The sequence below is a fragment of the Apium graveolens genome, chromosome 3 (assembly GCF_009905375.1).
Source record: "Apium graveolens cultivar Ventura chromosome 3, ASM990537v1, whole genome shotgun sequence".
Classification (NCBI taxonomy): Eukaryota; Viridiplantae; Streptophyta; class Magnoliopsida; order Apiales; family Apiaceae; genus Apium; species Apium graveolens.
In genome coordinates this window covers 6,143,691-6,215,779 of record NC_133649.1, presented here as the reverse complement: position 1 = coordinate 6,215,779, position 72,089 = coordinate 6,143,691, and the positions used below count along the sequence as shown (strand labels likewise).

Genomic DNA, 72,089 nt, shown 5'->3' with positions numbered 1-72,089 from the left:
TGAAGAAGAATTGAGAGAAAGATAAAAAGAAAAAGAAAAAAAAGAGATAGAGAGAGAAATAAAGAAACAGATTGACTTCGTTATACGCCACCAATATTTTTAATCGCATTGCAATTCACTGTTGCTATTGGTACTTCCCTCACATAGCCTTACTTTAACTTGACCAAGGTAACTCCGCCTAACTTGATTGGCATATCTTCGAATATTTTAGATGATAAAATCATGGAATTTCAAAGAGAAAAGAATTTTATATCATAACGAGTGTTCCACCATTGTGGTTACTAAAATCTGAATTTGTGAGAAAATATTGTTGAAATGAAAGAATAACTGAGAGATCAATATGATCAAATGAACTTGGTATTGCGTGTCCAAATTAAGATACTACTAAAGGTTGTTAACCTTCTTGTAGTCACAACACACACAAGTGACAGCGTCCCATCCAACTCCTATCACACAGACAAATATACCTTGTGTCCCTTATAGTTAGGGTTGTTCATCTCAGTCAGAATAAAAGAATGTGAAAGGAATTTAAAATCAAATGAATAAAACTGAAAAGATTTCAAAGCTGATATTTCTGAAGGAAATGAAATCCAGAGAACAAAATTCTGGCATAAAATGACTAAATGAGTGTTAGGGAATATATCCTCTAACAAATATCTCTTTTGAGAGAAGTCAAAAGAAGTTATAGAAAGAGAAGGTATTGCCAAGGTCTTAATACTTATCTCCTGTTTGAACTCTTCTGTTGACTCGCCATTTGATTCTAGACACTTCTTCATGTTTCAAGGATATCGATAATCTTCATCGTCGTCGAATCGTAGTCTCGGAGGATTCCACAATAGAAGTTTACAACTTCCAGGAGTTTTGGCCAGCTTAACACCACCATCTCAAACGAATGCGCCTATCTTAGCTTACTCGTTGGTACTATATCCAATAGTCCAACATGAACTCGATATGAGCTCAAATGTCCTCACATAGCTATACACACTCCTACACACTCTCGTTTCTAGTTTACTATAACCTCAGCTCTGATACCAACCTGTGATTTGGTCGTCATTATGAAACCTCAATCCAAAATAACCAGTTTAATCAATATACAAATGCCAGCGGAAAATATTTAGCATCTATGACCCCAAACTAATCCAAGATCTTTTAAGGTTACAGTTCTAGAAACAAGATATCCAAATTCCACAAATAATTATTTTTCACTTTCTTTTAAAACTCTTTTCAACAATTCTCAATCTCAAAACTTAACTCGCTAGTACAACTTCGAAAAGAAGTATACTAGGCCCAACTATAAGATACACAACTATAATATAATATAATATAAACAACTTTACACAATAGAAATTACAGTAGTTCGCAAAACCTGGACCAACCACCTTCCAAAAGCTTCTTCTTTGCTTCCTTGAATTACGCGGCTAAACAGCGCAAGTTAATCCTCACTGGAGGTTAAATTTGAAAACATGCAAGTATGAGCGAAAGAAATGCTCAGCAAGATCATTGTAATATATATGGCCATTTTGATATAAATCCGACATCTGCAATAGCGCAGATCATTTTAAAATCATAATTGCAGAAATAGAAAATTTATTAAAGAATCGGATAATTGTTTCTCACTGTATTCAAATACTTTGAATCTTGACGAGAATAAAACTCGTAAAACACTGTTTACGGAAATATCATAAACAACAATAACATGAAACAATGATTAGGGAATGAATCATAAACTTTATTCAAAACCGAGCAGGAACTAAATCAAAACTGTATTTCACCTTTAATCCGAAACGGAAACAGTTGATAAATAATTTATTCTATGATTATCAAAATAATTTAGAAACAACGGTTTAGATTGGAACCAATTATGCACTATGCTGTTCCTGATGATCAGTCATGAAACAGCACCGGTATCCCGCAGCCATACCGTAAATATAGGTACTACCCATATTCCGCAGCCATACGGTACCTATAGGGCGCCAGAAAAGGCATATATTCGCCTTGTAAGATATTACACTTCCGTATAATAGCCCACGCTGGACCGGTGCCTCGGCCTCTTACGCAACTAGTAACTGAAAGGAATATGTCCTAAGTCCAATCATGTATTAGGATTTAGGAATAACTTTTATGTAATCTGTTTTGATTTCATTGATATTAATAAAGACTTGTTTTGTTTTTATTACGGGCTTTATCTATTTAAGTGTTTAAATAAGATATACCATAGTTTAGAGTAAAGCTTTTTATGGATTATGATGAGATCATAATAGTGAGACCTAAAAAGATGATAACTCTAAACTTAAATAGTTCCTGGTCATAGGATTACTAACTGGTAATTAATAATCCGCAAAGATCGGTACATACTATGCTTGCTTCATTATGAAGGATGCCTGTTCTCATAGACATTTGTGTGGTGACACTATAGCTAGTATGTAGGTGCTTATTATGGAATAAGTTCACTGAACATGACTCGCACAACTGAACAACTGATGGAGTTCACTCACGTGTCAGCAGTTGTTCACATAGTGATAGTTGTACAAGTATCCTTAGACTTGAGGTCATCATAGTCATCTTGTGTACACTGAACTATGCTTTGGTTTAGTTCTTAGTCTCCAGGGACAATTATTAGGGCTCTTCTGGGTATAGGAATTTGTACACGAAGATAGTGTATGATCAATAAAGGATCTACCCCTTCCAGTGAAGGAAGCGAATGTTCAAGGCTGATCCACTTATGCTAGTTCAGGAATCTCTGGCCAGAGTAAATGAAATTAGAAAGGAGTTTCTAATTTGCATAGAACTACGCATAGTAAATGGTAAGCAAAGTGATTGAATTAGATAGGCTTGACACGAGATCCATGCCTTGTATTTAATCGGGAACATTGTAGGGTAGAAAGAGTTTATTGTACGGTAACTATTCACTGAATAGGTTCTTGGTATTCTAAGCAGTGAATTCATATTATCCGGATAGTCGCGATATGCTGAGAAGTATCCCTCACGATGTTGAATAAATGTGATTAATTAATTAATCATATTTAATAAATTAGAGAATTTATATAAATAATGATAAAATAGTTTTATTATTATTTATTTCTACTACCGGCTTAATATTGAACATACAGGGTCACACCATAAAAAGAGAATGATTTAATGGTGGAGGAATTAATTAATAATGGCTAATAATTATTTATTTATGAAATAAATAATTAATTGACAAATTTAATAATTGATTAAATGAAATTTAATTGATTATAAATTAATTAAGAAAAGTTCTTAATATTATTAATTAAGGATTTAATTTTTGGAAATTAAATCAAGAGAGAGAATTATTTCTAAAGTGTTTAGAAAAAGGATTAATAATTAAAAGGTGTTTTAATTATTAATGAGAATAATAAATGGGATAATAATAATATTATTTATGGGAAAATTTCAGCTGAAAATTTTGCCTATAAATACACTATTATAGACCCTATTTTATTCCAACCCACATCAAACCCGAAAATCCAAAAAGTTTGGAAAACCCAATTCTCTCCACCTCCTTCCTCCTCCTTAACATCGTTTTCTTGGTGGATACCGGTGGAGTGCTTCACACTTGAGGAGCAACTGCTAAGGATCTCTGATCGTTGTCTCCGAATTATTTTAAAAGGTTAGATTCGATCCCTCGAATTTTTATTCACGATTTATATGCCTTTATTTGGATTTTGTATGTATAAAAGTGTTTTGCCATGCCTCCGCTGCGTTTAAAATCCAAAAATGGTATCAGAGCATAGGTTGTATGCATATAGATCTGTGGTAAAATTTCAGAATTTTATGTGCTTGTATGAATTAATTATGATTTTTACAAGTTATATTATGGATTAATTTTGTCTGATGAGAAATCGTTTCTCAGAATAATTTTGAATGTTGATCTGGGTTCTACAAGTGTTGTAGATCGTCTGGGTATTTTTTTCATAATTTTATGATGTATGGATTATTTATTATGAATTTTTGAAGTTATTTTAATTAAATTCGTAATTAAATAAGTATAAATATATGTATATAAAGTATATATATATATGTTTGTATATATCTGTACTATTGTCTGTTGAATGCTTCTGCACGGAGGAAAGAAAAGCAGACAGGGAACAGGACTGACAGGCGCGAAAATCCATGCGATGAGGACGGCGGCGGCTGCAAAAAAAAAAAATAGGGGTGTAACGTATTCCGGGAATGCGTTACACACCTGTGGCGTATTCACGGAATGCGTTACACCCTTTAATGGCTGAAAAAGGGTGTAACGCATCACCGGAATGCGTTACACCCTTCTGTTGATTTTAAAATTGATTTTCTGGGAGTTTCGTAACTCCGTTTTAGGCGTGCAATATACCGTTGGATTCGTTTTTTCGAGACGGATCTAATGGAGTGATCAATTTTAGTTTATATAAAAGTTTTGAACTGTTTATATTTCCATGAAGTGTTTTAAAGCTGTTTTTGATCGTTTGAATTGATTTTAAATGCTTCATGTGATACATAGAGATGTATAATGCTTAGACTAATGTGCTAGATGATGTAACATGCCTACCTTGATGTTTATTCATGTTGATATATGTGATATATGCTTAGTTTATCATGCGATGATAGATTTAGGTGAACTTAAATAAACATAAGGCGTTTGTTAGACAACCTAGTATAGTGAAATTGTTTCATAACCTTAATAATAATATTATGAATACAATCATGAGATTCTTGTGTTTATGAAACACGTAATTGAATATGAATTTTCGATATGAGAGAAAGGATAATTCTGTCAACAACAGATTTCTATCTGTAAGAAAGGGTTATTAAGTGACGCCTCTTGACAATGCTCCACCCGATCTGGGAATCATCTGATTATTGATTATTGATTTGAAATATTTAATTTAAAAGGAAGAATCTCTTTATAATATGATTATGATTGTAACATAATATAATCCCTCTAAAATTAAATAATATCAAGTAGTAATTGGCCAATGATACAACGGGCTTGTGTCGGTCATAGCCTTCCAACATGATAGGAAAGTAGTTCTTATTTTTGAATCATTGTCGTTTCGTGCCACAGCCGAGGGCTTTGATTTCGAAATAAGAAATACTTGTCTATTACATAGAGATGTGTACATTGAATAAGAATCTAAAGGTCGTTACGTGCCACAGCCGTGGGCCTTTGGGGACTGATTCAATTGTACGGAATGTTGGGTTAGACTTGACTTATAATATTGAGTTTGTAGTGCCACAGCCGTGACTCAATTATTCAAGTGGCTAAAGTTTGATTAGGGAATAACATTATATGTAATTGACAAGAGTTGTCTGCCTATTGAACATTACATGGCGTTTCGTGCCACAGCCGGGGTTGTGTAATGGAATGTAGGATCCCTATTCCCACTAGCATTATGAATGCTTAATTTTTCATGTAGGGGGTTGAATAAATTAGGAAAACTAGTGGGAGCCACTTATGAATAAAGACCCGATTCATATAGTGTTTTAAAATGAAATCGAATATTTGCTAAGTGTTGTTATGTGTTTATCATTTACAGATTTACTTTGTACGTCATGTCTTCTGCACTATCGCTCAGAAGCATACTGGATGCTCACAAATTGACTGGTCCTAATTATGCTGACTGGCTTCGAAACTTGAGAATTGTTCTCAGGATTGAGAAGCTGGAATACGTGATTGACTCACCTAAGCCTACTGAACCTGCTAGTGATGCACATAATGATGAACATGTTGTGTATCGTAAGTGGATAGATGATGCAAATGTTGCTCAATGCATCATGCTAGCTTCCATGAACATTGAGCTACAGAAGCAACATGAGCATATGGATGCTCACACTATCCTCATGCATCTACAAGAGTTGTATGATGTGGCGGGGAGGACAGCTTGATATGAGATATCGAAGGAGTTGTTCGGTTGTAGGATGTCTGAGGGATCATCTGTGAATGACCATGTACTTAAGATGATCAATTTGATTGAACGTCTTGGACAGCTTGGTTTTGTCATGGATGGGGAGCTGAGCCAAGACCTGGTCTTGCAATCGCTTCCGAGTTCGTTCTCGTATTTTGTTGTGAACTTTCACATGAATAAGTTGGATGTCAGCCTGCCTGAACTCCACAACATGTTGAAGACTGCGGGATCGAATTTTCCCCCTAAGAAGAGTTCTGTTCTTCTAATTGGTGAAGGTTCCAATCCTAAGAAAAGGAAGAGGAACCCTTCCAAGAAGAAGAAAGTAGGTGAGAAAACGCCGGTTCCACCAAAAGCAGAAGACCCCAAGAGCAAAGTTGTTTGCTTTCACTGTAACAAGGTGGGGCACTGGAAGAGGAACTGCAAGGTTTACCTTGCAGAATTGAAGAAGAAGAAGGGTAGTGAGACTACCGCTTCTGATTCAGGTATGTTCATGATAGAAGTGAATATGTCATTAAATCAAATTTCTACTTGGGTATTAGATACTGCCTGTGGTTCTCATATCTGCAATTGTTGCAGGGACCAAGGAGAAGTAGGACTCTTGAGGAAGAGGAGGTGATTCTACTGATGGGAAATGGAGCAAGAGTTGCTGCTGAAGATGTAGAATCATTTCATTTACATATGCCTACGGGCAAGACTATTATTTGAAATAATTGTTATTTTGTTCCCTCGATTGTGAGGAATATTATTCCCATGTTAGACTTGGCTGGATTTTCATTTATTATTGAGAATAATGAATGTTCTATTCTTAGAGATAATATTCTTTATGGACGTGGTGCTTTAAATAATGGTCTGTATGTATGTGACATAATTTATTTCATATTGAACAAACTAATAAAAGAAAATGGATGATGAAAATCTCACTTTATAGTGGCATTACAGTCTCCATTTAGTAGACATGGAGAGAGGGCTGCAAATTTGCTAGGACTGGTACACACAGATGTATGTGGACCAATGTCTACGCAAGCCATGGTGGATTTTCATACTTCATTACTTTCATAGATGATAGATCTGGATTCAGATATGTGTTTGATGAAACACAAGTCTGAGGCCTTTGAAAAGTTCAAAGAATATAAGTATGAAGTGGAGAAACAACAAAACATAGTATTATAACTCTTCGATTAGATCGAGGTGGTGAATACTTGAACGGAGAGTTTCTGGATTATCTCAAAGTAAATAGTATAGTCTCCTAGTGGACTCCTCCAGATTAGTATCTGAAAGGAGAAATCGAACTTTGTTAGATATAGTTCGGTCCATGATGAGCTATGCAAATCTTCCAGTATTCCTATGGGGTTATGCATTGGAAACCTCAGCATATTTACTGAATAAGGTGCCTTCCAAAATCTGTTCCTCAAACTTCGTATGAGATATGGAAAGAAAGGAAACCGAGTCTTAAACACGTTAAGATTTGGGGATGTCCAGCTTATGTCAAGTAAGTTGACCCAGATAAGCTGGAATATCGATGCGGAAAATATAGTTTTGTGGGATATCCTAAAGAGACTTTAGGGTATTACTTTTGCACCGATCATCGGGTGTTTGTCTCCAGACATGCTACCTTCTTAGAAAAGGAGTTTATCCTTGAAGGAAACAGTGGGAGCAAAATTGAACTTGATGAAGTTCAAGAAGCACAAACTACTACAGATCGAGTGGAAACACCTGTTCTGACTGAACAACCTTTTGTGGAACAGCCCATTCATAGGTCAGAGAGAGTGTCTCGCCAACCTGAGAGGTATTATGGCCTTGTCATTGAGAATGACAATGAGTTGTCGATCATTGATGATGACGACCCTGTGACCTATAATGAGGCTATGAGTAGTGTTGACTCAGAGAAATGGCATAGTGCCATGAAATCCAGAATGAAATCTATGTATACGATATACAAAAGATAGATTATAGCAGATGGCCAGGTGGAGACCTATAAGGCCAGGCTTGTGGCAAAAGGATTCAAACAAAGGCAATGGATTGACTTTGATGAAACCTTTTACCTGTAGCCCTGTTAAAATCAGTTCAGATTTTGCTTGCGATTGCTGCTTACTACGACTATGAGATATGGCATATAGCCAGATGGTTTTCTTTCCAAGGGAAATGAAAGCCTAGTTTGTAAGCTACTGCGAACCATATGTGGTTTAAAGCAAGCTTCTCGAAAGATGGAACATTCGTTTTGATGAGATAATCAAAGAGTTTGATTTTATCAAAAACGTAGATGAACCATGCGTCTACAAAAGGGTTAGTGGGAGCGCGGTAACATTTCTTGTATTGTATTGAAATAGAGTTAACATAAACAACAACATAGCAGACCCACTCACAAAGCTACTTTATAAAAGTCACTTTGATCGTCATAAAGACAAGATGGGTATTAGATACCAGAGTGATTGGCTTTAGTACAAGTGGGAGATTGAAAGGAATATGTCCTAAGTCCAATCATGTATTAGGATTTAGGAATAACTTTTATGTAATCTGTTTTGATTTCATTGATATTAATAAAGACTTGTTTTATTTTTATTACGGGCTTTATCTATTTAAGTGTTTAAATAAGATATACCATAATTTAGAGTAAAGCTTTTTATGGATTATGATGAGATCATAATAGTGAGACCTAAAAAGATGATAAATCTAGACTTAAATAGTTCCTGGTCATAGGATTACTAACTGGTAATTAATAATCCGCAAAGATCGGTACATACTATGCTTGCTTCATTATGAAGGATGTCTGTTCTCATAGACATTTGTGTGGTGACACTATAGCTAGTATGTAGGTGCTTATTATGGAATAAGTTCACTGAACATGACTCGCACAGCTGAACAACTGATGGAGTTCACTCACGTGTCAGCAGTTATTCACATAGTGATAGTTGTACAAGTATCCTTAGATTTGAGGTCATCATAGTCATCTTGTGTACACTGAACTATGCTTTGGTTTAGTTCTTAGTCTCCAGGGACAATTATTAGGGCTCTTCTGGGTATAGGAATTTGTACACGAAGATGGTGTATGATCAATAAAGGATCTACCCCTTCCAGTGAAGGAAGCGAATGTTCAAGGCTGATCCACTTATGCTAGTTCAGGAATCTCTGGTCAGAGTAAATGAAATTAGAAAGGAGTTTCTAATTTGCATAGAACTACGCATAGTAAATGGTAAGCAAAGTGATTGAATTAGATAGGCTTGACACGAGATCCATGCCTTGTATTTAATCGGGAACATTGTAGGGTAGAAGGAGTTTATTGTACGGTAACTATTCACTGAATAGGTTCTTGGTATTCTAAGCAGTGAATTCATATTATCCGGATAGTCGCGATATGCTGAGAAGTATCCCTCATGATGTAGAATAAATGTGATTAATTAATTAATCATATTTAATAAATTAGAGAATTTATATAAATAATGATAAAACAGTTTTATTATTATTTATTTCTACTACCGGCTTAATATTGAACCTACAGGGTCACACCATAAAAAGAGAATGATTTAATGGTGGAGGAATTAATTAATAATGGCTAATAATTATTTATTTATGAAATAAATAATTAATTGGCAAATTTAATAATTGATTAAATGAGATTTAATTGATTATAAATTAATTAAGAAAAGTTCTTAATATTATTAATTAAGGATTTAATTTTTGGAAATTAAATCAAGAGAGAGAATTATTTCTAAAGTATTTAGAAAAAGGATTAATAATTAAAAGGTGTTTTAATTATTAATGAGAATAATAAATGGGATAATAATAATATTATTTATGGGAAAATTTCAGCTGAAAATTTTGCCTATAAATACACTATTATAGACCCTATTTTATTCCAACCCACATCAAACCCGAAAATCCAAAAAGTTTGGAAAACCCAATTCTCTCCACCTCCTTCCTCCTCCTTAACATCGTTTTCTTGGTGGATACCGGTGGAGTGCTTCACACTTGAGGAACAACTGCTAAGGATCTCTGATCGTTGTCTCCGAATTATTTTAAAAGGTTAGATTCGATCCCTCGAATTTTTATTCACGATTTATATGCTTTTATTTGGATTTTGTATGTGTAAAAGTGTTTTGCCATGCCCCCGCTGCGATTAAAATCCAACAGTAACCATCCAATCTTAAAATATTTTATTGAAAAGGGGTCATAATACTCGACACCCGAAATAATTTTATTCCCCCATTCACTTGGGCAGGAATACTCGCAACCAAATCATTTTTCTCAAAATCCAAAACATTTATAAATCCATTCATTTGATAGGTTAAATCACTTAGCTATTCTGAACATAGAATATCAGAAGAGTACTTGCATAAACAGAATCATTTATTTCAGCGATATATAAAATATTTATCTATTCTGCAGTGGGAATAGAGAAGAATACTTGTATAATAAGATTCAAAATAAATATCACTTGAACAATAAGTGATGATAGGGATACTTGCCTTTGGTTTTTAGCAGTTAGTCATACTCGCAATAACACAATCCCTCATTCTGACATTCTGTCTCAAAACATCACCGTCTTTCTTTTCAACACTTTACTGATATGCTGCTCCTGCGATTTCTAGAAGCCAGATATCCGATACCATTCCATTTTACTTTTTTTCCAACATCTGGTGCTGATTGTCTCGAGTGATCCACATCTATAAATTAAAAGATATAACTTTAGTCACCTAAATGATAATTACTCGACGAAGTACGCGTCAAAACCCTATTGTCTACCCATACGATAGACCGTACATAAAGAAAACAGTCAAATACCAGACTCTTGACCCATGTACACACGTAATTCACATAGCACATAAGCACATAATTCACATATCACATATTTCATATCACACATGCCTCGGTTCGTCAAAAGGTTCGACTAGCTACGTTTAAAACTGAAATCGGGTCAAAAATATAATTTTTCGATCAATAATCGACTCAGAATCGATTTGTAAATCAAGCGACCTTTCGAAACAAAAGAATTTGGGTTTTGAAAGTATTTTTATTGAAAGCGGAATATTTTTCTGAGTCTAGAGGCGTTCGTTTCGTATTAAACGGACAAAGGGTTTATTTATTATGAACAAAATACGAATAAATCAATTAATAATAATATTGATTGATTTTTAAATACTCAAATATAATTTTTAAAGGCTCAAAATATTTTTTATGAATTATAAATAATTTGCATTTTATTTAACTATCTATAAATAAAATTAATTGATTAAATGAATTAATTAATTAATTAAATCCATAAATAACTAACTAAAATAATTTATAAATAATTAAATCAAATTTTTGATTTTTTTGAAAATAATAAAAGAAAATAAAATTTTGGAATTTAAGATAATTTAGTTAATTATTAAATAATTAACCAAATTAAAATTGAAATTTTAAAATAATTTTAGGAATTAAAATAAAAGATTTTGAATTATTTCTAAAACCAAAAATGCAGAAACAATTCCTATGCAAACAGGGGAAGGGGTTTTGGATTCAAGGGCGGAGCAGGGGGGAGACTTCGCCGGAACCACGGGGAAGACCACCGGCATCTCGCCGGTTTCTAGAATTTCCAGATTCCAGCCGAGAGTTCCGGCCACTTCCCGGACTTCGGTTGTGCCCCAAAACCCTCCAAAACACGATCCTGAACTCGATTTCGAAACCAAAACAACCCAACAGTTACACCGGGACCATAAACACCATCAAAATGTGATTGTTTTCCCTCGATTCCGATCAAAACGAAGCATTTTCTGGCGACTAATCGGAAACTTCGGTTTCTTTGATTCTTCAACCAATTTCATCGAATAATAGCTCAAATTAAAGCTCTTAATATCTACAATCACTTCATATGATTAAAATCAATCAAACTAACACCCACAAATCTAAAAATCGAACATAAAAAATATAACAAACCAATAACTCAGTTAGCATCTTCTAGCAACCAAACAATTAGTATAAATACATAAATCAGTTCTATAAATCATCCTAAAGCTAATTATAACCTCAAACATAATCAACAATCATCAATAATCAAAAATCAAAATTCAACACTACACCATAAAATGCCTACTGTAACACCAAAAAACGTTGCATTAGGGGGTAAATATATTGCTCTTGCCCCACGTTTAAGATAAGGTAACATTTTCTTAATGATAGGTTTTTCCATGTCGCCTTAGGGGTCTAAGGTAACATCTTTGGTGCCTAAGGCAACATCGTGTTTTAACTTGTTTATATGTTGCCTTAGCTTGCTAATGCAACAGAAAGAGAGATCAGTTATAACTTGTTTTTTATGTTACCTTAGAGTTCTAAAATGTTTTTAAAAAAGTGGGACCTATATTGGGGCCCACAGGGGGCCCACTGTGGGACCCATGTGGGATGATTACATGGCATGCTGACGTGGCATGTGGGCTCAAAGTGGTGACATGGCATGTAGGTTCCACTTTTTGCTTGTATCAATTATGTACCTGGGGTAACACTTTAGTAGTTTTTGTAACATATGTACCTTAGCTATTGAAATATTTTAACAAACTATTATAACACTTTAATAAGCTACTGTAACATTTTACAAGAAACAAAATAAAAAACTACTATTTAAAAGTATACCATTTCATTATCACAAACGGATCTATATCAACATAATCCAAACATGTAAACCAAACGCTAAATAACATAAGGACATCCAAATATCACAAGTATAAATCGACAACCACAATATTCTTAACTAAACAAACTAATTCACGTTCTTTACATTACATTAGCATAATATTATAAACAAAAAAAATAATACTAAAAACTTCAAAAGTAAAATATTTCTCCAACTTCAGAAAATTTATCAGCAGGCCATGTAATAGTTCATTACTGAGCGATTGAGTTGGAAAAAGAAAGCAACAGAAAATGCAACTGCATGCCTGTGATGAACACTCTGACCCCAATTCTCAAACCTATATAAACACAGTCCATTCAAATCATAATCTGTTAATATAATTGAGATAATAATATATAATGAAACAAAATAACATTATAGTAAGTAGTTAAATCAAACATGTTAACTTATCTATATTAACCAGTCAACACAATTTTCAGTCCACATCTTAGGGCTGTATGAATTTTTCGGAGTGAAACTATCACAGTACGGACCATGGAATGCTACAAGCTATTCAATCAAGATATGTAACACATTACAAGCAAGCTATATATTTAACATAGTAATAGAATCGTACAAAAATGGTAATTTTTAATTCAGATTCTATAAATTGAATTAAAGAAATTAAAAATACTATTCTAGGAAAAGAGTAATCAAACAATGAGTCGAAAAATGAAGCGAGTGTATCGTTTAATGTGTCCGCGTGTGTTGCATATAATAATATTCCCGAGTGCAAATTCAGCTTAAAACAACATTACAACAATTGATATAACAATATTATAAAATAACAATAATAATAATATATTATAAAAAAGATGAGGGGCATTTAAGGCCGTATCTCTCAAACACCCAATGGTAACCTTAGTCCATCCCCCCCCACTCTATAAATATGTCCATGTCTCGCTGTTACATTTGTCCACTGATCTTTGTTTATTCTCATTCACAAACATACGTATATTAATAATATAAACTAGGATTACAGAAATTAAACACAAGAAGAAATTAAATGAGGAGAGGGTGTAACGTGTGAAGTAAACATACTGTGAATACTGTGACTATGCTACAACCTTAATTAATTCTCTCTTTAGCTACAACTTTCTGTGTCCCCCTTAATTTAATCCTAGTGCTCAACCCTCATAATCTTAATTATTAGAGAACCAGTCTTTTAATTTATTATAATGAACTATATTAGTACCATGATTAAGTTTGGTGAAATGCTCTTCCCATGAATCTAATCTCAGGATTCTGCTAATCAGAGAAGCAAAAATATAATTTAATAAAAAAATTACAGAAACACCAAAGCACAAGACAAACATTACATAAAAAGGCCAAGTATGCATCAACACCTCATCTCAACCTTTATGTAAGTGTACAATTAAAGTAAAGGGGAAAAGACATACTATGAACCTCTCTTTTAAGTACCGGCAGACAGTAATTGTACGGTTGTAATCCTCCATGAAAGATAGAATTTCTATTGAGAACAAGATGTTGTGGAGTAACAGTTGCAGCAACAAGCCCTGGCAAAAGTCTTAATGTTAAACTTGTTGTTCACACTTTCTGGATAAGTATAAAGAGTTTTAAGATGTCAAAATAGATATAGGAAGCTATTTTTAACTTATGTATAGCCAAACTAAATTTTTAATATAAAAGAATGATAAAACAGAAAAGACGAGGGTGAATAAATAAACAAATGAAAAATAACTCCATCGCATTACTCGACAAATTTAACTGTATCCATAGTAGTAACATGCTCCATTACTACCTTTAGACATGGAAACTTCTATATTAAGGGTCTCATAACAGTGTCTACAAAGACCTTTTCACGATCAAATATGTCAACATCCGGACCTGTAACTTCACCATGGACCTGCTAGAAAATTTTTACATACAACAATGTATATCCTTAATAACTTGTAGTTATGGAAACAATACCAATTCTACCAAAACAAATATGTGGACTAATCATAACAAGTATCAACATTTAAAAAGATTTTGCAATATCAAATAGTTGGGGACATCACTAGTTACTTTGGATGTCAAATCTATGAACAAAACAAATCTTTACATATGCAACAACAATGGAGAACTCCCACAAAACCATTGACTTGATGACAGCCCCGAAGTAAATTGGGTATACCATTAAAGCAATTTGAAAAAACCTTAAATTACTATATAGCAGCAGTCATGTATAAGTAAATTTCATCAATATTATATATTATAACATCAACTTCGTGTAGCTTAGAACACATCTAACATACTTAACAATACCCCACATTCAGTATCTGCACAAAACCAACTGAACATTAATCTAACCAGTCTCACACTCTTTGGCCTTGAATGCAAATGCCAATAAATCCATTTTGTTTTATCTTCTCATTTCATTTAGGCTTTTGTTTTTAATAGTGCAATTACAACTTACTTCATACGTAGCAGGATTTTTTTGTTTGGATAAGCTTCCAGAAATAAAAGGCAGACCGCTACTTCTACTACGAGATGGATTTGATGAAGACCAACCAGTGAGCCTACCTTCATCACCACCTGCTTGATTATAACATCATAAACCGTTAATTTTCTATAAGAACATCACAGTGGTTATTTGGGCTTAACTAAGAGCTTAAGTTCAATCACTTCGCAGCCCCTTTAATACTAGCTAAATAAAAATAAAAATGCTGCTATTTAAAAATAATGAATCTGTTTATATACGGAGAGATTAGAGAAGAAGACCACAATCAATTGAGTATTATAATAGCTTGTACTGGAATAGCTAAACAAGTCCAACCTGATTGTCTATTAACATTGGCAGCAGTTGGATGCATCCCAGAACTTGTACCAAGAGCAGCTCCCTGTTTGCAAGAGAATTATATTAACTAAGAATAATTGTAGTTACTAAACCAAGATAGAGAATCTCCCGAAAGGGCAAGGCTTACAAGAGCACGATATGGAGGATTCGCAAGTTGTGATTGCTGGTATTTCATTATAGTCCAGTCAAATACATAATATATATATAATACATATAATACCTATTCATAATACCTAATTTCAAACAGTTCCCTCTCTAGTCAGATTCAAGTTGAGCCTATTCGCTTGAATCAGCAAGCTCTCAATGAATATATAATACATATAATACCTCTATAGAAGTTGAAACCTTTTTCTCAATAATCTTTTCGTACTTTTGTTTCTTGTTTCATGCCTTCAGTCCCTGCCAAGGGAGTCTACAAAACACGGAAAAATATATGCTTAATAAAAAGATAAGTATTGCTGCAGTTACAGGTGTAATCAACAAAAAGAACATAACTACCTTCCTCTTAGAAATACATGGGAACATATCCAAGTGATTCTAAATCATCTCTCCTGCTTTGTTCTGATTAAAACAAAACACACACATTATATATGAATTAGAAAACAGAGTAGCAGTGACAGTGAGGCAGATAAACAAAACATAAACATAATTATAAAAAAAATATCACAACAAAATTGAAAATGTCACAACAAAATACATTTAAACCCTACACATATAAAATCTCACAACAAAATTTAAAATAAAAATTTAAAATTAAAAAGTAAAAATAAACAAACAATATGTATCCACTAAATAACGAAACTATAGAGAGAATCATAAATCGAAAATACCTTAAATCAAATGCTGAAAATGAAGAAGACCCGAAATGAAATGAAATGAAGAAGCCCTAATTTGGCATGAAACCCAATTAACCCTAATTTGAGATGAAACCCAATTAACCCTAGTTTGAGATGAAACCCAATTAACCCTAATTTGAGATGAAACATTAATTACGTACTAACGAGAGTAGGTGATAGCAAGAGATGGTGGTAGCGAGTGGTGAGAGAGAGAGAGAGCGGTAGAGAGAGAGATAGTGTAGGAAGAGAGAGTGTTTAGAGAGAGGGGGTGTTTAGCGGCCTGGGTAGAAAGAATAAGAGGGAGTGTTTAGCGGCTTGCCAAATTTTTGAACTATCTGCAAAGTTTTGGGCGGCTTTTTCACAAAAATCCCCCGGGTCTGAAAATTAGAAGCCCAAGTCTAAAAATTACAAGCCCAAACCCATAATTTGGACTATCCGGGACTAAAACTAAAATATTTTGTAATAAATAATATTTTAATGATTATACTCTTTTTATATTTTATTTTTTTTATATAAATTCATATGTCACATTTGTAATATTTTTTATTTCAAAAATTTGAGTGTAGTCATCATGTTAATATGACCTGGACAAAAAGAAACGAAATGGCGGTCAACACTATAATACATGTGTTTTTACTTTCAATTCATATTACATATATATTTTAAAATATATTACTTTTGAAATTATTATTTTAATTTTTTTAAAAAATTCTGCATAAAATATTCAAGTATCATGTTTCTAATTATTCAAATTTTAATATCACCTCAATTTTTTTATAATGAATTTAAATTAATATTTAATCTCTTAAGGAAATATTATATTTATATTTTAATACTCTAAGGTAACACTTTCACAAATATGTTTGAAGTTGTAACACTTTGTAGCTAATGCAACACCTTGTCTTTGGCTAAGGTAACATAAAAAAGACAATGTTAAATTAGCTCATAACTATCCTATTTAAGGTAACATATTAGGTAACATTCTTTAAGGAGGGGGTTACGATAGGCCATATATGGTGTAGTGCAAGAACATGAACCAACAATCGATTTTCACAATCAAGCAACCTCAATTTGTAAAAATGGTACCAATAGAACGGGGTCGTTGAGAGGATTGCTTTGGTATGTAGAGCATCAACAGAGGATCCCTGAATCTCCCAAAATCATTGGATTTGTGTTCTTGAAGAAATTTTACCCCCAATTTTGTTCTTGGTTTTTGTTTTTAATGAAAATCAAAATGAAATAAAAGAATTAATGGCTATTTATATTTTCTGAAAAATAAATACCCCAAAAATCAATTTAGGGTGTTTTTATTCCCTAATTAAAATAATTAAGCCCCAAAATAATAATTATGGGGAATAATTTTAAAAGCGATAAAATATAAAATTTGTATCAAAATTTCCCAAAAATTGGGAATAATTCAAAAATATAAAAATACTGGGTATTTGAAATACGCATAATTTTATAAAAATAAAAACGTAAATTTTGTAGGCTTTGACGTCCCGGTGGGGTCCCGGTTCGTTTATTTTTGAGAAACAGAACCGCTTCCTAATTTAACAGAAAATCCCGAAAACACATAAAATATATTTAAACGCAAATAAAACGAGCACCTCGATAAAAACACAAATAAACACGCGTATAAATTACGGATCGATTCATATAAATGCATCTTTAAACACGTAACAAGTATCTCATTGGATCATATCGGATCCGAAAATAGATTACTTAGCCGCTAAGTAACTATAGAATCGATACAATTTAGTATCAGATTTGGATAATTATCAAAATTGGGCTTATTATAGAACACCATATGAGAAAATAATGTAAAAAATATACCGTCTCTGGAGAATACGGGTTTTATTGATTTACCGAAATAATTATTATATCGAAAATTTTACGCCGGGACGCGTACGGGTCAAACCGTAATCCGGATTGAAAAAGTTAAAACACGGAAAATGTCCGGAATTACCAAATTAGGTTAGGAAGGAGTTTTCGAAAGAGTTTTGGGTTGTAAAAACGTAAAAAGGTTGAAGTTGGACGATTCCCGGCTTTATAAAATAGTTTTGTAATTACTCAGAAAATAATTAATACATCCATAAATCATTATAAAATCATATAACAGTCCAAAAATTACCAGAAAAATATCACAATTATCTATATTTTATTCTGGACATATAACAATTAGTATACTCAAAGAATATCATATATAAACATCCAAAACATCAACTACAATTATCATATAATTCATTAAAATTGACATAAAAATCACATAGACAATTTCAAATAATAATACTAATAATATCTGAAAATATGGGATATTACAAAACCCTTTTCAAGTTAATACGTAAATCATTTAAGTTAAGTACACGTATAAATAATGCTTATCAATATGTCCTATAAGTTCTGACATAAAACTTATAGGTTGCCGCAGCAGGCCTTGCTGAACTTCGCTGAACTTTATACACGTGAACAGAAGCAATAATGTATCTCTGATAAATATTATGGGGTCACTGATTCATCGTTACAATTGAATTTGCAAAATGGTACCATGCTGATGCACTCGAGCTTGATGGGGAGAGACTATTTGATTTGATGGGATTCAGGTGTTGCAAGTGCTGTAGGATAAAGTCGCCCATTTACCCAATTGAAAAGCCTGTGTCTGAGGGTAGAAATCTGCTAAGAGGTGATCTAAAGCAAGGAAACATGGGAGTGGAAGATCAACTTGCACACATAGAAGGTGCCAATCCTTTCAGTTCTCTTTCTAAGGCTGAACATGTTAGTGATGAGAAGACTCCAGAAGTTAATACTATGGTCTTTTTGCCGGAAAAATAATTTTACTGTTGACACATTTGTCAATCTTGCGAGATATGCAATCAATGGATGCACAGTCTCAACTCACCATTTGAGGATTCATCTGGGCAGGGGCCTTGGAGGTGCGTCAATTGCTTATCTGCTAAATAACTTCTAGTCTGCTAAATAACTTCTACCTGGATAATAGAAGAGTCCTTTACCACTAAAGACCAATCACAAAAAATCCATAGAAGTTGGGAGTTTTGACAGAGACGCTCTTCCAGGAACAAATGCACTAACTATAAATGCCTTTCATGGAATCACCGGTGAGCTTGTCAATCTTGTTAATATATATTGTAAATGTACATTTATATGTCAGAAACATTTTAGTTGTACCTGAGTTTTTAGTTGTGCTACAGAGAATTTTTCCGTACTTGAGACATGATAGACATTTCTGAGAACTAACTCGGAATCATTATTTTGAGGAGGAATTATAGTATCACAAATGAGCAAATGTTAGTTTGAGACTTTGAGTTGTTCGCTGTCATCACAATTTGATTTTAATTATATTGTGACATGTTTGCAACTTTACCAGTCACATGGTTTAAGCACCCCAGATCAATAATTCAATGTCATGGATACTCCATGACATGGGCGCATCAGATTATAGTAAAAAGCATTTAGATGGCAATGATTCATCAAGGATTATCACTGAAAACCTAAAGAAATCATCCATTCTTTCTTCAAAAGGTTAAATTGAGCAATGCAGAGCTAGTACTATAGAACCTAGGTTCATCATGAAGATGTCTGCATACATGGGCACCCTAACAAACAAAGGACACAGTTGAACTATATAAATATTTATAAAGGGTTATGAGAGGTTTGTGTACCAAGAAATAAAAACCTCACTGATCCTTTCCATAACTAAAATTCATCATCAGTAATGCATCAAAATTACGGGCTACTGTAAACTAAAACCCAACATTTAGACACAACAATAAGGTCAATAACTGGCTTTTAATTAGACTTGAGTATGGACTAATTAAAAATAAACGTATATAACGATCAATTTCGAGTAAATATAACGAAAATAAAAATTTCTCAAGGGTTAGCGAAGACCCAAATAAAAGCAAGCTTGAGATTGCTAGAATTTTGATCAACAGAGGTATTGAAATTATTTGAAGATAACAACTCAACAGAATTACGGTTCATCTATTAACTTACTTTTTTCACACATGAGTTGGGGAAAATAAGAGACATTAAAACTATAAATTCAAACAGCGATGGTACATGTTCTCATCAATTAATCTGTATGCATATCAGCTTGTAAGAATGACATAAAACTGTAATTACCACTGTCATTTGTACTATCTGTAGGCGGTTGAGTACCGGGACTTTCACGGTTGGTGTCCGCTATAATCCGAGAAAGAGGAAGCGAGAACATAAGCTGACTCTTCGTGGATACATGATGTTTGTCAACTTTTGGTGTATAAGGGGATTTCACTACATTATACAAAATATATCACAATTGTCAGAAGAAGGTCTGAATATAATTCAGAAATTCTTTTGTGATCACTATAGTTTAAAAAATTGAAAATTCCAATAACCTTATGATGAATGTCAATATATGCAGAGTATTTAAAAAATTGCAATAACCTTATACAACTACTAATCAAAATATAAACAGATAAATACATTCTTTTGTTTTAAGGCATCTTGACCACCGGAAGAAACTCATCATTGCCATGGATGTAACCTTTGGTATGGAGTATTTACATTCAAAAAATATTGTGCATTTTTTATTTGAAATATGACAACTTACTGGTGAACCTGAAACATCCTTCTCGGCCCATATGCAAGGTTGTAATTTGATTTTCTTATAAATGAAATGTTTCTCTTATGAAGTTGTGTATATGTATGATTTACCTTGTGCGTACTGTTATTTTAAAAAAATCCTCAAGCTAAACATCTGTTAGTCATTGGTTAACTACTACTTTTCAGGTTGTTGATTTTGGTCTGTCAAAAATCAAGCGCAATACCTTGGTTTCAAATGGATAGGGGAAGCCTACCTTGGATGGCCCCAGAAAGAATGGAAGCAGCAGTAAAGTTTCTGAAAAGGTATGGTGCTGGCATTTCTATCTTATTGACGCATTTGTTAAAACCTGGAATAACATCTAAGAATTCTCAAAGGTAATCGACACTTACACTATATCAGTAATTAATATGGACTCTGGTTATACAACTACTACTTTTCAGGTTGCTAATTTTGGTCTGTCAAAAATCAAGCGCAATACCTCAGTTTCAGGTGGAGTTAGGGGAACACTACCTTGGATGGCCCCAGAACTGCTGAATGGAAGTAGCAGTAAAGTTTCTGAAAAGGTATGGTGCTGGCATTTCTATCTTATTGACGCATTTGTTAAAACCTGGAATAACATCTAGAAATTCTCAAAGGTAATCGATACTTACACTATATCAGTAATGAATATGGACTCTGGTTATACAACTACTAATAAAAATATAAACATATAAATACATGTAACTTTAAATCAGACCTTTTCTCGATAATTGAAAATCAATCGTTGATTATTGTGCAAATAAGACCTTATGATGTATAAAATCAGACCTTATAAGATGATCATTCAGGCCTAAAATAAATTGTGAACTGAAATAGTGTAAAAGAGAAATTGATCAAAGAGTACAAATAAGAATGAACTAACACAAAAAAGAAGAAGCATATATACCAAATCCAGTTGAATCTATATCTTTGTCAGCTGCTTTGTCGTCCATTCGAGATTGTAGTAAGTTATATTGATGCTTAAAAAAATTCAGTATGATACATACTATAGATTGTATGTATGATGTGGTGTGCAACAAATTGTGCGATGAAGAATATGTTTACAAAGAAGAATCGGCAGAATCATGTAGTTCTACAATCAAGGAAATTGAAATACATTCGATGATAATTGTGATGATAATTGTGATCAGACATTCCTTTTATTGTTTGCAAAATAACTGTGATTACTGTTATATTAGTAGTTACCATATTGAATTAAGACAAATATGTTGGATAGTGAATATGGAGTATCCGGAACCCATGGATAGTGAATATGGAGTATCCGCTAAATATAATATTATTTGTATTGAGAAATTGAAATCGGATATATTCATGGGTTGTAACTAGGTCAGATTATTAAAATGGATCATGTATTTGAATTTTGTATGACCAAAAAGGGTAAAAAAATGATTAAGACAAGGAAAATAGAGAAGGGCATTTTAAATAAATTGTAAAAACTAGTGCTAGTAAACATTAAGAATATATTGATATTGATATTGATTCATAAAAACTTAAAAAATTCATTTTAGTGTAAATTTAATATTCTTTTTAATGACATTATTCTTTGACCATAAAATCAAAACAGCCGAGACTACAAGTCTACAATTTTGAAAATCATGCATGACGACAATTATATATTCCACTCAAGAAGCTAAAAACACAATAAACAAAAGAATAATTCTAGAAATTTCAAATTCGTATTTAAAATGGATCCCAAACATCATGCATCTTGAGAAAATCACAATCGTTATTTGTTAGGACCAAATTCTTGTACCCAAGTACCTAGGGGTGAGCGCGGTGCGGGCGGTGCGGTTTTTTTCTCAAACCGCAAAACAAACCGCACATGCGGTTTAATCAAATTTTCAAACCGCAACCGCACCGCGTACCCTCAAAAACCGCATAAACCACACCACAAAAATGCGGTGCGGTGTGGTGCGGTTCACTGCGGTTTGTACATTACAAGTTCAAAATTTTTAAATAAATATAAAACTTAAATTAATTAAATTTCTGAATAATATAACAAAGTCGTCAATATTCTTTAATAATACAAATTAGAAATTCCACACTGTGAAGTTTAACATAAAAGTTTGGCTCGACAATTAAATGAGTTCCCTAAATAGGTGGCTTTATACCATGTGTCTCATTATTATTGAAGAAACACAGACAGGATGATCACCACGTAATAATTGATCTTGCCGAAACAAGATGATCACTAAGTAAGCACTCCTAGTATGTTAAATGGAATCAAACTTAATAAATGGAATTATGAAATATAATTATATATATATATATATATTAAATATTGCGGTGCGGTTTGAACCGCATTTCAAAAATTTAAAACCACAACCCGCACCGCACCGCGCGGTTTATTAAAAATTCAAACCGCAACCGCACCACGAAAATTAAAAACCGTGTTTTGCGGTGCAGATTGGTGCGGTGCGGACGGTTTTTGCGGTTTGTGCGGTTTTCTGCTCACCCATACAAGTACCTCTAATACTTATCTAACAAAACCCTTGATCAATTACATATTTTTCATTAAATTTACAATTGATCACTTTTTAATAAAAAAATTAAATGTAATAACATATTTACTGATTCACAAGAGCATATAAATAGTTGGCGCCTTTGCATTCACTTGTGTTTCTTCAAGCAGCTGAAATGGAGAGCATTTGTCCAATAGATACAAAATACGCCCAACAAATTGCTGATTTTCTTACTCCTCCATCTGCTCAACAAGTTGAAGTAAGCTTATATATGCATCTCAAATATGTATCTCTTAATATCAACATACTTTTATATACAAACAATTGCTAATAAAAATTCAATTTAATTCAGGAATACTTTGAGCAGCTAATAGCAAGCAGGAAATGCCTCGGAATCAAAGTGAAACCGAATAGCGAATACGGAAAAGGTATTCGTTATATTCTTTGATTAATTTCTCTTATTTACCCTGTTGCACACCACTTGTATGATAATATGTTTGAATGAATGTCGTTTTTACTTTTAGTCGAAAAATTGTAATTGCTGATTGAATTTCCGTGTCGTGGATGTTTTGGATTATGTATACATTTTTCTCTTTGTGCCTGTTAATAATGTGGTATATTATGATGCTAAGTTCTCTGTTTGCCACCGTTTTGTAAGATTTTTTTACGCGTGTTATTAATTATTTTGTTGCGTTGCATCGTCAAATGCATTGTGATGAGGATAATGAAATTGCAGGTGTCTATGCTGACTTGGATTTTGAAGAAGGGGACCTTATATTGAAAGACCAAATGCTTTTCGGAGTCCAACATTTTGCAAATAAGGTTTGGTTTATACATATCATAGTTGTTTGTTGTTACACTTGTCGGACCTTGTTCTTTTGTTTTTATTGTTTCTGTTTAGATGGGTTGCTTGCATTGTTTCTCATGCATTTCATTAACTTTTGATGCTGCAGATCGACTGTTTTGTATGTAGTTTTTGTTATCGATTCATCAGTTCGATAGAGCACCAAATTGGAAGGAAGCTCTATCTGCAAAATCTAGGAGTATCCACAAACCATGAATGTGATGAGGGAACAACGTCAGTTGCAAAAGCTGGGAATGGATCTGACTCATCGGATGATGCGGCAAATTCTGACATAGCAGACTGCCAGAACTTGGGTGAATGTGGTTCTAGCAGTTCTGTTAAAATACCGCTTCCCATGGAAGTAGTGCACTCGTTGATGCATGAAGAGTTAGTATTACCCTACTCCACAACGTTCCCTCAGCCATTGGTCGTTCCATGTCGAGGTGGATGTAGTGAAGGTTCCTATTGCAGGTGAGGGTCTTATGTTCCCAGTACATTTGTTTGAATGTTACCATTCCTCCATTTTATAAAACCTATCTCAATCCTCAATTCCTTAAACTTTATGTCCTTGCTATTTACGACAACCATTACAAATTTCAGCTTACATTATCTTACTGCTGGACTAGTGTTTGAGCTATGAGCTACCTATATTAGTATTTTACTAATGCCTGTGTTTTTCCACTACGTTTTACTAGCATCTGTTATAAAATGAATTTATGGTTTTAGATGCTTAATACATTCTAATCTTTCAGTCTTTATGTTGGTAAGTTCAGACGTGTTCTAAGTTTTTTTTTCTGTTTATAGGTCCAGTTTAGTGTGGTATAGTAGGCGGGTATATGTATTTTATATCCCTTTAGTTGTTGCATATGCAAATTGTTGGTCTATTATAGCACAATAGTGTGATTTTCTAAATATCTCATTGTCGTGCTGGTATTTTGTAGCAAGCTATGTATGGAGGCTGACTGGGATATGTTCCACTCTTTACTTTGTACTGGAACAGAATCGAAGTCAAGACACAAGGAAGCAATGGTGGCTTTTATAGAACATGCTAATGGTAAGGCTTTGATACCTTGTGGTTTTCCGCGGAGTCAAGTTATTCTTAACATTCGATTAAAACTCATTTCTGTTATCTTTTGCAGAAACAAATGATATATTTCTTCTTGCTGCCAAGGTATTTATCACCTTAATATGTCATCACTACTTTTTCCTTTTTCTTTAATGCCAATAATTTCTATTGTTGGCAGTAATCTACTTGTTCGTTAGCTTGCTTGTGAAGAAATGTTTTTAAAATTTATTATTCCCGGTTACAAGTGTACTATTACGGCGGGTACAAAGTTTTGGGTATATCTATGTGTATATCTTCAGATTTTAATGATTCCATCTAAAGAGTTTTTTTGCGGAATAAGCATGTTTAGTTCTTGGCACGCTTCTGAAGAAAAAAAATCAACATGACGACTGTAAATATAAGCCAAGTAAACAAGAGATAATCATACAATTGAAGTTTATTTTGTAGGTTCTCACATAAATAGAGAAATATGATATCATGCTCCTTTTTATTATGGTGTCTGTTAATTGTATTGATCAACAAACTGAGTTTCTTATTGTATTGTAGGCAATTGTTTCGACCATACTAAAGTATAGAAAATTGAAAGCAGCTAAACTAAAAGAAAACGGAAAGCGTGCATGTTCTGAATTTTCAGACAATTGTGATTACCATATGCTTCTTGAGGCATGGAAGCCTATATCAATGGGATATAAGAGAAGGTACTTCCTTGATCGGTCCTAATCCTACAAATGCTCAACTATGAGAATTCAATTTCTGATGAAAAATATTTCTTGTAAGGCGACGAAAGAATTTCTATAACATACTTGGTCTTACCCAATAATAAAATTTGTGCCGCTCAACTGTTTCAGTTTATCTCAACAGTCCATTTTGTGGATCAAACATCAAAACTATGTTTAACACCAAAAATATTTATATAAATTCCTCTGTATAATGATTAGGCGCATTAATTGTTTGTAAAACTACTTCTGAAGCCAATTAATGTTGTTGTTATTCAACCCGTACTAAAGCATTACCATAATTTCACTGAATTGAACAGAACGAGTTGCTAATGAATGTGAAGTTGATTAAAAACTTGTTCTGCTATGTTTATCTAGAAAGTGTTCGTTGTCTTCTTTTACCTTAAGAATATCTGTTTATTTTCTTTTTCATAATGGTCTAACGTACAGTATACTAAGAAGTTCTTGCATTTGTTTTTAGTTGGTGGGATTGTATGGCTTTGCCAGACGATGTTGATTCATGTGATGAAGCTGCATTTAGAATGCAGATTAGGCAGCTGGCATTCACGGTTAGTTCATAAAAGAGAATATTCATGCAAACTATTTTCTTTCAACATATTAGTCTATAACTACTATGGCATGGTGTTGAATTATGTATCTTTCACGTGCATCATGTATTGGTTGTTTAAGATGATGGTACCACACAATATTTTCCACCTTCCACAACTGACCAACTGATTTTGTTTTTGTTTTTACCAGTCACTAGAATTATTGAAGGAAGCTATTTTTGACAAGGAGTGTGAGCTATGTATCCTTGCACCTGTTAATTAGTTCGCTATTTACTGATGCATGTATCACAATCCTCGTCTCCTTTCCAATGACTTCCAGTCCTTAACTTCTGAGTTTCCAAGTATTTTCGCTTGAAATTTATGGAAATCTTATTGGCATGTTTGAGCTGAATAACCTGTAAGTATGTCAGTTTTAAACCATGTTGTGCTTTTAATATATCAAGGATTTTTAATGATTTTTTGAATCTTGTAATTGTATAATGAGCTTTCTGAAGAATCTTCGGTCTGCTCTACTATACCCGTTCTTTAATAATTGTTTAAATAATTCTGTGACAGTGATTTGGTTGTAGCATCCCCAGTGGAGGATTATTTCTTGTACGTAAATGAACTACCAGAATCTGAAAAGGTTAGAGAACATGTTTTGTGGTGCTTTGTCTTCACTGTTTGTTCCCTTCAGAATATGTTTCTTAGACTTGCAAATGTGGCAGAAAAAGGCTGAGCAAGTAACAAAGCCTTTTCTAAATGCTCTTGGTGATGACTATTCAGTTTGCTGTCAAGGTATAAAATCTAAATTTTGTGCGAATAAAAAAACTTATGTCTTACTTTTCTATCTTTGTGAAATCATGTGGTTTATTTAAATAACTGTTTCGGTATTTGGATATTTGTTGAGTAACAAAGTGTTTCTTTTACTACCATTACATGTTTGTTTCCCTGCCCAGCATGGTGCTTGCTAATTTGAAATTGATTTTTATTCGTGTTCTTTGTCAATAGGATGCCAAGTTACATACTTGCAATTCGATCATATTTTTAACATACTGTTGTACTTAAAGAAATAGAGAAATGGCTAATTTGATAATTGTTCTGTATCAGGCACTGCATTTTTTCCTTTGCAGAGTTGTATGAACCATTCCTGTCTTCCTAATGCAAAAGCATTTAAGCGAGAGCAGGTATACTATGCTTGAATGTATTTGTAAGCTGTAACTTTGTCAAGTTCAATCCCCTAAAGAAATATTTTAGGCGTTCGTCTAAGATGAAGTTGTGCTCATAGCTGCATGTCTGATCTAACAGCTTGTCCCTTTTTCATGAATCTCTGTTATACCCTGAATAGATATGGGGCAAGCCTTTCTTTTGGTAATTGCTCATAGCTGCATGTCTGATCTTCTAGCTTGTCCCTTTTTCATGAATCTCTGTTATACCCTGAATAGATATGGGGCAAGTTTTTCTTTTGGTAATTAGTTGATGCCAGTTAATAACTGACCATCTACTAAGTTAAGATAAGTTTCTACCGTTCTTTCTTTTTGATGCCTAGTTTGTATGAAATTATCAATTTTCCAATCTAAAGAAAGCTTAGATATGGCGTATTCATGAACTATTACAACTCTAAGTTCCTTTTGTATCAATATCCACCAATGTAATCACATGTGAAAAATGTTCCCATCATATTAAGTTGACAAAGTAGTTTATGAATGTAAAGTTTGCTCCTGCATCCTTAGCAATCAGAAATACTGGTGTCAGCTGAACTAGCGTTATTTATTGCCCTTGTAAGATTAAACTGATATAACTTGTCAGATTTCACTGAACCTTTTCAATGAAGAAATAACACTGAAAAGAAACTTTTGGTTCTTTTAACTCTAATTCTTACTATCTTCTGCTTCAATTTGAGTAGAGCTTCTACCTCAGGATATGTTGCATATACGTGTAGTCAGTCAGATCGATTTCTGTCCTTCACCGGTTTTTCCCATGATCTCTGATTTTTAAGGCTTGAAATTGCAGGACAGGGATGGGCAAGCAACAATTATTGCTCTCAGACCCATTCACAAAGGAGAAGAGGTACTTGCGCAATCTGTGGCTCTAGATTCTACTATATTACCTTGGTAAATTATAAATGGAATTGGAGGTTTTTTTTGTATACTTAATCTACATCATGCTTGTATTTTGAATGCCAGATAACAATATCATATATAGATGAAGATCTTCCACTCGAAGAGAGACAAGCATCTCTTGCCGACTATGGTTTCAGTTGCCGGTGTCCTAAATGTTCGGAGGAACAACAGTAATCATGCTTCATCAGATCCATGATCTTAATTTTGCCATTTCATTCTTAATTTACCTTTCTTCATGTTGACTAATGTTGACTAATTTAAAGAGTCTGTTATCTTATTTCACGTGGTTTACGGGTTTTGCGTGAGGCCGTAGGGATTACCCGCGTGTAGCGGCTGCGGGTTGGCTACTATACAAAAAAAGAATGTATGTTGCTTATATTTCAAATTTCTGCGGGTTGACTACTATAAAAAAAAGAATGTATGTTGCTTATATTTCAAATTTCAATTAAATAATATGAATATCATGATAATTAAAATTTTGTGATTGAGAAACGGCTAATCTTTTTTTGAGTAAATTTTTGACGAATTTTTTTTTTTGAGTAAATTATTTATCATCCAAAAATGTGGATAATTAAACAGAATAATAATTTACAAGTCGAAATAATACAATTTCTAATATATATTTAAGAGGTACTAAATTAAATTAAAACCAAAACAGAATTTTAATTCGAAAAATCAAGTATGCAATCCAAATTTAAGTTTAGCTCACATCAAGCATGATCACTCTAAAACCGAGACTGAACTTAATCAACTCACTGAGTCAAACTCGTTCAACTCGTTCTTATATACGTTTCCCCCGTACAACACCCCGCCACTCATACACATCTCTATCCAATTCACACCGTCATCGCCGCCTCTCCACCGCCGTAACGCCACCGCAATTTCCTCCGGCGTGTAAAATGTCGGTGATCGATCCGGAACCAACTCAACCAGAATCCGATGCTTCCAACGCAATCGACGAAGGATCAGATCGCAGCGTAGCGTCTGTTGATAATGAATACGTCGATGTCGATGAGGAGAGTGCTCGTAGTAGCGAGAGTTCGAAAGCAGTGTTGCCGGAGGAGATGTGTAAAAGTGTGGTGAAACTCACGTGTGAGAGTTCAGTTGAAGGCGGTGAATGCGTTGTGTATCTTATCGGAACTGCTCATGTTTCTCTGGTACGTAATGTTTCGAGTTTTTTTGAGGAGTTTTTAGGTTTATTACTTTGTTTGATAATTGAATTGGAGCATTTGATTGTGTAAAACCTAGAGAATTTGGAGGTAGTAGGTGAACTGTTCGATAATTGAGTTCCTTGTACGTAATGTTTGGAGGATTTTCGAGGAATTGATAGGTTTATTACTTTGTCTAGTGTGTGATGTTTGTGTGATAATTAAATTGGAGCATTTGATTATGTAAAACCTAGAGAATTTGGAGCTAGTAGGGGAATTGTGGATAATTGAGTCCTATAGTGCGTGATTTTAATTTGTTTGTTTTTGAATTGTATATGATGTTGAGGATTTTGGAGGAATTGTTAGGTTTGTACTTTGTTCTGTGTGTGATGTATGTGTAATAAATTGAAATTGAAGCATTTGATTGTGTAAAACCTAGAGAATTCGGAGCTAGTAGGTGAATTGTTTGAAAATTGAGTGTACGGATTTCTCTCGTATGCTTATTTTGGTAATTTATGTTTGTTTCTCTGTATCCGTTTGATTCTATAAGAATTTGAGGAATTTGGAGTGTATTTATTCGTTTCTTTGGTGTTCGATGGATGATAGTATTTTTTATAAGTTGTATTATTTGATTGTTAATGTTTGATGGATGATAATTTCTTTTATGATTTGAAAATTTGATTGTTAAAAAGGTAAAGAACTTGAAAATTAGTATTTTGAAGCTGGTAAATAGAATGCGATTGATCATGAGCTTTGGTTAAAATATACAAATTACAAGTATTAACTGAAGTGCTAGGCTGGACTATTTTGATTAACGTTCTGGAAGATATAACTATAGTATGGTCTTTAAGTTTAGTTTAACTGAGGCATATAGAATGTTATTTGAATTGCAAGATTAATCGTAAGCAGGAGCTTGGTCTAATTCTACAGCCATGGTTTTGAGCTGATTGTGGAAATATGGATTTTAAAGTCCTCTGGTTGACGAATTGTTACGATTAGAGAATTCTTTACCTTTGCACATAATACTTGCACATGTTATTATTCAAGCTCTTTTTTTCCTATTAAAATTTGAATCTTAAACATTTGCATTTTTTTTCATTATATATGTGCATGTGTGTTTTCTATGTCTTTAAATTCGTGAAGTCGACTGCAAAAGTTATGGGGCAGAGGGTAGTATATTTGTTGGACTTATTATTATTTTTAATTGAGTAATGGATTATAACAGGATGCACCAAATTTGGACTTTGTTTTCGTTCTCCCTAAAGCATTTCCAAATCAACCTACTCCGGTTTCGAGCTGTTGGCCTCATACCTTCGACTTTATAACTTTTTGAGATCTGAATTTGGCCTGCCTCTGAATGAACAATTGTTTTGGCTATTTTGAATTAATTACAGTCATTTAAAGGCAACCAGGTTTAGGAAAAAGTTTCTGCATCAAATTCTGCTAGTGCATTTTTTGGTTCTGTTCAAGACTTCAAGTTAAAGGGATTAGGGGATTGTGAGTAAAGGCTAGGACATTTACATTATTGCTTTTATTTTATCTGACGTTGAAAAAATGGCGTTTTTATTGGCCGCAGAACCCTTTTTTTTTGTAATTTTATTGTTTACAATTTTTGGTATTAGAGCAAATTGTTTATTGATTCATTCTGGGTTCCTACTAGAATATCCAATATGAGTGAGTTTTTATACCCTCCCAATTGCCTGTTTTTTTATGCTTTTGCTTGTTGAAGATCCTCGGGGGCTTGTGCTTGTGTTCTAGTCATCCTATTTTAAAATTGAATCTATTTTCTATGAAAAACAAACTTGTTAAAATGGACTCTCCTTTTCATTTTTGGAGGTGAGACTATCGAGACAAAGGATGATTATCCAGTGTTAAACATGTCTTCATCCTCCTGTAGGTTTTAAAACTTTTCATAGTCTCAGAATTTAACCATAAAATCTAAATATGGAATGCACGACAATATTGAGTTAGATGATAATACGTAGACTTATCATCATATGCAGTACTGAACAGTTTTGGAATTTGTATTGCAGGAATCCTGCCAAGAAGTTGAAGCTGTAATTAAATTTTTACAACCACAGGTATGTTATAGCCTGTAAACATCTTTTGATACAAGGTTTTTTAGCGGGCTTAGACCTGCTTCCTGCTTTTTCATTGTATGAGTTTCTGAACTGGCCTTCACTTGTAAATGTGTGGAGAATAGGTTGTCTTTTTGGAGTTATGTGCAAGTCGGGTATCCATACTTGCGCCTCAGAATCTAAAGGTTTGTGCTCGTAATATAAGATTCTCAATCTGTCTCTCTATTTCTTGAACTCTTCCCACTCTCGCTATATTGTCTTGTGTCTGAGGCGCTGTGCTGATGGTGGAAAGACGAACATATATACTCCTATAGGAGATATATTTACTTTTAATTTGTCTTGTCACATCATATTGTCATATGAAGGCGTAACGGTTGCTTGTTATTTTCTTAGGTTAGGCTTTCAATTATGTCCTCATGTGGATGAACCATACTGGTGTTTTACAGTCTTAGTTACATTTCATGTTTTTTTAGTTTGGAGGTTGGATATAGATGTCATATTATAAAGTATTTGGTGAATCAAACGCCTTGATTTTGTTCCTTAAGTTGTATGGATAGTCTTACTGGAAGGTAGGAAATTCTATGAAGATTAATAAGCATTATATTAACTTGTTACCTTTTTTTTTAACATGTACTCATGTTTAGTTCACCAGGTACCTACAGTTGGAGACATGATAGACCAGTGGAAGAAGAAGAAAAGTAATGCCTTTGGAATTCTCTACAGCTGGTTTCTCGCTAAGGTGTAGTATGAAGTTTAAAGCTGTACTGAAATAATATGTTCCCTTATGTTATTTCTATATTTCTCACAATAATGATCATACGTTTGATAAGAAGAAACATGCCAAAACCATACTTATTTTGTATTCCGAATTTTAAATTTTCTTGCTTGTTTGTGTTATATAGGTCGCGAGTAAGCTTGAGGTTTTTCCTGGTTCTGAATTTCGTGTGGCATATGAAGAAGCTATGAAATATGGAGGCAAGGTGATACTCGGTGATCGCCCAGTAAATGTAAGATATTTTGTGGATTGTTGCATTCAATTTATCTTGTTTTAATCTCTTTTTGTTTTCAATAATCTTGTCATGCTACCGGTGTATATTTAAAAACTAAGAATTTCAACATCTTATATCTTTGTGTACTATTGTATTTTTTTTGCATATACTGGTGCAACGTTATGCATCAACTGGTTTAAGTGAATTTATTAACATGGCGATTCTTTTAAGATCCTAATGATTAGTAGTAGGAGGATAAAATGCTGTAATGGGAAAAGACATTTTTATATTATAGTACCTAGACAAAAGGATCACGTAGTCTACGCATGTAGTTGAAGCATAGATTTGTTTAAATATGCTGCATCACGATTTCACGTTCATGAGAGTTAGGTCTTAGATTTAACATCTATTGCGCCTCATTTTAATGTTTTGTTTCCAAGTCATCCATTTTTTGAAAGTTGGAGCTTTTAGTTAATAGTACTACTTGTTAGTACCCATGAGATTCATGGTTGTATTATTTTTAGTTATATGAAAAATACTATAAGTATGATGTAGTTAATAATATATTTGATAGTTTCGGACTATTAGTTCTAGACTTCTAGTAATATTTATTAAATATTACATATTATTTATGTAATTAAAATAATGTATAATAATAATTTAATCATAGGTATTTACCATCTTAAATGGCAATATTTTAACTTGACATGACTACTTATAATTTTTATTCATGTACATGAAATATTGCAAAATAAACTAACTATAATGCAATATATGTAACAATAATTATATTAAGTATCACTACAAGAAATAGATAACATAGAAGATTGAAGAATTCTATAATATACACATAATTTACTAGTATTGTAAACAGAAACATATTGTATACGTAAGTATCATAATTAAGAATACATAGCAACGTATAAAAAAACTAACATGCCATGCTACAAGTCAAAATTTTAAAATCCATAAAAGTTAACCCCTATTTTTTTTCCTCCAAGACTGTTATAGAATCATATAACATTACATTAATAATTTGAACCTTTTTTTTATTAAAAAAAAATAAAAATATGCGGGACTCCTTAATATTTCCCAAGATATTGGGTCTTTCTAGTTATATTTTACAAATTTTAGCTCTACTTTAGCTCAGAAAGGATTGAGCTGGGAAATTTTTGAATGAAAATGTAATCATTGGGACAAGTACAACTATATGCTTCGTTTAATATATAGATAGATATATTTGATTGGTTATAAGTAGGATTATTCTAATTAGATTAATGCAAGTCTTGACAAAAGTGAAAGTTGAGTTTGAAAATAAAAAATTGTATAACATACTATTACTTAATAGTCTATTGTTTACATTTTGGATTTACGGTACAATTGTATAATATATGATATGAATAAAAATGTACAATTTATAGTTAAAGATGTTTAATCTCTGATGTTCTTTGCATAATTTTTGACAGATAACTCTGGGGCGCACATGGGGAAAATTGCCGCTTTGGCATAAGTTGAAATTACTGTATTCTTTACTATTTCAAGCAATTCTTTTGCCGAGCGCAGAAGATCTGACTCGAATGGTAAGATTATTTGCTAGAAGGTTCCTCTAGATCGAAATATTTTGAGATTAGATTAACGTAGAAATGGGCTTATTTGCAAATTTGTGGAATCCAATTTTTATTTACTTTTACCCTTTTGTTTGATGGGTGTTGCAGCTGAAGGAAATGGATGATGTGGACATGCTAACCCTTGTAATCCAAGAGTTGAGCAAAGAGTTTCCAACTGTGATGGAAACTCTTGTTCATGAACGAGATAAGTTAGTATCTTACTTTCATTTTTTTCTTGCATATAGTTTTCAACCTGCTGAACTTGCTTGATCTCCCTCATAGCTGTTAAATGCTTATCTTCCTTATTATTCGGATATTTGGTTTGTTGCTTTTCTCTGTTTTTTGTGCTTCCATGCCTAAAAAATTGTATAGGAGATGGAGATAGGTTGATCAAATACTTCTATGGTACGTTCGCAAAACTAGGAATTTTTTTAATGTGATGAATTTGGTCCAAATGACATTTTTGGATTTTCTAAGAACCCTGGCATTTAAGTGTTGGCTTAAATTTGAGAATTTGAAACGAGAACTCAATTTATGTCAAATGAAATTTATCTTTTGAAATGAACACCATTTTTTTAAACACAGTCCAAGTGATAATATGAACTTAAATTTATCAATTCACATAGTAGAGCGCTGGTATTTGCATCTATATTCTTTCTTTAGTTTGTGGTGCCCTGACCTTTGATGGCTACAGATCTTGTATAATTAATTTATTAAAATCTGTAACTTACCTGCAGCTAAGTTATTTGTTACAGGGTAGTTTAATATCTTCATTTTAAAAAATAGTGCAGCAAAAATTTCATGATCTATAATAGGTTGATGATTTAAAACTTTTACCTGCATCTGCTAAACAGTAATGCAGATCCTCTACTGATTGGTTATGGAAGAGTTTTTCCTAGAGCCTCTATGCAGTTTAACTAATTAAGAAAGTCTGTGGATGCTAAATTTCATCTTGATTGTTAGTACTATTTTGCTGGTATAATAGTATGGTTTTGAATTCCGTATGTTTCTGCGTCAGGTGATGGAGTTCACTGAAATGTGAGAATAATACAAGTAACCGCTCCAAATGGATCTTAAGTTTTAGAATATTACATATGGAGATGCTGTGTGGTTCTGCCGTTCCGGTCTCTAGAGGCATAATGTTTTTGTTGCAAATAGGCCTAGTTTGACTCTGCATCCACCCAATAAGCACTTGCACAAGTTTTTCTTTTTTGAAGTATTTAATTGCGAATGTTTTAATTTACATAGCTGTTGAACTATTAATCATTCAATTTACCAAAATTAAGTATGTAAGTAGAAGTTACATAGTGAATCACTATGTAACTTCTACTTACATAGTGATCAACCAAACAAAATATAATCTTCACCCAGGAGCTGTAAAACTTAACGGAGTTCCGGAACTCTAAATAACCTAAGGAGCTGCAAAGTTTGTGAAACAAAGGAGGGCTTAGACAGTAATGTAGTACCAGCTGTGATAATTGCATAAATTATAACTACCTCAGATTTTTACTTCATGCAGTCGTACAAAGTGGCATGGATGGTTTAACATATATATAATGCCATAACTTTCTATGTATCCATCTTATTGTTGAACAGTCAATTTGGTTAATATTTAGAACTAGACTTATCCACCCAAGAATGATGTTTTTTATAATCTATAAGTTTCTCATGTAACCATCTTATTGATGAACAGTAATTTGGTTTACTAATTGAACTAGACTTATCCACCCGATAATGATGTTATTATCAATGTCCTTTTTCAAAACTTGTATATATTTATCTCTGATTTACTTTAACTTGGTTTTATATTCAGGTACATGTCATCCAGGTTATTAAAAGTTGCAAATGAGCATAGTTCAGTTGTTGCAGTTGTTGGGAAGGGGCACCTACAAGGAATAAAGAAGCATTGGAAACAACCTGTCGAGGTTAGTGAAAGATTTCTGTATTGAGGAATTTCGTAGAAATAGCTGTATCTACATATTAATCTTATATTTATGGACCTTATGGTTGAAGCAATTACATAATTATACTGACCAAGAGTTCTTAATTGCATTTTTCTGATTGGATATTTGCTAATTCGAGATTGGCCAACTCTCTGGGTTTCTTTTGATGGTCATTTAAAGGTCATTCTATTTTTAGGTAATAGCTGAAAAGCATGTGAACATGAATCCTATTATTTTCGACACATTTGAGTTCCTTGAGTTCTTGTATAGCCATATGAAACAGAAGAATAGGAACCCGTAGCCCGTAGGGTACAGCTAGTTACCTGTGGAAATCTGAATCATTAACCAATTGAACAGATGCACTCCTGTTTGGGGAAAACCTGTGATATCTATAACAATTGTTAGCAGACAGAATCTGACTATAATCTTAAGCTTAGAATAGCTACTACAGCTCACTCATTATAAGCACCCGAAATGGGCAAGAGGTATATGCTTAAAATTGAAAATTAAAAAAAAACAAATATGAGCGAAGTAGTGCTCATATTCTAATTATTCTTTTTGGCAAACTAGAATTCAATTAAAAAACACATATCACATATGTAATAGAATGCAAGCTGCTCAATAATTTGACAACCATTTACATTTTGGGTACAAAAAGTTCACAAGCTTCAATAATCTGTCTATAGTCAGTTATGAATTTTCAGTCATGGGTATACTACGAACTACTCACTCCGTTTTTTTAGATGCCACTTATTAGTCGTCCATCTCAATGTTCTACTCAAACTTATGAACTGTTTTCCAAAATTACTCTCCCTTGGTCATTTCCAATGCTGGCTTCTCCCCATACACAAACACACTAAATAAGTGCAATAATTATGGGTATAAGTGGGAAACATGGCATTTTCAGAAGTGACTAGTAAAAGGGAATGGAGCAAGTAACATCTTAGAGCACTACTGTATAATTTGCATTTGAAACAACAAATTACTAGTTAGTAAGATTCTGTTATAATGCAGGATTACATTATAACACCACAGTATAAGATTATGTGTCTATTACAAACTAAAATTTGGGAGTACTACAGTATAAAATTACCTTCCACATCATGTTTTGTCTGATCATTGTGTAGTGTTGTAATTTGTATCTAGCGGTTTTGTTATATATCAGCTGAGTCTGTATGATGATGACTTACTATTGGGAGAGAGTAGTTTGAATGTTGAAATTTTAAATGGAATTTCGTTCATATAGTCTATTTATACTTGTGTACATCTTTTAGCTCTGTTTTGTTCCATCCATGGACTATATTCTGTACGAATTTAAGTCTGAGTTTGTATTTGCTTATATAGAGCCCGAACTGTGTGGGGTCTTGCCAATTTGAAGCCTTTTATCATTAAAAGCAATATATGCCAGTGCAATGCAAATCTTGGTTAGTGGATCGGAAAAGTTGTACTTGACTGTTATTTGCAATCTGTTTGTTGTGCAGTTGAATGATCTTTTAGCTATGCCTTCAAGAAAAGGAGCTATATCTGCAGCCAAGATCCTCCAAACAATTGGTGTTACAGTCGCTGGAGTGGCCATTGTATCTGGCCTTTATCTTTCAAGTAAAAAATAATGTGAAGTTCTCCTTCCTTTAGAAAATTAAAGTTGATTGCACTTAGAAATTCGGGAACTAGGGTTTTTCTGGCTGATATGTTTTACAGTAACGATTTTCTTCTTATGCCCTTTCAAATTGGATATCACTTGAGGCGGAAATATAAACTTTGTTTTTTAACAAATTGGTATTGCTGAAGGACTGCCAGGCAATATCGAACCTTCAGTGACAATGGCACCATACAAATGTATTGTGCCAGGACCCGACTTTTTACGAGGCAGAATCTTTTTCTGGCCGTAAGTCTGCTCCAACACCAAGATGCGAAGAGATGGAGGAATTACCGTTTGATGTAATGAGAAAAGTAGTAACACAATATTTCCCTCCGTCTCAATTAGTCAAATGTATAACTGAGTGTTGTAAAAAGGGTAAATCGGACCTAAGCGGTGAAGTCAGAGCTTAAGCGCCACTTAAGCATTTTAGATTTAAGCGCGACTTAAACGGTTTTAAAAACGAATGCTTAATCGGATTATAAATAAATATGTATATATTAAAAATAAAGAATTTTTTTTGAATAAAAAGATAACATTCACGTATTATAATAAACTAATAAAATAATCATTTACAGAGTCATAATCAACTTAAAAAATAAAAATAACATTTAAAAATATTAAATTACACTTTTTTTAAAAATAAGATTTATTTTTTTCTAATTATTTTTAGTATCCCTTTTAATTCGTCAAAAATCGCTTAAGCGATCAAATTTCGCTTAATTTCGCTTAAAGCCGCTTAAACTTGATTAAACTTTATTAAACACTTCAATATCTGATTTTACATTAATCCAAGCAATTTTATCTCCGATTTCACTTAAATCTCCGCTTAAGCGTCCGCTTAATGCGCTTTTTACAAGTCTGTGTATAACAAGAGGTGTGTCCTCTGGCAACTCTATTGAAATTAGTTCCTTGTACTGATTGTTATTAATGTTGTCTTAAGGTATCTATCAAGTCATAATCGGTAAACAAACGAAAACTGATTAGTCTTAATCTAAGTAACTGTCAGCGGCCATTTGGATCATTCTTAAAGGAATGTACAAAGAGGAACACATGCTCAAAAATTAATAATAAAAACGATGAAGAAACAGGGTACATATTCCACAAAATAAAACAATTCCAAGCACAGCTAATCTCTTTCAATCAAGAAACTTATTAAGCATTTCTACCTACTCATTTGTATATATATAGGTATTAACGTAATTCATTAACATTGGCATGAAATTTAATCAAATATTCAAGTCAAACTAGTACAGATGTACACTTGAATATATAAAATAATTCAGTGTACACAGGCAGGAGACACCACAGTAATATATTAAGTTTAATCTATATAAAATAGAAAATAAAAGAATAACGATTCTGAGATTAATTTTAATTTTTTTTAATATTACAATAAAAATATTTATAAATAAGTTTTGCCGTTTATTATTGGATAATTTTTATGTTTATGTTTTTATTTTGTTTGTAAATGTGTGAAATATGTACTATGGTCTATGTTTGACTAAGAAATATGATCTCACTTCTTGGATTTCACGTAAGTATAAAAAATTAACTATTTGAAGAATTTTACTTGGATCATTACTAAAAACGGAAAACATAGGGTTTATTGTAACATATACTGGCCACCACCTACTTATTTTATGTTTGTAGTAAAAGGAAGATTCATTCCTTGACAAATTAGGAATAAGTAGGGCTGTCAAAAAAATTCGAAAAATCCGATATTCGTCCAAAAAATTCGCATTCGTATCCGAAATAAAGCGGACGTTATCCGTATCCGACACAAAGCGGATATTATCCGTATTCGAATCCGACGATTGCGGATACGGATACGGATATAGGCATATTTGTATTCGATAATATCTGAATCCGAATAAATATATTTTATATTTAAATATTTAAATAATTTAAAAATATATTATATTAAATTTATAGTGTGTTTATGTACACACATATATTAAATATCATGTTTATACAAATTTTATAGACATATAGAAAAAATCATTTGAGTTCAACAATTTAAAGAATTCGTTTATATTGAAAAGAAAAACAAAATTAATTTTTGAAAATTTAAAATATAATTAAATCACTTTATCACCTATTTTAATTTTTAAAAATGAATTTTTATTTTTAACTATATTTTTTTTATTTTTTTTCAATTTTTTTAATTTTTAATATAAAATAAAAAATTCTAATTGAAAATCAGATTCGGATCCGGATATTATCCGTGTCCGGATAGTATCCGTCGGATCCGGATTCGGATATTATTCTTTAAATATTTTCGGATTCGGATACGGATACGGATTTTCGGATTCGGATCCGAATCCGGATATAGGCAGATCCGTATCCGAATTATCCGTTTGACACCCCTAGGAATAAGAAACAAGACAGGAGTCGTAAAAACGCACTGATCATAGAGGGTCCTGGATTAGTATACACAATCTAAACATTAGTATTACTTTTTATTTGAATAAGAGACTATAGACCAGGTCTATGTGTGTCAGAGTATTTCTGGGAGTTAATTAGATAGTTGAGTAATAGGAGTCCAGTGAAGTATTTGCTATTTTTATGTAACCACAATCGTGGGTGTATATTGTTTTATAAATCTTTCATGTAATCATTTTCTGAAGCAATGCAGAAGAACATTTTCTTCCCATCTTGCTTTTCCCGTTTCATACAAACACATTATATCTATACATAGTCTAGTTTTAATATTAGGTATCAGAGCTAACGGTTGTTAATGTCCAAGTTCATGCCCCGAAATATTATGGAGACATCGAAGAGCAAAGAAGATTTTGTTGGTCTAAACTACCCGATGCGGGCTAGAAACAACTATACCGCATGGTCTTTGAAGATGAAGGTGTTCATGGAAGTAAGCGGTAAAAACCGACGATTGAAAGGCGAAGGTTGCAATTCGAACTGATAAATTTGCTCTGACAGCTATATGTATACTGTAGGAGATACTGTTGATGTTAGTTAGAAAAGAAAACCGCAAAAGAAGTATGAGAGACCATCAAAACACTCTGTATGGTTGCAGATCGTGTGAAGGTTGCAAAGGTGCAAACATTGAGAACCGAGTTCGAATCCTTAAGTATGAAAAAACGGATCAACTCGAAGACTTCTATATGAAACTGAATGTGATTGTAACTAATATACGTGTTTTAGGTGAGAAGGTGGAAGAGGTAAACGTTGTTAAGAAACTATTAAGGGCCGTGCCGTCCAAATTTCTACAGATAGCCTCAATTATTGAACAGTTCGGGGATGTAGATCACATGTCTGTGGATGAGGTTGTAGGACGACTAAAAGGCCATGAGAAAGGATGCGGGGACAAATGGAGACCCCTGGTGGCCAACTTCTTTTGTCTCAAGAGGAGAAAGGAAGGAGTCACAGGTGTATTACCTCGATAACGGGGCCAATAATCATATGACTTTGGGGATGACTCTAAGTTTAGCAATAAGGGAAAGGAACAATATCATTCAAATGTAAGAACGGTGAAGAACATCTTTTAAAGGAGGTATATCTCATCCTGACTTTGTGTAATATATAATATAATAAGCCTTGGCCAGCTATCTGAGGATGAGAGCAAGGTTATTTTAAAAGGAGATTACCTATAAATTTATGAAGAAACAAGGAGGCTGTTAATGATAGTGCAAAGGTCTGAGAATCGTTTATACAAGATAAGTCTTGAGGAAAACAGTCCTAAGTGCTTGATGTCAAAGAATGAGGAATAGACTTGGCTCTGGCATGCCCTTATGGGGCATTTGAATTTTAAAGTCATAGAACTTATGTCAAAGGAGAGTATGGCAATTGGGATGCCAAACTTGATGCTGCCAAAAGCCCTGTGAAGGCTGTTTGATGTCCAAACAGTCAAGGAAACCATTTCCGACTCAAGTTGTTTTTGTTGCAAAACAGACACTCGAATTGATCAATGAGGACATCTGTGGGCCTATCTCGCCACCAACGCCGGCTGGTAATAGGTACTTTCTATTGCTTGTAGATGATATGAGTCGTAAGATGTGGGTGTACTTGTTAAAAACCAAGGGTGAAGCATTTGAAATGTTTAAACGATGTAAAGCATCTGTTGAGAATAAATCTGAAAAATGAATCAAAATCCTAAGGACGGACCGATGTGGCGAGTTTTGTAGTAGGGAGTTTACATTATTTTGTGAGGAGGCTGGTATTTTGAGGCACTATACCGCTCCTTATACCCCGCAACAAAATGGGGTTGTTGAGCGTAGGAATCGAACTGTTGCTGCTATGACAAGAAGTTTTTTAAAAGGCTCAAACTTGCTGTCATATATGTGGGTTGAAGCCGTGCGGCACTTCATTCATGTTCTCAATCGAGTGGCCACACGTGTGCTAAATGTAAGGACTCCCTACGAGGCCTGGAATGGTTTCAAACCTGATATTGGTGGAATAAAAGTCTTCGGCTGCCTTGCATATATGAAGATACTAGCCGTACAAACAACGAAGCTAGACAATCGATGTAAGGCAGTATTATACCTGGGTATAAGGACCTGGAACAAAAGCAAGTCGCCTGTATGATCCAACTAGTGGCAAAGTGCATATAAGTAGATATGTTATCTTTAGAGAATATGAATTTTGGCAGTGAAATCAAAATGGTAATGGTGAGGTATCTTTCCCAAGCTCTGTTGTGATAGTGAATTATGCACCAGACGTGGTTGACACATTTCAGTAGGATCATGAGATTGTGACACCTGGTTTTTCAAGTGATCAGTCAAGTAATAGTAATCAGTCCAATTCTTCGTCCAGTTCTTCTGGCGATCAGAATGGCACGCCTGGTGGGATACCCAGGGAAGTTTCCTCCTTAATTAGTGGTGAAGCATCATCTGCGATTAATTAGTATTTAGGGTCATCTTCTTCAAGTAATGATCAACCTAAAAATTTCAGACTTCTAAGCGATATATATGAAGTAACTGAGGAAATCGAGCTTGCTGATGACCTATTGCTTTTGAGTGTTGAAGAACCAAGCAATTATACTCAAGCTATCCAAGAAGTCAAATGGAAAAAGGCTATGAAGTATGAACTTGAATCTATCGAGAAGAACAAAACCTGGAGTTTAGTTGATTTACCACCTGGTCGTGAAGCCAAAGGCCTAAAGTGGGTCTTCAAGGTAAAGAAAGATACAAACAGAGCAATTATAAAGCACAAGGTGAGACTAGTCGCAAAAGGATTTGGGCCAAATGTGCCTGGAAAGTTCACTACCTGGATGTGAAATCAGCATTCCTCAATGGGGAAATAAAGGAAGAAGTGTACATGAAGTAACCAGAGGGGTTCGTTAAATCGAATCAGGAACATAAAGTTTACAAGTTGTATAAATCTCTCTATGGTTTCAGATAGGCGCCAAGGGCTTGGTACGGTCGTTTAAAAAAATTCCTACAAATATTAGGTTTTGTCAAGTGTCCATATCAACATGCTGTCTACACTAAGCGAGAAGGTAACGAGTCTCTGATAATTGGTGTTTATGTGGATGACTTATTGGTAACGGGTATTAAAGTTATCATACTGAACTATTCGTTTGAAGTATATAAAATTATAATAATTATTTAAGAATCTTGAATGTATTTTTTCACATTTTCTGTATATTTTATATTGTAGACAATCTAGTATCAACTAGGATAACAGAAGATTAGATTGTTAAACTCCTTATATAATATAATAAAAGCTCACAGTCTAAGTGATGTTAGAAAAACCACTGGAACGGCTGTAGTATTATTTATATTAGTCTGTCTTGACTATTAAATATTACTAATATACTTTGTGTATATTGAGCATGATCAAATTTAGAATTATTCACTTATACTGATTAACAAAGTGAATTAAAATTCTATGTTATTATTATTGCTTAGGTTCTTAATCCGGATATTGTGATTGACACGTGTATATAGTTTACATGCTTTAATTTATATATGAGATAATTTTTTTGAATTAAATCATTGTATTTTGGGTAATGGAATAATATACATGGTGAATATTGACTGTTGAAGGAATCCATATTCTGACATTATTCGGGTTAATGATGTCCCCTTGAAAACTCAAAAAGATTTAATTATGTAACTAATTTACGTGTTTTAGGTGAGAAGGTGGAAGAGGTAAACGTTGTTAAGAAACTATTAAGGGCCATGCCGTCCAAATTTCTACAGATAGCCTCAACTATTGAACAGTTCGGGGATTTAGATCACATGTCTGTGGAGGAGGTTGTAGGACGACTAAAAGCCCATGAGAAAGGATGCGGGGACAAATGGAGACCCCTGGCGGCCAACTTCTTTTGTCTCAAGAGGAGTGGCATAAAATGTTAGGAAAAAACAATAATGTTCATCGAGGTTGTTTTAATTCTGAACGTGGACGTGGCTGAGGCCAATTCAAATTCGACAACGGAGGCATGGGTCGCCAAAATCAGGGTGAGAATGTGAGTCGTGGTTCAAAACCAAGTCGTGATAGAAACAAAGCTAAATGTTTCACCTGTGTTTTGTATGGTCACTACGCGGCGGAGTGCCGTAAACCTTGACATGAGAAAGACTATAACAAGGACAAGGAAATAAATCTATCCAAAGTACAAGAAGACGAGCCCGCACTTTTGTTTGTCGAGTGTGGAAACAAAGATGAAAATGGAATGATAATTCTTAATGAGGAAGATGTTGTGCCAAATCTAAGCTCAAGTGTTGGAGAAAGGAAGGAGTCACAGGTGTATTACCTCGATAACGGGGCCAATAATCATATGACTGACCAACGCGGAAAGTTTATGGAACTTGACGAGAATATCACATGACTGGTAAAATTTGGGGATGACTCTAAGTTTAGCAATAAGGGAAAGGAACAATATCATTCAAATGTAAAAACGGTGAAGAACATCTTTTAAAGGAGGTATATCTCATCCTGACTTTGTGTGATATATAATATAATAAGCCTTGGCCAGCTATCTGAGGATGAGAGCAAGGTTATTTTAAAAGGAGATTACCTATAAATTTATGAAAAAACAAGGAGGCTGTTAATGATAGTGCAAAGGTCTGAGAATCGTTTATACAAGATAAGTCTTGAGGAAAACAGTCCTAAGTGCTTGATGTCAAAGAATGAGGAACAGACTTGGCTCTGGTATGCCCTTATGGGGCATTTGAATTTTAAAGTCATAGAACTTATGTCAAAGGAGAGTATGACAATTGGGATGCCAAACTTGATGCTGCCAAAAGCCCTGTGAAGGCTGTTTGATGTTCAAACAGTCAAGAAAACCATTTCCGACTCAAGCTATTTTTGCTGCAAAACAGACACTCGAATTGATCAATGAGGACATCTGTGGGCCTATCTCGCCACCAACGCCGGCTGGTAATAGGTACTTTCTATTGCTTGTAGATGATATGAGTCATAAGATGTGGGTGTATGTTAGTCCCTTAACAATATAGCAAGAATTACAGAAGGGGGGTTGAATGGAATTCTTGAACCTTTTTCTTGAAATAAAAATGTTCAACTCGATTATAGATATATTTGTTTTGATTAGCACAATACGGAATATAAACTTGAATGGATCAAAACATAAGTAATTAAAAACAAGAGTTTTTAAAAACTTTTTGGTGGATTTAAACAATTCCACCAGAGATATATATAATATATCGAGAGGACTCTGTGTGCAGAAATGCTCACAGCTGCTTACAAAATGGAACTGCTGAGAATACAGGAAATGCTAAAGATTATGCTTACAAAGATTTCTCTGTTTTTGTGTTTCTTCAGCTATCTCAGTTATTTTTCTATTTGCTACTCTCTTGGTTTACATATTACCAAGATTACAAAGTCAAAAAGACTGAACAAATATAAAATCTAACAGTCTTGATCTTTGCTGCTTTTCATCCTCTATTACCCAGTTAATGGGCTTCGACAGTGTGTTTGTATCCAACTCGACGGCTGTGTGTCAGCTTTCACTGTTCAACTGATATTTGAATTCTTGATATGATCATCTGTCGACTTTCAGATCATCCGTTAATGACTTGATTGATCATCCGTCGACTGCTATGTTAAACATCCGTTGATAGTCATTTGATCATCCGTCGAAGGCTTTGTTAATAATCCGTCGGTAGCTATTTTGGCACTTGACTTCATTTCACTTATACAGAATTACAAGACATTGCTTATGTACAATTAATCAACCTATTCTGCATATCTAGTTAAAGTCAACATGACTTATATGCTACTACAGATTCTATACAAAGGGGCATACATCACTGTGCTACAATCCTATTATTACATAAGCTACTCACTCGATGGATAATAAGTTAATCATCCGTCAGGACTATAATAAGTTATCCGTCGGGACTATAATTCTTATCCGTCGAGAGCTATATTATTTCACTAAGTAAAATCTACTTAGATATTTTGTTTAAGTGATCATCAAGTACACAACATATTCACAACAATCTCCCCCAATTTATGTCTACTGGAATTGTAGCCATAAATTAAGAGACACTTGATGATAACAAAACATCCTAAACATATATCTTTAAAGATAAGTAGATAAAACTGAAAGTGCTTCAATTAAACAAAATGTACAAGGTTTGGCTCACAGTCAGTTCAAGATGCTCCTCTAGCCTGAGCAGATTTTTCTAGTTTCTTGAAGGTCTGGATCTTCTTCCAAGCTTTCTGTTGTTTTCTTCAATTTGATTCTGGAGCTGCCTGTGGAATTCTAATTCATCAGATTCTAAGAGATCTAGCATTTCTTGCATCTCCAAGAGAGTCTCATTGCTAGAGATACTCAATTGGTCTTCTAGTCTGAAGAATCTTCTCACACCCTTGTCATCCATGAATTCCATCAGCCAGTAGGGCCTTAGATGCACTCTTCTCCCTGTGTATGGGATGATGAGAGTCTTGGGAAGTGCATCTTTGGCTCTAACACTCCTTAGCTCTTCAATCTTCTTCAATACTAATCTTCTTGTAGTTACATTGAACCCAAAGTTTTTCTTGAAGGATGAATAGACTTTGATCAACACAACTTGGCTTTCTTGAAGTATCCTGTGAAGATGCCACTGAATCTCCCTTCCTCCTTTGTACTTGAACACCAAAATTTCAGGTAGGTTTTTCGTATGCATCAATTGCCCTTACTTCATCCAGCTTTTCCAGATAAAGGTTTAGATCTGAGAATTCTTTGATGTCACACAAGTACAAGTAGTCTCCCCTGTTGACCTTGGGTTGAGCTTTGACTACTAACTTGGATTTGAGAGGTGATAACTTCACTTTCTTGACTACCCTTGATTTTGTCCTTTTTGGCTTAGTAAGAATTGGCAAGTTGAAATCAGGAATTGGTAATTTATCCCACTCTATTGGCTCATCCTTTGGCACAATAGGCTCTCCATGTATGTTCCTGTAGGGGTCCACCACCCTTATGTCTTCAAATACCACAGAGGGCTTTGATGCTTGAGTTTCAGCTTGAGTGGATTCCTTAGGAAATTGATCTTCCAATTCCTTGTCAACAACATCCAGTTTCCTTTTTGTTCTTCTAGCCAGTTCTTTCTTTCCTGGGGATTTCTTCTGTTCTTCAATCTTCTTCTTTGATTCAGCAGCTTGAGATGGTTGAGAGGGAATTTGTTGAGAAAAATTCACAGCCTGTAGCTTGGCCAAGATAGCAAACTGTTCTTTCTTTTGTTTAGACTTCTTTGCATCTAGAGCAGCTTACCTCTTTTCCTGCTTCAATCTGGCTTTTTCTTCTTTCTTTGCTTGAGTAAATTATGGATGTCCAGCTACCACACAAATTTCCTTTCCATTTCTAAATATCTTTGTAATTCTCTTTCTTGAGGCTGAATCAGCTGGATCTTTGTAGAAGATAATAAATCTTGACAGAAGCTTCTTTTCATCAGGCTTGGGTGTCTCATACACAGTATCCATAGGGTTCTTCAAAGATGACTTTGGATAGTTTGCCCTTGGTTTAAGAATGATCTCAGCCTTTGTAGTCTTGATGCATGAAGATTGTCCTTTCTCCAGATAGTTCATGCTCATCTCATTCACACTGATTGGCTTGACATGAGAGTGATGGATGGCTGATTGAACTGGTTCCTTGAATAATTCAAACTTTTTCTGTATTTCCTCATCAATCTTTTTCCAATTGATCAAAGTCAACTTTCCTTTATCAGCATCTTTCAAATTTTCTGCTGCTGCATTGATTAGATCTATACCATCTGCAACTGGTGGCTTGGAGATAGTAATTGAATGTACAATTACTTTGCTGATTTGAACTTGAAGTGTCTCCCCCTCAGTTGGTCCTTTCTCCCCCTTACTTGATTCTCTCTCCCCCTTTTTGTTATCATCAAGTGGAGGAGTTAGGCCTTGTGCTTTAGCCAGTTGCATAAGAAGATTTGTCTGAGTCTGTTGATTTTGAAGAAGTAAAGCCACTGAATTCTCAATAACTTGAACTCTGTTCTCCAGCTTGGCTATCTTCTTGTCAGAATCTGATTCTCTCCTTAATCTTAGTAATAGATCTTACATGGTACCATATGGCATGATTGAATCCAGCTTTTCAGAATTGTATGTCTTCAAGTCAGCTATTTCTCTTTTGAGTTCATCCACGTTCATATTCTGTCTTAAGTGTTGGATCTTCATGAGATGTAAAGAGTCTAGGTGAGCTTGAAGAACTGCCTTGGTACCGGCATCTGAAGTTTCCTGAAGAGCCTGTTGAATAGCTATTACTTGTTTGACCAAGGACACCTCAAATTGTTCTGGTGTAGATTCCTTTGCCCATGCCCATTCAGGTAAACTTAAAGCAGAACTTGGGCCTTCAGCTCCCCCTAAGTTCATGCTTCCATCCAAAGAACCAGAGTCATCATCATCAGAATTTACTCCAAATTCTTCAGATGGCTCTCCAGCTTGAGAAGGCATCCTGTTAACAGCAGCTTTATCTCTTTGAAGAGATTCTGTGGTGTGCACTAAATTCAAAGTCTGCTCTGCCTCCACATTGCCCTGAGCAGCCAACAATTGATAGACTGACACAGGATGAGTAAAAGTGTCAGCATCCAAGGAAATGTTATCAATTACAGCTTTATAATATTGCTAAAATTGTCTTTCCTTTTCAGCATCATCCACAATCATTGACTCACTAGCAATGGCTGGTTCCATCCTTATTTCTCTTGTACCTTCCTTTCTCTCATATTCTCTCTTTTGTTGCATCAGGGTCTCACCCTGGCTCCCCACCCTCACACCCTCACACCCTCACCTTCACCTACTAAGGTGGGACTCCTCTCACTCACTTTTGCCAATCCTGAATGAATGGATTGCTGAGATTCACTCTTTTCCTCTCCTTTTGCCTGGGAGCAACCCAGCCTCTCACTCAATGCACTCTCCTCTCCCAGTCCTAAGAGTGATTGTATTACCACTAAGTCTTCTGCACTTGAAATTATTGAAGTTTGAAGTTGTGCAGAGACACTCGATGGATAAGTGATATCCGTCGGGTGAGTGGTAAAGCTATCCGACGGATAACTGCTGTTAAGCTTATCCGTCGGGATACAATCACTACTCGACGGATGAGCAATATCCATCGAGAGAGAAGAAGTGAATGAGGTGGGAAGAGAAACTATTGTAGACTCTGTGTTGATTGAAGTTATTTGAGGCACAGATGTCACAATAGAATATGAAAGAATTGGCAAGTGAGCCAACAAATCATCTAAAAGATGATGCTCACTTGCACCAGATTTTGGCTTCCCCAACAGAGTTAAAGAAGGGGAATCAGGAATTGAAGTGTTTATCATGTCCACTTCCAGTGAGTTAGTTGGTGAGTATGGTGTTTCAGTGGCTTCTATAATGAGAGATTTTGGCTGTGACTCCACATTTGTTGGAGCCACATCAAACTAAATTTGAGAAGGTGCAGGGACTGTATCTTTAGCACCAGTTTGCACTAAGTGTGTGCCCTGTGCATCCCCAGTTGTTTTTGATTTCTTCTTTCTAGTGTAAGTTTGGGGTGTGCTTGTGTCCCTAACCCTCTTGGCCTGTGCTCTTGGATGAGAGCTTTGTTCAATAGCCACATCCTTTTGGGAGGATGCAGCTAGAAGTGAGCTTTTGTCCTTTTTAAGCACTACAGTTTGTTGGGAAACTGCAGTGTGGCTAGGCTGGGATTCACTCAACTCTCCAACCTTATCCTTGGGGTTTCTTTGATGTTCACCCCTTCCCTCACCTAACTGACCCTCCTTCACACTCCCCTCTTTAGCTTTGGTAGATTTTTTAACTGGTACCTTTTGAGAGATACCAGAGTGGGTTTTCTTTGATTTAGATTTGGTAATTACAGTTGTTTTGACAGCTTTGGTAGGCAACTATTTGGTCATTATCACAGTTGCCATAGCTATGCCTGAAGTCAAAGAAATAGAGGATATTAGAATAGTTGAGGGTATGGATGAACTTACCTCACTTACCTGAGGTGTCAGCATTGCAGGGAAATAGAACATTGGCACATCCCTGTGATGGTTGGCTCTGTTCAAGTCTGTAATGATTATTCTCTCTTGAACCCAACAAGCCAATTTGTTGTTTGGGTTCTCAAGTACAATCTCTTGACAAAGATGGTTAGCCAAAAGTATAAAAAATCTAGCATATTAAACATTCTTTCCTCTTTTGGCTAAGTCACCTAGTTTAAAACCTAACTCATACACAATAAGATCACTGAAATTGTAATATTTGTCTGTAACTAGCATGTACATCATGTTAAGCATGAAAATGTTCACAGAATCAAAACTACTGATTTTTCCAGAAAAGACTTTAGTTATAACATCACACATGTAACTCCATTCCTTCCTAAGACCTAGTCTTCTAATGTCACTTAGTTTTGTAGTAGGAAGTGCATAATGAATGGAATTGAGCATATTGACAATATTCATGTCAGTGTGTGGTGCAGTTACATTATCATCAGAAATCTTGAAACATGCTTTTATTACATCACTATTGATACAGAACTCGTTTCCTTTGATAGTTAGAGTGATGGTTTTGTCAGTAGAGTTGTAGATTGCTGTTGTCCACATTTCTTCAACAACTTCACAGTAAATTGTGGGCGATTCCAGCATGGCATAACTTAGTTTACAGTTTTTCACGAAGTCCATCATCCTGTGATAGTCTTCTGATTGCTGGATACCCTTATTGACCAAAGCAGTGAAGTTGTTCTTCTCATAGATGAACCCAGTCTGTGACATGATCTTTACTACGGGTGCCATTGTTAGAGAATTAAAGCTTGGAGAGAAAGAGGATTTTTGCTTGAGAGAGAATGAAATAAACACAGTTGAATTTGAGAATGATAAAAGAAAATGATTAGAATGAAATAAGCTTTTATACTTTGCTCAAAAACAACGGATAAAAATAATAAAGAGAAGTAAATTACCCAATATAAATTGCCTAAATTAGCCGTTTTAAAAATAATCTGTAAAAATTCCACTCATTATCCGTCGTGTAATGCTTACAAACTGTAAGTATACTCGATGGATAATGTTCAGGGAATTAACGGTTAAGATTTAGACACTTCGACAGATGAGGATAAACTGTTATCCGTCGAGTTTTAAAAGATTCCAGAAAAGTCATTGATTTTTATTTGCACATTGTATATCGACGGATGACTCAACTCGATGGATAATGGTCATCCGTCGAGATGCAAATTTTGACTTAGCCAAAATTTCATCCAAGACTAAAAATCAGTTAAATTTCTGGCTACTTTTCAACTTGCAAAATAATTCAGATAAATTCAAGAGTAATTAAGCATACCTAACTCACTTACCAACCTAGAAAAGGTGGATTCATCCAGTGGCTTGGTAAAAATATCTGCAAGTTGCTTCTCACTTGGAACAAAATGTAACTCTACAGTACCATTCATCACATGTTCCCTTATGAAATGGTACTTGATGTCAATGTGCTTTGTCCTTGAATGTTGCACTGGATTTTCAGTGATGGCAATTGCACTTGTGTTATCACAGAAAATAGGAATCCTTTCAACTTGCAAACCATAGTCTAGCAATTGATTCTTCATCCATAAAATCTGTGCACAGCAACTACCAGCAGCAATATATTCAGCTTCAGCTGTAGAAGTAGAAACTGAATTTTGCTTTTTACTGAACCAGGACACAAGCTTGTTTCCTAGAAATTGACAAGTTCCTGTTGTGCTTTTTCTGTCAATTCTGCAACCTACATAGTCTGCATCCGAATAACCAGTTAGATCAAAACCAGAATCTCTAGGATACCAAATGCCAAGTTTTGGTGTTCCTTTGAGATATCTGAAAATTCTCTTAATAGCTATCAAATGAGACTCTCTAGGATCAGCCTGAAATCTAGCACATAAATATGTAGCAAACATTATATCTGGCCTACTAGCTGTTAAGTACAGAAGTGAGCCAACCATGCCTCTATAGCTTGAAATATCCACAGACTTTTCAGTAGTGTTTAGTTCAAGCTTAGTTGCAGTGGCCATGGGAGTTTTTGCAGATGTGCAATCCAATAGATCAAACTTCTTTAAAAGATCAAAAATATATTTAGTTTGACTAATGAATATTCCATCACTAACTTGCTTAAGTTGTAAACCAAGAAAGTAAGTTAGTTCTCCCATCATACTCATTTCATACTTACTTTGCATCAGTTTGGCAAACTTTTTATAAAGTTTCTCATATGTAGATCCAAAGATAATATCATCTACATAAATTTGAACAAGTATGCTAGAGCCATTAACATTTCTGAAAAATAAAGTTTTATCTACAGTACCTCTTGTGAAGTGATTTTCCAAAAGGAACTTTGATAAGTGTCATACCAGGCTCTAGGTGCTTGCTTCAGTCCATAAAGTGCTTTCAGTAGATAATAGACATACTCTGGAAAATTTGGATCTTCAAAGCCAGGAGGTTGACTAACATATACTTCTTCCTCCAAATCTCCATTCAGAAAGGCACTTTTGACATCCATTTGATAGACCTTGAAATTGGCATGGGCTGCATAGGCTAAGAAGATTTTGATGGCTTCAAGTCTTGCAACAGGAGCAAAAGTTTCATCAAAATCTATTCCTTCTTGCTGGCAATAACCTTTGGCAACCAATCTGGATTTGTTCCTTACCACTATGCCATTTTCATCCATCTTGTTTCTGAATACCCATTTGGTGTCTATTGGATTCTTTCCTTTAGGCTTGGGTACCAGCTTCCATACTTTATTCCTTTCAAATTGGTTTAGCTCCTCCTGCATAGCTAAAATCCAATCAGAATCTAACAAGGCTTCTTCTACCTTCTTTGGTTCTTCCTTTGAAAGAAAGCTGCTGTATAGACATTCTTCTTGAGTTGCTCTCCTGGTTTGAACTCTAGAAGAAACATCACCAATAATCAGTTCAAAGGGATGATCTTTTGTCCATTTCCTTGGTTGAGGTAGATTAGCTCTAGATGAAGAGATCTCAATGTTGTCTTGATGTGTGATTGAGTTTTGATTGCTAGAAACTCCCCCTGAGTTTGTGGATCTTTGATTTGAGAAAGGGGTACTTTCTATGGGTGATCTGCCTTGACTTCCTGCTCCTTTTGATAACCCGACGGATGGATGAGGCAGGTTGTCTTCCGACGGATAACACAGATTGCCTTCCTACGGATGAAGCATTATGTAACTCGACGGATGTTGAGTTTTGTGCTTCATTGGTGGTAGATTTGTCTGTATTATCTTTAGACACTGTTTCTTGATCAATCCCATCATCACTTTCATCACTGACCATCTCAACATTGTCGAATTTGAGGCTTTCATGGTAATCTCCATCTTTTAGTCCTTTAATCTTTTTATCATCAAACACAACATGTATAGATTCCACAACAATATTGGTTCTTAGATTGTAGACTCTATATGCTTTACCAACAATATATCCAACACAAATTCCTTCATCTGATTTAGCATCAAACTTTCCATTTTGATCAGTTTGATTTCTCAGAATATAGCATTTGCAGCCAAAGACATGAAGAAAGTTTAGAGTTGGCTTCTTGTTCTTGAACAATTGATAAGGAGTCATGCATTTTACTTGATTAATCAGAGAGATATTCTGAGTGTAGCATGTAGTGTTTACAGCTTCAGCCCAGAAATAAGTTGGTAATTTTGATTCTTCAAGCATTGTCCTTGCAGCTTCAAGAAGAGATCTGTTCTTTCTTTCCACTACTCCATTCTGTTGTGGAGTCCTTGCTGCTGAAAACTCATGCAAGATCCCATTTTCCTCACAAAATGCTCTCATGACATAGTTCTTGAACTCAGTTCCATTGTCACTCCTGATTCTTCTTACTTTGAAATCAGGATGATTGTTAACTTGCCTTATGTGATTGATGATGATTTCACTAGCCTCATCTTTAGACTTTAGGAAATATGTCCAAAAGAACTTTGAGAAATCATCTACAATTACTAGGCAAAATCTTTTCTTTGAAATAGACAATACATTGACTGGTCCAAACAAATCCATGTGAAGCAGTTGCAGAGGCTCTTCAATTGCTGAATCAAGTTTCTTCCTGAATGATGCTTTAATCTGCTTCCCTTTTTGGCAGGCATCACACAGTCCATCCTTTGTAAACTCCACTAGAGGAATGCCTCTTACTAGTTCTTTCTTTACCAGCTCATTCATGGTCTTAAAGTTTAAATGGGATAGTTTCTTGTGCCATAGACAACTTTCATCTTGACTTGCTTTGCTAAGAAGACAAGTTACAGATTCTGCTTTAGTTGAGTTGAAGTCAGCTAGATACATATTTCCTCTTCTCACACTAGTGAGAACCACTTTGTTATTTTGATTATTAGTCACAACACAAGCTTCTTTGTTGAAGGTTACTGAGTTGCCTTTGTCACAAAGCTGGCTGATACTCAACAAATTGTGTTTGAGACCATCCACTAAGGCAACCTCTTCAATGATGACATTGTCCTTTGAAATCAAGCCATATCCCACAGTATAACCTTTGCTGTCATCTCTAAAAGTAATACTTGGGCCAGCTCTCTCCTTAAACTCTGTGAGCAGGGTAGAATCACCAGTCATGTGTCTTGAACAACCACTATCCAAGTACCAAAGATTCCTTCTGTTTCCCTGATTGCTTGAGGAACTTGTCTCTGTTTCATCATACTTGGCCATAAGGGCTAGATTGACATAGCTGACATCCTCATCTTCATCCAAACCATCAGCTGCCCAGTCATTCTCTTGTGTAATAAAAGCCCTTTCCTTTTGTTTGAGTAGATCAAGGTATTTTTGCTTGTAATCTACAGACTCAAATCTTTTCTTACTGGAATCTGACTTTCTACACTCATTTGCAAAATGCCCTGCCAAGCCACATTTGAAACATTTGAATTTTGACTTATCCACCATGTTTCTATTTGGCTTGGCTGCTCCAAAGTTCTTTTTGAACTTGAGCTTGGCAAATCTTCTTGAAAGGAATGCTAGGTGCTCATCAATGTCCTCTATGTCATCTTGGCTTAATGAATCTTCATTTTCTGCAGCTAGCCCCTTACCCTTGCTTTCACAGATCTTTGAAGTTAATTCCACAGCTTCCATCTTCACTTTCTTCTCCTTTTCCAGATCAGCAACTAGTGTAATGGATCCTCCTTTCTTCTTTCCTCTCTCCATTCTTTCATCCTGCTCTATTTCAAGCTCATAGGTTTTCAGAATGCCATACAGTCTCTCTAAAGTAAACTCCTTATAATCCTATGAGTTTCTCAATGAGACTGTCATTGGTTTCCATTCCTTTGGAAGAGATCTGAGAAATTTCAGATTGGAGTCTTTAGTCTGATAGACCCTTCCATGCAACTTAAGAGCATTTAGTAGTTTTTGAAATCTACTAAAAATGTCAGTGAGTGATTCACTTTCTTCATGGTGAAAATGCTCATATTGCTGAATCAAGAGCTGTATTTTATTTTCTCTTACTTGCTCAGTACCATCACAGATTATCTGTATTGTGTCCCAAACTTCCTTGACAGTCTTGCAGTTGATGATGTTATCAAACATGTCTGCATCAACACCATTGAACAGAATGTTCATGGCCTTTTTATCTTTCCTGACTTGTTCAATATCAGGATCAGACCATTCATGTCTTGGCTTTGGAACAGATGGTTCATTTCCTGTTGCAGCTCTCATTGGAACATGAGGGCCACTTTCTATGCAGTCCATATAGGCCTCATCTTGAGAAAGCATATGAAGATGCATCTTTACCTTTCAATGATGGTAATTATCTTTATCAAGAAAAGGAATCTTGACTCCAACATCTTTCTTGTTCATCTTGCTGAATTGTTTTGATCTTTAAACTCTTTGTAGATAAAGAGCTTGCTCTGATACCAATTGTTAGTCCCTTAACAATATAGCAAGAATTACAGAAGGGGGGTTGAATGGAATTCTTGAACCTTTTTCTTGAAATAAAAATGTTCAACTCGATTATAGATATATTTGTTTTGATTAGCACACAATGCGGAATGTAAACTTGAATGGATCAAAACATAAGTAATTAAAAAAAAGAGTCTTTAAAAACTTTTTGGTGGATTTAAACAATTCCACCAGAGATATATATAATATATCGAGAGGACTCTGTGTGCAAAAATGCTCATAGCTGCTTACAAAATGGAACTGCTGAGAATACAGGAAATGCTAAAGATTATGCTTACAAAGATTTCTCTGTTTTTGTGTTTCTTCAGCTATCTCAGTTATTTTTCTATTTGCTACTCTCTTGGTTTATATATTACCAAGATTACAAAGTCAAAAAGACTGAACAAATATAAAATCTAACAGTCTTGATCTTTGCTGCTTTTCGTCCTCTATTACCCAGTTAATGGGCTTCCACAGTGTGTTTGTATCCAACTCGACGGCTGTGTGTCAGCTTTCACTGTTTAACTGATGTTTGAATTCTTGATATGATCATCCGTCGACTTTCAGATCATCCGTTGACGACTTGATTGATCATCCGTCGACTGCTATGTTAAACATCCGTTGATAGTCATTTGATCATCCGTCGAAGGCTTTGTTAATCATCCGTCGGTAGCTATTTTGGCACTTGACTTCATTTCACTTATACAGAATTATAAGACATTGCTTATGTACAATTAATCAACCTATTCTGCATATCTAGTTAAAGTCAACATGACTTATATGCTACTACAGATTCTATACAAAGGTGCATACATCACTGTGCTACAATCTTATTATTACATAAGCTACTCACTCGATGGATAATAAGTTAATCATCCGTCGGGACTATAATAAGTTATCCGTCGGGACTATAATTCTTATCCGTCGAGAGCTACATTATTTCACTAAGTAAAATCTACTTAGATGTTTTGTTTAAGTGATCATCAAGTACACAACATATTCACAATAGTGTACTTGTTAAAAACCAAGGGTGAAACATTTGAAATGTTTAAACAATGTAAAACATCTGTTGAGAATAAATCTGAAAAACAAATCAAAATCCTAAGGACGGACAGATGTGGCGAGTTTTGTAGTAGGGAGTTTACATTATTTTGTGAGGAGGCTAGTATTTTGAGGCACTATACCGCTCCTTATACCCCGCAACAAAATAGGGTTGTTGATCGTAGGAATCAAACTGTTGCTGCTATGACAAAAAGTTTTTTAAAAGGCTCAAACTTGCTGTCATATATGTGGGCTGAAGCTGTGCGACTCTTCATTTATGTTCTCAATCGAGTGCCCACACGTGTGCTAAATGTAAGGACTCCCTACGAGGCCTGTAATGGTTTCAAACCTGATATTGGTGTTATAAAAGACTTCGGCTGCCTTGCATATATGAAGATACTAGCCGTACAAACAACGAAGCTAGAAAATCGAAGTAAGGCAGTATTATACCTGGGTATAAGGACCTGGAACAAAAGCAAGTCGCCTGTATGATCCAACTAGTGGCAAAGCGTATATAAACAAATATGTTGTCTTTAGAGAATATGAATTTTGGAAGTGAAACCAAAATGGTGATGGTGAGGTATCTTTCCCAAGCTCTGTTGTGATAGTGAATTATGCACCAGACGTGGTTGACACATTTCAGTAGGATCATGAGATTGTGACACCTGGTTTTTCAAGTGATCAGTCAAGTAATAGTAATCAGTCCAATTCTTCTTCTAGTTCTTCTGGCAATCAGAGTGGAACGCCTGGTGGGATACCCAGGGAAGCTTCATCCTTAAATAGTGGTGAAGCATCATCTGCGATTAATTAGTATTCAGGGTCATCTTCTTCAAGTAATGATTAACCTATAAATTTTAGACTTCTAAGCAATATATATGATGTAACTGGAAAAAGGCTATGAAGTATGAACTTTAATCTATCGGGAAGAACAAAACCTGTAGTTTAGTTGATTTACCACCTGGTCGTGAAGCCATAGGCCTAAAATGGGTCTTCAAGGTAAAGGAAGATACAAACAGAGCAATTATAAAGCACAAGGCGAGACTCGTCGCAAAAGGATTTGGGCCAATGTGCATGGGAAGTTCACTACCTGGATGTGAAATCAGCATTCCTTAATGGGGAAATAAAGGAAGAAGTGTACATGAAGCAACCAAAGGGGTTCGTTAAATCGAATCAGGAACATAAAGTTTACAGGTTTTATAAATCTCTCTACGGTTTCAGATAGGCGCCAAGGGCTTGGTACGGTCGTTTAAAAAAATTCCTAGAAATATTAGGTTTTGTTAAGTGTCCATATGAACATGCTGTCTACACTAAGCGAGAAGGTAACTAGTCTTTGATAATTGGTGTTTATGTGGACGACTTATTGGTAACGCGTATTAAAGTTATTATACTGAACTATTCATTTGAAGTATATACTATTATAATAATTATTTAAGAATCTTGAATGCATTTTTTCACATTTTATGTATATTATATATTGTAGACAATCTAGTATCAAATGGGATAACAGAAGATTAGATTGTTAAACTCCTTATATAATATAATAAAGGCTCACAATCTAAGTGATGTTAGACAAACCACTAGAACGGCTGTAGTATTATTTATATTAGTCTATCTTGACTAGTAAATATTACTAATATACTTTGTGTATATTGAGCAGGATCAAATTTAAAATTATTCACTTATATTGATTAACAAAGTGAATTAAAATTCTATGTTATTATTATTGCTTAGGTTCTTAATCCGAATATAGTGATTGACACGTGTATATAGTTTACATGCTTTGATTTATATATGAGATAAGTTTTTTGAATTAATTCATTGTATTTTGGGTAATGGAATGATATACATGGTGAATATTGACTGTTGAAGGAATCCATGTTCTGACATTATTCGGGTTAATGATGTCCCCTTGAAAACTCAAAAAGATTTAATTATGTGAAACCCTGCATGTGGATTTATTCCAACCTAATTAAATAAAGGTTGAGTGGATGATCAAGGATAAAAGAAATTAATTAAATAAATTATCAGTGATTCATTTAATTAATGGACATGCGCTATTTTCAACATGGAGAATTTAATAAGAAAATAATAAAGGAGCCGAATTAATTAAATAAATAAATTACCAGAATTAGGCGGGTTGTGCAATATTAATTATTTAGTGGAATTAATTAATATTAATGATATTGGGCTTGGCCCATGATATCATTAGAAAGCCCAACCTAATTTTCTCCTTAATCCATATTGTAGCCTATAAATACTCATTATGCCTCCATGAAGAAGGGTTCTGAAAATTCTAGGATTCATGGAGGCTCAACCTTGAAGGATCGAAAGGCCACACTTCGTTGAAGGGAGTATATGAATATAATAGAAGATTGTGGATTAGAATTACTTGCGCCGTAGCGATTAAAGTTAATTCTCTTTTCAAACTCGAATATTTTCATATTATATAACGCAACACCATGATTCGATTATCCCAACAATTGGCATCAAGAGCTAGGTTATAGGTTTTGCGTTATATGATATGATGTCCATGTCATAATTATATTTGTTTGTATATATTGGGAGGCTTTTTCTGTGATGCAGGTTGTTATCCACCATTATGGCCATAGTTTTAATTATATGTTTGGATCCCCCGTGGTTTATCGTGGTTGTAAATTAAAATTACGAGGGTTGATCATGATAGTTTTTAATTTATATTTCTATTCTGATTGTAATTTTGTAATTTGAATTGTGTTCAATTTAGGTTATGATCTGATATAATAGAATAGTTTTTTCTGTTGTATTTGTTGTATGTAATTGTTTGATCAACGAAGATGCGAGAAACATAGTTCTTCCATTGCTGCATGTTGTTTTCTTTGCCGCTTCACTGTTCTAACTAGAGATTTTGCATACAATATCCGATTGGGGCGAGTAATACCTTTTCGGAATTGGCAGAACGAGACCTACAGACTAAGATGGAAACCATATCCCATTTTTTCAGACCATTCTGAGCTTGTTTAGGCAGCCAAACAGGCGCCTGAAGATTTTTGAAATTTTTAACTGATGAATTTGAAGATTTTTTTCGGGGCCATAATAGTGGGTGTATATTATTATGTTTTATATAATTTGTACTTATCTTGATTATTGCTACTATGTGTTCCGTGTTTGTGTTATGTCATGTGATACTAACTCTTAACATGCTAGAACGACATGGACATAGGGCTGTTTTATTATGCTTTAATCATGATAGTATGCTGCTATGTTATGTGTCAGATGTATTGTTATTATGATACATATGGACTGCGAAAAATTGACATAAGGCGATGCATCTAGTTAAAATCCTCAAACTAAATACTAAGTGGGAGAGGGAATTAATATGAAATTAAATCCTATGGTCTCCATTATTGTTTGTATGTAATCTAACAAAAAGATAAATATAAATTATATATACGTCACCCCCTGTGGCATGTAATTTATGGTGTCTAGAATGTTAAAGAAATTGCTAGAATAAACTTTTTAAATTAATAACGAATATTGGAAGGTATACATGCACCTATCGTGGCATACCAAGTTTCATAGATTTCGAATAATTATAGGATACCCTTTTGATATTAAATATGGCAAATTCTAGCTAGCTACGAATTGGGTAGTTGTGAATTCTTTGAGACCTGCGAATTAACCATATTTAAGATATCAAATGGTTGCATCTGGTATAATTATGATTAATTTAAGATTTGATGATGGTATACACTTAGCGATGAAAAATAAAATAGACCACCCCAACATGGCGTATTATTTAGTAATAGGACCGAGGTAACATTTAAACAAATTTAGGTGGTATACATGTCACACAACGTGGCGTACCAGAAACTTATGGTGTTTAAATATTAGTGCATTAATTTTAAAAATTGTTAGAGGAACCAATATGTCTTAATATTTAATGCACTCTTTATTTATGTGTTATGTGATATTTTTTCATGCATAATTCTCAGGATACAATGGGCTTTAATCCACTGTTCTTCATACTTAAGGATAACAAACTTACCAGACCTAACTATATTGAATGGGAACAAAATTTGGACATTGTGTTGACTGCTGAGGAGTACAAGTTTTGCACTTATGAACCCAAGACAGATCAACCTGCTGCTGATGCTCCTGAAGATGAGAAAGAGTATTATAAGCGGTGGATTAAGGCTGATGAGATATCGCGATGTTATATTTTGGCAGCAATGTCGGGTGTTTTGCAGCATCAGCATCAGTCTATGGCCACTGCTGCGGTTATGCTCTTTAATCTCAAGGAACTTTTTGGAGATCAAAATAGAGCTGCTAGGCAAGTAGCCATGAAGACTCATATAAACACTCAGATGGCTGAAGGAACGCCTGTAAGGGATCATGTTCTCAAGATTGTATCACATCTGAATGAGATAGAGATCCTTGGTGCTGAACTTGATGGAAAAACCCAGATTGACATTATCCTTATGAGCTTGTCCAAGAGTTTTGAGGAGTTTCGCTTGAATTACAACATGAACAAGAGGTTGTATGGTCTCGCGGAACTTCTGACAAAACTTCTGAACCTAGTACCTTCTAACCCCCTTAGAATTGTGGACCGGAGACAAACCGAGTCTAAGACACATTCGTATATGGGGTTGTCCAGTACATTGCTGAACAAGAACGCGACTAAGTTAGAATCTCGTACAGAAGTAAGGTTGTTTGTAGGCTACCCCATGGGAACGAAAGGTTATTTATTTTATAGTCCGAAGAATCGGGATGTTATTGTTAGCACCAATGCTAAATTCTTAGAGCAATACTATATAATGAATCACAAACCCATGAGTAGTATCGTTTTAGAGGAACTAGTGGGAGGGACTGATAATACCCAGAAACCTATAGTACAAGTAGAACAACCACAACAAAATGCACAACTTGTCACTAATACTGCACTAGTACCTCTTTGTAGTGGGAGGGTTGTTCAACAGCCTGATAGATTCATATTTTTGGGAGAGTCTTCGGACTTGGTCTCTGGTGAACATGATGATGATCCCAGGACATACGAAGATGCATTGCAAGACAAAGATGCAGATCTTTGACAAAAGGCAATGGAATTTGAGATGGAATCAATATATTCTAATCAGGTCTGGGAGCTCATGGAACCACCCAAATGTATTAAACCTATTGGATTTAAGTGGATCTATAAGAAAAAGAGGGGATCAGATAAAAAGGTGAAAGCCTGGAAAGTAAGACTTGTTGTGAAATGGTATACTCAGAAAGAAGGTATCGATTATGAGGAAACCTTTTCTCCAGTGGTCATGCTTAAATCAATCCGTATTCTTTTTTCTATAGCAGCACATCTCGATTATGAGATTTGGCAAATGGATGTCAAGACAACTTTCCCTAATGAAAGTCTTGAAGAAACCATCTATATGCAACAACCAGAGGGATTCATTAATTAAGTCCAAGAGCATCTTGTATGTAAGCTTAAAAGGTCTATTTATGGACTTAAACAAACTTCTAGGTATTGGAACATTCGTTTTGGTCAGGAAGTCCAGTCGTATGGATTTGATCAAAGTCCAAGCAAAGCATGCGTGTATAAGAGATGTGAGGGAAATGCAGTGGTTTTTCTAGTGCTATATGTTGATGACATTTTACTCATTAGAAATAATGTTAAGATGTTGACTTCAATAAATGCATGGTTGTTCAAAGAAGTTGAAATGAAGGACTTAGGTGAAGCAGTATACATCCTTGGGATTTAAATTATAAGGGATCGCAAGAAAATGTTGTTAGCTTTATATCAGGAGCCCTACATAGATGACATATTAGCTCGTTTTAACATGCAGGACTCCAAGAAGAGTAATTTACCTTTCAGATATGGAGTTTCTATATCAAAGAGTCAGTGCCCTTCGACACCTAAGGAGATAGAGAACATGAAGGGAGTTCTTTATGTTTCAGCATATGGAAGCCTAATGTATGCTATGTTATGTACAAGGCCTGATATCTGTTTTGTCGTGGGCATGGTTAGCCGATACCAGTCAAACCCAAGACATGAATATTGGAGTACAGTAAAAATAATACTCAAGTACCTGCATAGGACTAAGGAGTATATGTTAGTTTACAAGTCCTCTGATTTGTTGCCTCTGGGATATACCGATTCAGATTTCCAGACAGATAAGAATAAGAGAAAGTCCACCTCGGGATGTGTTTTTACTTTGGGAGGTGGAGCCGTAATATGGAGGAGTGTGAAGCAGAAATGCATTACAGACTCAACCATGGAAACCGAGTATGTGGCAGCCTCTGAGGCAGTCAAAGAGCCTATATGGTTCCGAAATTTCCTGCTGGATTTGGTTGTAGTTCCTAATTTTCCACGGCAGATCATAATTTGTTGTGATAATACTGGTGCTGTGGCAAATAACAAGGAGCCATGGGCCCATAAGGAAGTAAAACACATATAGCGTAAGTATCACCTCATACGGCAGTTCGTTAAGCGAGGAGATATTATTGTGGCTGATATAACATCAAAGGATAACCGGACAGATCCTTTCACGAAGAGCTTTCCATCTAAGGCTTTTGCAGGAGCATGTGGAAGCGATAAGAGTCAGATACTTGGTCACATAGTTATATAGTTGGTAGTGGATTACTTGTAATAAAGACTGATATACTCGAAGAATAGCTTGAGTATAAGTAGGAGATTGTTAGGGTTTATATTGAACTATTCGTTTGAAGTATATACTATTATAATAATCATTTTAGAATCTTGAATGCACATTTTCACATTATCTGTGTATTATATATTGTAGACAATCTATTATCAAATGGGATAGCAGAAGATTAAATTGATAAACTCCTTATATAATATAATAAAGGCTCACAGTGTAAGTGGTGTTAGACAAACCACTGGAACGGCTGTAGTATTATTTATATTAGTCTGTCTTGACTATTAAATAATACTAATATACTTTGTGTATAGTGAGCAGGATCAAATTTGGAATTATTCACTTATACTGATTAACAAAGTGAATTAAGATTCTATGTTATTATTATTGCTTAGGTTCTTAATCCGGATATAGTGATTGACACATGTATATTGTTTACATGCTTTAATTTATATATGAGATAACTCTTTTGAATTAAATTATTGTATTTTAGGTAATGGAATAATATACATGGTGAATATTGACTATTGAAGGAATCCATGTCCTGGTATTATTCAGGTTAATAATGTTCCCTTGAAAGCTCAAAAAGATTTAATTATGTGAAACCCTGCAGGTGGATTTATTCCAGCATAATTAAATAAAGGTTGAGTGGATGATCAAGGATAAAAGAAATTAATTAAATAAATTATCAGTGATTCATTTAATTAATGAACATGCGCTATTTTAAATATGGGGAATTTAATAAGGAAATAATAAAGGAGCCCAATTAATTAAATAAATAAATTACCGCAATTAGGTGGGTAGTGCAATATTAATTTTTTAGTGGAATTAGTTAATATTAATGACATTGGAATTGGCCCATGATATCATTAGAAAGCCCGACCTGATTTTTTTCCTTGATCCCTATTGTATCCTATAAATACTCATTATGCCTCCATGGAGAAGGGTTTTGCAAATTCTAGGGTTCATGGAGGCTCAACCTTGAAGGATCTAAGGCCACACTTCGTTCAAGGGAGTATAGGAATACAATAGAAGATTGTGGATTAGAATTGCTTGCGTCGTAGCGATTAATGTTAATTCTCTTTTCAAACTCGAATATTGTCATATCATATAACGCAACACCATGATTCGATTGTTCCAACAACAGGCACAAACATTCCCAACATAATAAAGTTTAAACAACAGATGAGAAGAGTTTGATATGACTGATATGGGAAAATTATCCTATTATCTTGGTATTGAGGTTGAGCAGTGAAGGGGAAGCATTGAGTTAAATGATTCAGCTTATGCCAAATGATTACTAGAGAAGGCGGGCATGTTGAATCGTAATGCCTCGAAATTTCCAATAGAGCCAAAAGTACAAATGTACAAGGATGAATCTGGTAAACCTGTTGATGCAACAATGTTCAAGAGCTTAATAGGTGGCTTACGGTATCTGGTACACATGAGGCCGGATAATTTTTATGCAGTGGGTTTGGTCAGTCGTTTTATGGAACGACCAAGATTATTACACTTGAATGCTGTCAAACATATACTTCGCTACATTAAAGGAACAATCGACTATGGTCTGATTTATTCTAGAGGCTCTAGGTTTCATATGTTAGTAGGATTTTTTGACAGCAACTTTGCGGGTAGTTGTGAAGACCGCAAGAGTACAGGGGGAATGGCTTTTTGCTTAAATGAAAATTTAATTACTTGGGTATCGCAAAAACAAAGATGTGTAGCCTTGTCAACATGTGAAGCGGAGTTTATGGCTGCAACTGCAGCAATGTGTCAAAGTATGTGGCTGCAAAAATTATTGAGTCATATTACGGATATACGTCCTGAGCCTGTCACTCTATTTATTAATAATCGTTCTGCTATCGATTTGGTGAAGAATCCCGTGTTTCATGGGCGGAGTAAACACATCGACGTGCGATATCACTGTTAAAGATAAAATAGAAAGATGTATGATTTACTAAAATGGAAAGCTTGCAACTTATTATTCAGATGATGAAGATAGAAAATACATATATACTCGATATAACTGATCACTATAAACCAGAAGAACATGACCAGGTTTATCTCCACACTACACAAACTAGACTCCTAAACATAAGCAACTACTCTGGACTAAGTCTGCATTACAATGTTAACATACACATTGTATTATTTGAAATACATTAATATAATAAATATGTTTAGATTAATAAATCCCTAACATACTCCCCCTTAATCTAAACATCTCCAAATTTCTTGACTCCCAGTAAGCTTCTCATCTTCTCAAACTTCTGTGCTGCTAACGCCTTAGTTAATATGTCCGCTCGCTGCTCGCTAGTCTTAACATGTTTAATCACTATTAAACCTTTCTCAACACAATCATGAATGAAGTGATACCGATGATCAATGTGTTTACTTCTTTCATGAAAGACTGGATTTCGTGCCAAGTCCACTACAGACCTGTTATCGATGTACAGGGAGCATTCATGATATAACTTAGAACTCTTTGTAACCAAATAGCTTGACAAGCTGCAGCCGTAGCTGCCATAAATTCTGCTTCACAAGATGAAAGAGCAACACATCATTATTTTTGGGAAACCCAAGTAATCAGAGTTTTATCAAGATAAAAAGTCATCCCTCTCGTGCTCTTCCTGTCATCCACACTTCCTTCCAAATTACTGTCTGGAAAAACCAGAAAGAATGTAATTACCACGTTCCTTTGAATAAATCAGCCCGTACTATAGGGTTCCCTTTATATATCAAAATATTCATTTAACAACGTTCATATGCAACACAGTGGGTCTCTCAATGTACCGACTTACTATGCCCACTACATAAGCAATGTCAGGGCGAGTGTGCACTAGATATCGTAATCCTCCCACTATACTCTTGTAGTGAGTTGGATTGACGGGCTCCCCTTCCTTATCTACATGTATTGGTAGCTTATACTCCATTGGGTATTTCACAACATTGTATTGTGCCATACATGCTTTGTCTAAATGACTTCTAGTCCCAGGTAATAACTTAGCTTCCCAAGATCGGACATGTAAAATTCACGACTCATCTCCCCCTTGAATTTGACAATATGTGCAAGATTTATGCCAGTGACAAGCAAATCGTCGACATAAACACCAATAATTAGAGAATCTAAACCTGTTCGCTTGACATAATTGGCATGCTCAAATGGACATTTTGTAAAACCTAAATTTAGTAAAAATTGGTTAAGACGAGAATACCATGCTCTGGGAGCTTGACGTAAACCATACAAAGCGTTCAATAACTTGTAAACTTTATGTTCATGTCCTTTCTGTACATAGCCTTTTGGTTGTGATAAATAAACTTCCTCTTGTAACACACCGTTGAGAAAATCAGACTTAACATCAAGGTGGTGAATCTCCTCATTACCTTTTGCTGCTAAAGCCAGGAGTATTCGAACTATCTCCAACCTGGTTACAGGAGCAAAAACTTTATCATAGTCCACACCGAGGCGCTGCACATAACCCTTTGCTACCAGACATGCCTTGTAAGTTCCCACGTTTGATTTTTCTCAATGGACTGAATCTCGGCGTCCATTGCTTCCTTCCATACAGCACCGTGAATGGCTTGTTTAAAACAGACTGGCTCATCAATCCCCTTCAAAAGGAGTTCATTTGCAATCTATATTTCAGTTGTGTGATCATAGATATCTGTTAAGGAATAAAACTTTCTGGGTTGTTCACTGCTTGCACTCAAAGTAATCATCCTGGTAGTAGTATCTCTGTCACTAACTAACCTGCTGGAATTCAATGGCTGTGGTGTGAGCATTGATGACTGAGATGTGGCAGGTGAGCTAGTGAATGAAGAATCATTGCTGATTGAAGGAGTAGGAGATTCGGGGACTGAGGATTGACTAACTCGATCATCGTCTTCAAGTGTAGAAGGAGCATATCCTGCCATGACCAAACTTTCTGTGCCTCGTGTGTCTGAAATACTTCTTCCTGCCCATTCCCAGGGCTTGGCCTCATCAAAAACCACATCTATGCCGATTTCAATATGGTTTGCCACTGGATCGTATAGTCTATGTGCCTTTGTGCCTGGTTCTCGCCCAAAATACATAACCCTTTTGCTTCTGTCATCGAGTTTGATAGTATGCACAACTGGGACTTTCATATAAGCAACACAGCCAAATATTCTTAAATACTCAACACTAGGCTTTCTGCCAAACCATGCTTCATATGGAGTGATGGTTGAAAGAGAGCGAGTAGGAAGTTTATTTAGTACATATACAACATGTCTTACTGCTTCACCCAATATTTTCGAGGCACCTCTCATTCTTTCAATAGACTTTTGGCCATGGCGAATACAATGCGATTACGATGCTCTACCACACCATTTTTCTGTGGTGTGTAGGGCGCTGTAAAATGTATCAGAATGCCATATTTTTGACAATAGTCTTGGAACTCTTTCGAGCAAGACTCGCCTCCACGATCCGTTCTTAAGACTTGAATGGTCTGCTGTTTACCATTCTCGACTAATAACTTAAAATTCTTAAAACATGACAGGGCTTCATCTTTTATCTTAAGCATATATACCCACATCATACGACTAAAGTCGTCAACAATTAGCATGAAATAATAATTACCAGCGGGAGTGGGTGGGGAAATAGGGCCACGAAGATCTACATGAACTAGTTCCAATATAAATTTTGCAGAAAAATCAGTTTGAGATGGGAATGACTTACGTGCATGTTTTGACATGAGGCATCCAATGCAAGTCTCGCTTGTCTTGTGAATTGAGGGTAAACCATATGCTATGTGATTCATTGACATAAGTTACATTGCCTTAAAATTTACATGGCCAAGGCGTTTGTGCCATTCCTTTGCTTCCTCTTCATCTTTTGACAACAAAACAGATTTGTTGTATGTCATTAATATGTACTTTGTAGAGTCTGTTGGATGATCGCTTTACTTGTATCAATAGTCGACCCCAACTACCATATATCCATAAATTTTCACCGTCCAGTACCACTCTATTTCCTTCCTCAGATAACTGTCCCAAGATAATAATGTTGCTGCGTAGTGTAGGAATGAAATACACACCGTGCAAAGTTCTTATTTCTCCATTTCTGCAAGTGATCCTTACTGTGCCTTTGCCCTCAATTTTTACCAGCGACCCATCTCCAAATTTCACTTCTTCTTTTTTAGTTCTGTCTAGTGTCTCAAACTTTTCTCGACAACCGGTCATATGATTACTGGCCCCGTTGTCGAGATACCAAGTGTTCCCCCATTTCCTTGATGTTCTTCACACTTTTGTTCTCAGATAGTAGAATTATATCATTTGCATCATCTTCACACATAGCCATTAACAATGCAGGTTCACTGTCACACAACTGCGTCAAGTTCACCTCACCTCTCTGTAGAGGTTGTCTGATTTTCTTTGGTTTTCGACATTCCATTGCGAAATGCCCATACGCTCCATAATTAAAACACTTTATCTCACTTCGATCTCGTGCTACACGACCATCCTTGATTCGATAATCACTTCCTCTAGGAGATATATTTTTCCCGGATTTATTTAACCATTCCTCTCTGGTGAGTAGGAGTTTTCCACATTCATTTTCCCTTTTATGCCATTCTTCCCCAGTCAACAGCATTTGCTGGCCCTCACTGTTTTCAATTTGTCCGTGTAAGCGCTCCTAATGGGCTTTGAGTGAACCCACGACTTCTTCCACTGACATGGTTTCCAGGTTCCCAAATTGCTCAATAGCTGAAGCAATTTGCAGGAACTTGGTTGGGACAACTCTTAACATCTTCTTGACAATATATTCCTCTGCGATTACCTCCCCCAAAGCTCTAATATTTGTGACCACACCATTAAGTCTCATACAGAAATCATCCAATTTTTTTGTGTCCTTCATCTTCAACACTTCAAACTCAGCTTTGAGTGTCTGAGCCTTGGCCCTTTTGTTAGGAATATGTGTATTAGTTTGATGATAAGTTAAAAAAAATACTTAAGTAGAAATCTAGTATTTGTAGCCTCAACGGATAAGACCATTCTGGCTATCCGTTGATGGAGTAGCTTTACTTAGAAATAAGTTTAGTATAGTAGCACATTTCAGTTTCTGTATTTAAGTTATAATTATTAGATGATTGTGGGAAATTATAAGTCATGTTGACTACTAGTGGATATGCAAATAGGAGGGCTAATTGTAAATATTTCATGCCTTGTAATTTTGTATAAGTGAAGTAGTATCAACTGATAAATTAAAGGCCTTCAACGGATGAGAAACAAAGCTTCAACAGATGCTCTAAAGTTTCAACGGATAACATCCATCAATGGATTAGTGCATCAACAGATAAAGCTTCAACTGCTAATGCATCAACGGATAAAGCCATCAACCGGTGAAAGCTTCAACGGATGCTCAGTTTAATAGCAGTTGACAGTGACAATTCATAAGCTGACAGCGGCACACGGGTTGACAGAGACAATTGGAATGTGGTAGCCTCTCGGAGGAATCAAGAAAATGCAGCATTTCCATTCTAGTGCAAACAAGGAAGTATTCAAAGATTCACAGATTATCCTAGATCACATTGGATAGGGAAATGAAGAAGAAACATGTGAAGAATCTTTTTAATTGTATTTGTACTTTTGTCTTCACTTGTAAACTTGGTGATATATAAACCAAGTTGCAGCTAGTAATTAGATGGTGAATTTTCCAGAGCTGTTTAAAAAAACATAGAGAGAAAATCATCTAGTTTGTACTAGAACGCAACTGTGATCAATTCTTTTGAATCACAGATTTTCTGAAATACACATCTCTGGTGGAAAAACAAATCCACCAACAAAGTTTTTAAAGCCTTTGTGTTCTTTACATTTGTATTTTGAATATATATCTGTCTGCACCTGCCCAAAGCAATTCACACACAACTGTTCATCAAAACACTTAGCCTTTGAAACTGCTCAAAACTTGAAAAAGTTTTGAGATTTACATTCAACCCCCTTCTGTAAATCTCATTGTTAGTTCCTTGGGAATAACAATTGGTATCAGAGCAAGCTCTTAACTTACAAAGAGTTTAAAGATCTATTCTACTAACATCATGAGTAAGAAAGATATTGGTGTAAAGATTCCAATCCTGGAAAGAGATAATTATCATCACTGGAAAGTGAAGATGCATCTACATCTTCTCTCTCAAGATGAAAACTACATCAACTGCATTGAAAATGGTCCTCACATCCCTCACAAGGTGGCCACAGCTGTAACTACCACAGTTGCTATTGGACAGTCTATTCCCAAGCCAAAAGCAGAATGGACTGATGAAGATATTGAAGAAGTTCACAAGGACAAGAAAGCATGAACATTCTGTTTAATGGCCTAGATCAAGATATGTATGATAATGTCATTAACAACCAAACTGCTAAGAAAATTTGGGATACTGTGCAACTTATCTGTGAAGGTACTGAACAAGTTAGAGAAAACAAAATGCAGCTTCTCATTCATCAGTATGAATATTTTCATTTTGAAGAAGGAGAATCACTGAATGATAACTTCAATAGATTTCAGAAACTGTTGAATGGATTGAAGCTGTATGGCAGAGTGTACCAAGTCAAGGATTCCAACTTAAAATTTCTGAGGTCTCTACCAAAGGAATGGAAGCCTATGACTGTTTCATTAAGGAATTCTCAAGATTATAAAGACTTCATACTTGAAAGATTATATGGAATTTTGAAGACCTATGAACTTGAGATGGAGCAAGATGAGCTGTTGGAAAAGGGTAAGAGAAAAGGCGGATCAGTTGCACTTGTAGCTGACAATGAGAAGACTGAAGCCAGGAATGAAAAAAAGACAATGCCAAGTCTCAAAATTGGCACAAGCAAATCAGAATCAAGCAAGGGAAAGGAGCAAGTTGCTGAGGTTGAAGATAGTTCCAGTCAAGATGACTCTGATGATGTTGATGAACATCTGGCTTTTCTGTCCAGGAGGTTTGCAAAGATGAAATTCAAGAAAAATGCTAAATTCACTAAGTCAAACAAGAACATGGTGGACAAATCTAAGTTCAAATGTTATAACTGTGATATAAGTGGACACTTTGCAAATGAGTGCAGAAAGCCAACCTTTGATAAGAAGAAATTTGAGCAAGTGGATTATAAAAAGAAATATTTCGATTTGCTCAAATAAAAGGAAAGAGCT

At 34.8% G+C, this 72,089-nt stretch overlaps 4 protein-coding genes across 5 annotated transcripts; all 4 read left to right on the top strand.

Annotated features, from left to right (window-relative positions):
- Positions 1-23,411: 23,411 nt before the first annotated feature.
- On the top strand, positions 23,412-29,014 carry LOC141711510 (histone-lysine N-methyltransferase ATXR2). The gene is made up of 15 exons (XM_074513987.1): positions 23,412-23,548; positions 23,642-23,717; positions 24,026-24,111; positions 24,243-24,604; positions 25,075-25,187; positions 25,273-25,304; positions 25,746-25,897; positions 26,397-26,484; positions 26,675-26,723; positions 26,827-26,881; positions 27,040-27,109; positions 27,192-27,261; positions 27,574-27,650; positions 28,477-28,533; positions 28,650-29,014. Exons 1-15 carry the CDS (start codon positions 23,465-23,467, stop codon positions 28,758-28,760), a joined length of 1,482 nt encoding a protein of 493 aa, XP_074370088.1. The 5' UTR covers positions 23,412-23,464; the 3' UTR covers positions 28,761-29,014.
- A 273-nt stretch (positions 29,015-29,287) lies between these two features.
- On the top strand, positions 29,288-38,124 carry LOC141711509 (uncharacterized). 2 transcript variants are annotated; one of them, XM_074513985.1, is made up of 9 exons: positions 29,288-29,743; positions 31,768-31,815; positions 31,938-31,997; positions 32,465-32,551; positions 32,715-32,819; positions 34,268-34,381; positions 34,517-34,617; positions 35,427-35,461; positions 36,222-36,333. In XM_074513985.1, the coding sequence occupies exons 1-8, from the start codon at positions 29,303-29,305 to the stop codon at positions 35,428-35,430; spliced, it is 960 nt and encodes a 319-aa protein (XP_074370086.1). In that variant the 5' UTR covers positions 29,288-29,302; the 3' UTR covers positions 35,431-35,461; positions 36,222-36,333. The 2 variants fall into 2 exon arrangements, with proteins under 2 accessions (XP_074370086.1, XP_074370085.1); XM_074513984.1 differs by lacking the exon at positions 35,427-35,461 and adding an exon at positions 37,833-38,124 and having other exon boundaries at positions 29,293-29,743.
- A 24,268-nt stretch (positions 38,125-62,392) lies between these two features.
- LOC141713789 (secreted RxLR effector protein 161-like) lies at positions 62,393-63,742 on the top strand. Its single transcript, XM_074517364.1, has 2 exons — positions 62,393-62,530; positions 63,131-63,742. The coding sequence occupies exons 1-2, from the start codon at positions 62,393-62,395 to the stop codon at positions 63,740-63,742; spliced, it is 750 nt and encodes a 249-aa protein (XP_074373465.1).
- A 1,564-nt stretch (positions 63,743-65,306) lies between these two features.
- Positions 65,307-65,873, top strand: LOC141713788 (secreted RxLR effector protein 161-like). The gene has a single exon (XM_074517363.1). The coding sequence runs from the start codon at positions 65,307-65,309 to the stop codon at positions 65,871-65,873; it is 567 nt and encodes a 188-aa protein (XP_074373464.1).
- Positions 65,874-72,089: the final 6,216 nt, after the last annotated feature.

Excerpts from the sequence above, each read along its gene's own strand:
- LOC141711510 (XM_074513987.1), top strand. The coding sequence starts at position 23,465 with ATGGAGAGCATTTGTCCAATAGATACAAAATACGCCCAACAAATTGCT. Across the intron at positions 25,898-26,396 it reads TCAATGGGATATAAGAGAAG|TTGGTGGGATTGTATGGCTT; the intron begins GTACTTCCTTGA and ends ATTTGTTTTTAG. Across the intron at positions 26,724-26,826 it reads TGACAAGGAGTGTGAGCTAT|TATTTTCGCTTGAAATTTAT; the intron begins GTATCCTTGCAC and ends TGAGTTTCCAAG.
- LOC141711509 (XM_074513984.1), top strand. The coding sequence starts at position 29,303 with ATGATCACTCTAAAACCGAGACTGAACTTAATCAACTCACTGAGTCAA. Across the intron at positions 29,744-31,767 it reads GAACTGCTCATGTTTCTCTG|GAATCCTGCCAAGAAGTTGA; the intron begins GTACGTAATGTT and ends TTTGTATTGCAG. Across the intron at positions 31,816-31,937 it reads TTAAATTTTTACAACCACAG|GTTGTCTTTTTGGAGTTATG; the intron begins GTATGTTATAGC and ends TGTGGAGAATAG.
- LOC141713788 (XM_074517363.1), top strand. The coding sequence starts at position 65,307 with ATGTACAAGGATGAATCTGGTAAACCTGTTGATGCAACAATGTTCAAG.
- LOC141713789 (XM_074517364.1), top strand. The coding sequence starts at position 62,393 with ATGGAATTTGAGATGGAATCAATATATTCTAATCAGGTCTGGGAGCTC. Across the intron at positions 62,531-63,130 it reads AAAAGGTGAAAGCCTGGAAA|GACTCCAAGAAGAGTAATTT; the intron begins GTAAGACTTGTT and ends TTTAACATGCAG.